At 54.7% G+C, this 69032-nt stretch overlaps 2 protein-coding genes across 2 annotated transcripts; both read left to right on the top strand.

Annotated features, from left to right (window-relative positions):
* The first annotated feature begins 9831 nt into the window (after window positions 1–9831).
* Window positions 9832–11266, top strand: LOC104340154 (lysozyme C). The gene is made up of 4 exons (XM_009952123.2): window positions 9832–9985; window positions 10331–10489; window positions 10728–10806; window positions 11206–11266. The coding sequence occupies exons 1-4, from the start codon at window positions 9832–9834 to the stop codon at window positions 11264–11266; spliced, it is 453 nt and encodes a 150-aa protein (XP_009950425.1).
* A 5385-nt stretch (window positions 11267–16651) lies between these two features.
* CACNA1S (calcium voltage-gated channel subunit alpha1 S) lies at window positions 16652–64194 on the top strand. The gene is made up of 44 exons (XM_086476653.1): window positions 16652–16812; window positions 21257–21362; window positions 29560–29699; window positions 30278–30411; window positions 30994–31146; window positions 31434–31639; window positions 32247–32350; window positions 34122–34270; window positions 35226–35307; window positions 35840–36000; window positions 36714–36939; window positions 37481–37688; window positions 38000–38120; window positions 39438–39552; window positions 39679–39772; window positions 40549–40618; window positions 40859–40991; window positions 41275–41404; window positions 42146–42205; window positions 42827–42933; window positions 43361–43448; window positions 43705–43812; window positions 44647–44699; window positions 44970–45116; window positions 45398–45599; window positions 47010–47168; window positions 47512–47622; window positions 48124–48207; window positions 51610–51666; window positions 53714–53842; window positions 54472–54537; window positions 55044–55135; window positions 55613–55772; window positions 56309–56436; window positions 56875–56971; window positions 58346–58448; window positions 58639–58740; window positions 58862–58986; window positions 59907–60035; window positions 61448–61647; window positions 62354–62418; window positions 62894–63003; window positions 63569–63685; window positions 63934–64194. The coding sequence occupies exons 1-44, from the start codon at window positions 16652–16654 to the stop codon at window positions 64192–64194; spliced, it is 5553 nt and encodes a 1850-aa protein (XP_086332779.1).
* The last annotated feature ends 4838 nt before the right edge of the window (window positions 64195–69032 follow it).

Below are 69032 nucleotides of genomic sequence, written 5' to 3'. Positions count from 1 at the left end.
TTCCTCCTCGGGGGGAGGGCTCCTCACACGCTTCCTCTGCTCCAATGTGGGATCCCTCTCAGGGCAGACAGTCCTCCATGACTTCTCCAGCATGAGTCCTTCCCAGGGGCTGCAGTTCTCCATGAACTGCTCCAGCGTGGGTCTCCTCCATGGGGTGCAGTCCTTCAGGAACCGACCGCTCCAGCGTGAGCCCCCTCACAGGGTCACTAGCAGCAAACCTGCTCCAGCGTGGGCTTCTCTCTCTTCATAGGTCCACAGGTCCTGCCAGGAGCCTGCTCTGGTGCAGGCTTCCCACGGGGTCACAGTCTCCTTCAGGCATCCACCTACTCCGACGTGGGGTCCTCCACGGGGTGTAGGCAGTCATCTGCTCCACTGCCCATGGGCTGCAAGGGGACAGCCTGCCTCACCATGGCCTTCACCACGGTCTTCACCACAGCTGCAGGGGAATCTCTGCTCTGGCACCTGGAGCATCTCCTCCCCCTGCTTCTTCCCTGACCTTGGTGTCTGCAGAATGTTTCACATATTCTCTCACTCACTGCAATTACTGCTGCACAACAACTTTTTTCCCTCTCTTAAATACCTTATCACAGAGGTGCTGCCACCAACACTGATGGGCTCGACCTTGGCCAGCAGTGGGTCTGTCTTAAAGCCGGCTGGCATTGGCTGTACCGGACACAGGGGAAGCTTCTAGCAGCTTCTCATAGAAGCTACCCTTGTAACCCCCCCACTACCAAAACCTTGCCATGCAAACCCATTACAATGCACTACGATGGTGTCTGTACCTGTTTTCTCTTTAATCCAAACGTATAAGCTCTCATTTGGCTTGTCACTCATTCCCCAGGAATGCTCCATGCACTCCAGCTGCTCCCTCACATCAAGGGCAATTCCCTCCCTTCTTCCCATCCTGCCCTTCCTAAAGAGCCCCTATCTCTCCTTCGCAACACTCCAATCATGTGAGCAATCCCACCATGCATCCATGATCCCAACAATATCATAACTGTGGAAATGCGCTCATATTTCTAATTAAGTTTACACACTGTGCTACTTGCATTCCTGTAGATAAATGCTCAAACCCATGATCTATTCGTCATAATGGACACTGGTTTGGACAATTTATCTGAAAGTTTCTTTACGGTGTTGAGCAAGAAGCACAGCAGAAGTGACGTCAGATACCCCATTGCTAAAGCCGGGTAAAGGGAAAGCAAAATATCTGGCCACCAGTTTTCAACTTTGAACTGTGATGATGACATCTGTATGGCAAACATGGTAGATTGGTGCAACTTTTTGTGGGAAGTAGAGCTCTGAGGAAGCTGAAACCTTGGTTTGGGAAAGCATTTGATGATTATTCTCCATGCAAGTCTGCATTTGTGCAGACCACTTTCCACTTGCTCTGTGGTGGGGGAAGAATATAGGTTTGCATGTGTGATTCCAAGAGACTCTCTTCCTGCATGAGAAACTGCCATGAAATGCAAAGGCACCCAGAACAGCTTGTAAAACTTCAGTGAGGACCTCCTGAGAGCATGAGTGGTACAGTCAGATATGTGGGAAGCTGCACAGGTGTGACAGGAAGCCTCTGTGGATGAACAGGAAAATCCTGAGAGAGTTCAAATGAACACACACAGAAAAAAAAAAAAAAAGAAAAAAAAAAAAAAGATGAACAAAAGATGCAGAGGGTGTAAGCAGGGATGAGCTACCGAGGAGGAATATAGAGACATTGCCCAAATTGAGCTTGCATCTGGAAAGACAAAGCTAAGTTGGAAGTGGAATTATTGAGGGATATGAAGGGCAACAAAAAGGGTTTCTAGAAGAATGTGGGCAGTAAAAGGAAGCCTAAGGGGCGTGTGGGCCCATTGCTGAATGAGTCAGGGGACCTAACTCAGTGATAAATGACTTGGAAAAGGCTGACTTCTACTCACTGACTTCTTGGCTTCAGGCTTTACTCATGTGAGATCCTTGTGCCTCATGACAGAGTCTGTAGAAGTGAAATATTTCCCACAGTAGGGAAGATATGGTTAGGGACTGTCCAAACCTCCACTTCTTTCTCTATCACACAACTCTGGCACAGGCTGGACCAGGTCCATAGTGGGAGAAAATGTGTGTGATAGCCCTGCAAAGGCCAGAGCTCCCATAGTATGTGGGCTATGCCACCCCTTGTTTATCACTGTGCCCAGCTTCACTGATGCAGTGCATCACTGGTGTGTGTCAGGACAGCCTCCATCAGCTCATATTGTGGAAAGTGTGTATGAAAGATGACCCATGAAAAAAGCTCACTTGTGAAGATCTTGAAGAGAAGCATTCACTGAGTTGCTAGAGTACAACTCACAGTTTTGGGGTGACATTTCTGTCTTTGTGTGACTCTGCTCTATTATTTCTCTAACTATGACTGTGACCTACCCACCCAAGCAATACTGCCTGAGCAAGCAGAGATAACCATCATTATTTCTTTGGTTTGCCTGATTCTACTTCTATCAATCACTAAAACTGAAAGGGGAGAACTCTTTGCAGGCAATGATATAGCTAGAATTTCCCTGAAGACATGAGAAGCCCACTGTGAGGTAGACATCTGAGCAATTTCTCCTGGAGACAACCTCCCATGGCACCAACAGTTCCTGTCTCCAGCATTTTTCATCTTCAGGGCTGGGATCTCCTTCCCATAGAGTTGCTCAGTGATCTGAAAACTCCAGACAAGTGCATGGAGGAAGAGTTTCCACTGCAGCTTCTGCCAGGTGCACCGAGACACTCCACCATGTGGCCATGCTGTCCCTGATGACTCAGAAAGAAACAGTGTGCTGGAAAGGGAGGGAAGTTCCCAGATTTGAGCAGGACTTGGTCCTGCCAGGCACAGGATGGACATGGGCAATAGTTGGGGAAGGCTTCAAGGAAGAAGTTACTCATTACAGGAAGGAGGTAAAGCCTTATGTCAATGCACAAGCCAGTTGTTAATGGAGTGGTTAATTAGATGGCTGACCAATTTCCAAAAGGAAATTGCATTACTGGAAAAGGGATTGCAATGAGATAATAGTGCAGTAGTGGAATTTGCATAATATACAATGACTCTTTTATTATTCTAATACAGAATAAGCACAATCATAGTAGAACTATTAGATATAATATATAGTTAGAACTGCAATATTTATTTTAGGACATGGGATGGGCTGAGGTAGTCCAGGCCACCTGTACCTTGGCCTTCAAGGTGCAGGAGCTGCCTGCAGGTCTCCACATGTGCCAGTGAGATTTGGAGAGCTACACACACTGTAGACTTGTCATCAGGAAGCATTTCTTTACTGAGAGGGTAGTCTAACACTGGAAGAGGCTTCCCTGAGAGGTCGTTGATGCCCCAACCTGTCAGTGTTTAAGAGGCATTTGGACAATGCTCGTAACAACATGCTTTCACTTTTGGTCAGCCCTGAAGTGGTCAGGCAGTTGGACTAGATGACCATTGTAGGTCCCTTCCAACTGCAATAGTCTAGTTTAGTCTAGCCTAGTCTATTCTGTTCTATTCTATTCACAGTAGCTGAAGCTCCATGTGGGAATGACTTAGAGATGCTGGACATGCAGCAATCCATGATACTCCGTGGGATGCCTCTGAAGGTGCTACAGGATACAGCTGATATCATTGTGGCTACGCTCTAACACGTCCAGAAAACGGTGGTACTTTGAGAGGTTCTTAGTGACTGGTAAAAAAAGTAAATGTGATACCCAGGCTTGAAAATCTCTGAGGATGGCGATTACACGTCCTTCCTGACCCCATTTCAAGGCTGCATCATTCTTGAAGAGAAGGATGTTTTCATTATGTTCTGTTGGTATTTCACCATTTGCAGCTTGTGCCAGTTCTCTCTTGGCCTTTCACTGTGCCCCTCTGAGAATAGCCTGGCTCCATCTTCTTTGCCACCACACTTCAGGATTTCAAAATCTGCTATTGGATCCTCTCTTCAGCGTCTCTTCTCTAGGATAAACAAGCCCAGTTACTGCAGCCTCTTCACAAATTTTTGGGCTCCATTTCTCTGACCATTGTGGGCACATGCTCTTGGTCTCTCTAAAGTTTGTTGGCATTTTGCTTTCCCTGGGCAGCTCAGTGTGGGTTATAGTATCCAGATGCAGCAATACAGGTGGCAGGTAGAGTGAACCATCACTTCCCTCAACCAGCTGGTTATCCTCTTACTGGTGAAGCCTGCACTGATGTTCATGACTACAACTGTACATGCTAATTCATGATCAACTTCTTGTTTGTCAGGATCCAGCTCCCTTTCTACAGAGCTGCTCCTCGGGCAGTCATCCTCAGCCTGCCTTGCTGCATGAGGCTATTCTGTAGCAGGAAAAGAGCAGGACTTTACATTTGCTTTTGCTGAATTTCATGAGGTTTCTGCCAGGTAACTGGCAGCTTGTAAGGGTCCCTCTAAATGGCCACCATGCCTCCAGTACTTTAACCATTCACCCCTCAATTTGTTTTTCTCTACAGACTAACTGAAGACACAGTTTGTCCAGTCTCCATTCTGTTTATGAACATGCAACCAGCGTTAGCTCCAGTATGAGTCGCTGAGGAAAATGATTCTCAAGTGACCACTACTAATACTTAGAATCATCAACCACTGCACTTGGAGGTTCATCTTTTTTTCACCCACCTTACAGTTCACCCATCCAGCCCTTATAACCTAAACCCATCTTCAAAAATGTGGAAGAAAAGAAGGATCCAGGGAACTACAAGGCAGTCAATCTCACCTCCGTCCATGGGTTCAGTCCTTGCGGAAGCCACTACCAGGTACATGAAGGACAAGAAGGGCACTGGAAACAGTCAGCATGGATTGATCAAGGGCAAATTGTGGCTGGGCAACCTGATTGTCCTCTAAGATGAAATGGCTAGTTCAGTGGCTGAAGGGAAAGCAGTGCTTATGTACCTTCACCCTTCATAAGGCTTCCAACACATCATCCTGTTCTGCCAACAATCATGATTGGTAAGTAGCCTCCCTTAACCCATGAGCTCAACCCACGAGCTTTCTTGTTTCAACACTTTGTATTGTCTCCCCTGTTCCTCTGAGAAGGTCAGTGAGTGAGCAGCTGGGTGAGAGTTTGGCCATTACCCAAGGCTTACCCACCACAAGCAGGGAGAGCTAAAGTGGATTTCCCAGGTCGGGAGCAGAAGTGGGATGTTAGAGATTAGACTGACAGGGCCTTGGAAGCAAGACATCTAGGGAAGGTTCACTGCCTACACATTGACATCTAGTGCCATTTGAGGCAGCTCAGGACATCTGAAACATCTGTGTGGACCTGTCAGACACTTATAGGAAACCTATGGATACCTGAATCAGTGACTGGAGGACACTTTCAGATACCTAGGACATATCAAGAGACACTTGACACGTGCATTTTGGTAACTGAATCCTACCCTGACTCTCTCTGTATCTCCAGCCCAATGGGAAGTTTGCTTTTCAATGCAAAAGGCACTGGGTCCCACAGAAGTGACTGCAATGGGATCTTTGGACTCCTGCCTTGGCAGTCAAAAGCTCAGGACGTGAAGACAGCTGGAACTGTACTTTCTCATTACCTTCTCACATGCAGAAATATACATAATTGTAACCTGCCAAACTCTCTAATGCATTATCCTTGCTTCTCAGCTTTTGCTGGGGACATAAACACGATCTTTTTGCACCTGCTCATATGAAGGAGATGTTCTGTTGCAATTGTCCTAATAATCATGTTAATCGTTGTACACTCATTCCCCGGAACAACTGAATTCCTAATACCTAAATAAATTCTTCTCTGACACTGTCTTGGCACCTCCCTGTCTGTAAGGGAGGTACTCTGGGATGCAGAGACTCATATTTTGGTAGTTTCCTCCTCTCTGCGCCATCTTTAGGTTCAGATGAGCCATGGCCCAGTAACAGTCAGGCACTGACCTGGAAGGCCATCCCCAGTGTCATGAATGAGTGCTTTAAATCACTTAAATCTCTTGTTGCGGAATCCTGATTTAGGATCCTGCCAACTACACCAATTTGTCAGGGAATGGGTGATTATGTATCCTACAGAACTTTGAGATAGCAGCAAGTTAAGATTTGTTAGCACTATTATGTTAAAACACAAGATTAGGTTATATGATTTTTTTGCAATATTTAATCATCAGCCAATTATTAGAGTGATTTAATAAAATTTGCTGTAGTTAATGTAGCAACTCAATTAAAGATTTGAGAATGGCAAGACTCGCATGAGATATAGAGTTTACTAAATTGAATTGTACACACAAATACACACACAGATAGATACAGAGGTTAAATCATACAGACAGACACACACACACACAGATATATAGAGGTGAGCCTATGGCCAAGACTTTTCTCCTTCTGCACTTGCAGTAAATTTTTACCAAGATATTCTCCTACCATGCTTGCAGTAATTTATAGGGAATTACTCACTTTTCTCTGGCACTTGCCAGTGGACAATCATCAGTACCTCTGGGAAGTCCACCCAGAGAGGTGTTCCGACTCCAGGGCAGATGCTGAGCCACAGCCTGCTGCAATCCCAGAGAGATCAAAGGGGGCTCACCCGGGCTGTCATATTTATGGGATGAAATGGTGGGCTTGTACGCAAATCACATGCAATGGAAGGGTAGGCATGAGGCTCCTTGTAGCCACAACTTCATTTGTTCCTTGATAAATGAGTTTGGAAAAGCTGCCTGTTATCGGTGTTCCAGACTCAGCTGTATTGACATTTACTGTGTCACTCTGCTCCTTGGTGGATGTTCAGAACAGATTGGAACTAGAGAAGCTCTTGGCCCAGAACGCGCATCAACCCACTGCCAGTCTGGTCAAGGGGGTGAGTGCACCCATTACACTTGGTTAGGATCATTCTTAGGATCCCTATTTATAGGATTGCAAGATGATTAACTCGGGTCATTGCTGTATTTGGCATAGTTTTGTTAGGTGACTCTGGTACCTCCCAGACTGGGCTGCAATCCAGGCAGCAGGAGTTTCAGGTGCAGTTAGGGTGTGCCTGATCCTCCCAACTCACTGTACCGTAACCAGGACAAGAAAACATGAAGTGTTCAAACTGACTGCATTTGTAGCCGGAACAAGAGCACAATGTTGGCTGATCCTGACATTGCAATGCGGCCCAGGCGGGCTGCACCACGACCCCCCATCAGCTAGATTTGTCCTCTGCCCATCCACGTTTGTCAGGAACATCTGTGGGACCAAGATTCTCTCCAAAAAGGAAGTAAATAGGCTATGCAATAATCCACAGGAGAAAGCTGCTTAATCACCATGAGAATGTGTCCTGCACCCCATGACAGCTGCTTTTGACAGAAGCATGTCTCTAGGTTAAGCTTGGCCAGAGGTATTGGTTACTTCATAAAGAAACTGAAAGGGAATTGGTTTTCAGACTGACACATTTATCCCTTTTTGGTAAGTTGTGCTGCGTAAAAAATTAGGAAAGAAGACATATCCAGAACGAGGCATCCACAGTCACTAGCCGCTTTGGAAAGCGTCTTAAGTATCATTTGGTAATAGACACCATTGGCACTATGAGATTTTAGTAAAAATTACAGTTTCTTTTGAGGCATCTGCAAATGTAGGTATTCTAGCACTTTGACATTTTGCTGTGTCGATGTGTCTGCCATTGGAGATGTGAATGGTGTGTGAACCAGAGTGCTTAAAAAGCTGTATATGACTAATTCAGTAAGTATTGGAAAGACAGAACCCCAGGCTGTAAACTGCTACATCCCACAGCTGGAACAAACTTGGGCCAGAACACCTCCCAGTCCTGCCTTCTAAACTACTAGCGTGCCCTTCCCTGAGCTCACTGTGCAAATATAAAGTCTTTTTCACCAGTCTCAATGCCACTGAGTATATCTTGAACCGTGGCCCTTGAGAAGCCTCCATCCTAGCTTAAGCTCTAGGACAACATTATTCCCAGCCTCCAGGTAACAGTAAGCCACTGTACAGGTTTTGGCTGGGATAGGGTTAATTTTCTTCATAGTAGGTTGTACGAGGCTGTGTTTTGGATTTATGCTGAAAACAGTGCTGATAATGCAGGGTTGTGTCAGCCATTGCTGAGCGGTGCTGGCCCAGCGTCAGGGCCTGTTCTGCTCCTCACACCGCCCTGCCAGCGGGTGGGCTGGGGGTGCACGAGGAGTTGGGAGGGGACACAGCTGGGACAGCTGATCCCACCTGACCAAAGGGGTGTTCCATACTGCGTGACATTGTGCTCAGCAATTAAAGCTGGGGAAAGAAGAAGGAAGGGGGCAATGTTTGCAGTGATGGCATTTGCCTTCTCCATAACCGTTAGGTGAGATGGAGCCCTGCTTTCCTGGCGGTCTGTTGTGGTTTAGGTCCAGCCAGCAACTAAGCACCAGGCAGCTGCTTGCTTACTCCTCCCTCCCACCCCGAGTGGGATGGGGAGGAGAATCAAAAATAAGTAGAACTTGTAGGTTGAGATAAGAACAGTTTAATAATTGGGAAAAAAAATAACAACAACAAGAACAATGATAATCGTAATCAAAAGGAAGATAACAAACAGCGAGTGAAATAAAGCCCTAGGACAAGTGATGCACAAGGCAATTGCTCACCACTCGCTGACCAATGCCCAAGCAGCGATCTGCCCACCCCCAGCCAACTCCCCCCAGTTCACGTACTGAGCATGATGTTCTGTGGTATAGAATATCCCTTTGGCTAGTTTGGGCCAGCTGGCCTGGCCATGCTCACTCCCAGTTTCCTGTGCACCTCCTTGCAGGCAGAGCATGGGAAACAGAAAAATCCTTGACTTAGGATAAGCGCTGCTTATCGACAATTAAAACATCCGTGTGTTATCAAACTGAAACAGGCAGTTTGATATCCAGTTGTTCTCATACTAAATCCAAAACACTCTCTATCAGCTACTATGAAGAAAATTAACTTGATCTCAGCTGAAACTAGGACAAGGTGGCTAAACATCTTCCTGCTCATGGGAAGTAGTGTATTAATTCTTTATTTTGCTTTGCTTGTGAGCGCAGCTTTTGCTTTACCTATTAAATTGTCTTTGTCTCAACCCACAAGTTTTCTCCCTTTTACCCTTCCAATTCTCTCCCTCATCCCACCGGGGAGGAGAGATCAAGAGACTTAGCAGCCTACTGAGGTTAAACCACAACACCCGCTCAAGGTACAGCCTTTGATCCAGGAAGTGTCCATAACCCCAGCCACCAAGTTGGTGATTGCCTCAAGATTTGGTAACTACAGTATCCTATAGTTCATGCATGTGTAGCCAAATCCTCATTTAGAGCAATCTGGGGTGACCTCAGTTCTTGCAATTATGATTCTATGATTGCCCAAAAATGGTCCCTATAGCAACCCTACCCTCAAATCATAGGACGGTTCTAAACTGCATCAATAGAATAAACCTAAAGCTGGTCCTGACACATAGGTAACTATAATTTAACTGTAAACTCAGTCTTTTACGTTACTGTAAAGGTGACTCTTGGGGTTTTCTCAGCCTTTACTCATAGCTAAATCCCAGCTCAAATCCTGTGACAACCATGACCACAATCTCAATGCTATCCCTAAATTTCTTTCCTGGAGCAACTCTGTCCCTGACTTCTGGCCTTTGGAATACTGAACTGGGGGTTGCTGGATTGTCTGTGGCATGCACAGGGCTGGTGAAATAGATACTGGCATCTTCCAGGAATTGCCTTTGGCTTTTGGCCCACTTTCTTATTGGCTTATTACTGTAAAGGCCTCCCACGCTTCCCAACATGTTTGGCTAGCCAGTTGGCCCTCCTCCTGGGAGCAGAAATAAAAGGCTGCCATTCAAGGCAGTCCTGACAGACAGCTCAAGTTGCTTTGGCACTTCCTTGCTGTGGACTGCATTATGAGAAAGTCAATGCTCATCTTCGGCTTTCTTCTTGTCTTCCTCGGCCTGGCTTTGCCAGGCACCCAGGGAAAAGTCATCCCCCGATGTGAGTTGGTGAACATCCTACGTCGGCATGGCTTTGAGGGCTTCGAGGGCAAAACTGTAGCTGACTGTGAGTATAATGAGCTCCCATTGCACCTCTCTGCCTATACCACCCTTGTCCCTCTTAGCTTCTTTGTAATCTTCCAGCAGTACTATTCTGTCCCTCTGTTCCTTTGACTTCAGCATCTCTCTTTCTCTTCTTCTTCTTTGCCCCCTTCTATTGCTTAGACAATAAATACCCATCCAGAGCTTTATCCTTCCAAGCACTTATCCATCCATTTCTCAGACTTACGATATCTCCAGTTTAATTCCTTCTTCAGCTCTTCATTCACCCTTGATCTCTTAATCTCTTTCCTTTCATTTACCCTGAGCACATCTTGATGTTCGTTCTCTGGGCTCTCTCTTCCTTCTGCAGGGGTGTGCCTGGTGCAGCACGAGAGCAGTTACAACACTAGAGCCTATCATGACAACGGTTCAAGCAGGGATTACGGAATCTTTCAGATCAACAGCCAGTACTGGTGTGACGATGGCAAGACCCGTGGATCCAAGAATGCCTGCCACATCAGTTGCTTAAGTAAGTGGTGGGATAGAACAAATAGCCTTTGTTTGTCCACTCTCTGAAAGCACTAATCTATCCATGACATCTGCCTAGCAGCTGCTCTGGGCATGTCTCTCCATGTGTCCTTTTATTCATCCATCTCCTCAGTAATTCACCTACTCTTCCTGATGAGCACTCTTCCCTCTGCCCATCTAGACCTGCTCTCCCTCTACCCCTCTTTCCTCCATACTGACCTCTTCTCCCTTCTCTACAGAATTGCAAGATGATGATATCCAGAACGATATTCAGTGTGCCAAAAAGATTGCTGAAGAGGCTCATGGCCTCAGTCCCTGGTAAGGATATTTGCAGTGGGCTCTGGGGAAGGGTGGGCAGAGGAGAAAGAAAATTATGCAATTGACTGGGCAGGGGCATGGGGTGGGCAACGGGTGCGAAGCTGTATTTGGTGAAGTTCAGCACAGATCTTCTCCTAGAGCTGCAAGGAGAACTGAGGAGTCCTGGCTCCCAGCATCTGCTCTACCTCCCTAAATCTCCCTCCCCTCCCAGAGCTCTCCCTTTTTTTCCTTCCCCTTCCCCCACCTCCCTAGGCTGAGCCTAGCAGAATTTTCATTGTTTCATATCTTTCACATCCAGCTTTCTCCACCCAAGACTCTCAAAGACTAAGCAAGTTCAGTTTTACAACCAATTCAATCATCATCTAATATCTCAAATTACATCATGTGTTTCTTTTCTAGGTATGGCTGGAGAGACCATTGCGAGGGCAAAAACCTGCATTCCTATGTCGAGGGTTGCTAAATCACTCCACAAGCAGTAACTCTTTACTCAGGATCACCAATGGTGAAGAGTGAGGGTGCATGGAGTGGAGGCTAGAGAAAATGAATGGGTGGGGGGAATTAAAAGCAGCATATTATTCAGGCAGAAAGGGTGCTGTTTACACTATGAGGGCTTTGGGCTGCTGCAATGTAAGCAGAGAACTTGAAGGCTGATGGCTTAATAGAAAGAAAGCTTAGCAGGAGCGCATTACAGGTGGAGTTTCAGCCATTTACTTGCATAATCCTCTCTGAAGATTTTGTTGGCTTTCTAGCAGGGCTTACCGACATTTAGGGTTTCTCTCTCTTTTTGTCTCTTTCTCCTCCTTCATTCCTCTCTTTCTCCCATCCTCCTTCCTTCCCTCCCTTACCTTCTTTCATTCTTTTGTTTTATTACCTGAGTGTAGAAAATACATAAATTAATGACTGCTATGTTAGTTTTAAGACCTGCATAATTGCAGTTGCCTTGTAACTAGGACACAGTCGCTGACCGAGGTGGGTAGTACAGTTGGCTGAGAGAGAGAGACAACTGCTGAAACATGACCTTGCTCCTTAAATTTATCTGAGCATCTGCTCCTTACTGGTGTGAGAGATAGGGCACTGAAATGTATGGACATCTGGCCTGGCTGAATATGGCTTTTCTGATCATCCTTTGAGGTATCATATCAAACATAGTCTAGGAAAGATACAGGCAGCATCTCTGTGAGGAAATAACGGGTTGGAAAGCCAGTTAGGGCAGGGAAACTTTTTGCCATTTAGGTCACAAGTCCTTTTTCCTAACAAAGGCTGAATCCAGAAACAGTGCATAAATGGAAGGTGACAATACTGAAACGATGTTTGCTTCTTCATGTGCTTTGTTCTGCTGCTTGGGGAGCAGGGACAGCTTTTATGTTTACGCAATAAAGTGACGCTTTCACTCTTGTCTTAAGTGAATGTATAAACCAACAACAAAAGGCACTGTTTAGATGGCTGAATCTAAACAAACAAACAAAAAATGCTCGAAGTAGCCTTGCCAGAAGACCCTCTTCCCAGCTGCAGGGCAGACGGTGGCTCTTTCCCCTCCCATGACCCAGGAGACTTCATTCTCTCATTAACTCGAGGCAGAACTATTTTACGTGCTGGCGTCCATGAGATTTTTGAGAAAACTCAAAAAAACTTGAGTCAAAGCCTTACCTTGTCATTGTGTTCAGTGCAGGTACTTTCCATCTGTCTGGGAATTTGGACAAACCTCTGGGGTTTTGGCTTGTGGGTTCAAACCCTCGTAAAGGGATGTTTTCTGTCTACCTAAAAATTAAGCCCATGCATCTTCAAGGGACATGCTCATCTCCCAGGGACATACTCAACCAGAAACAATCAGGGGTTGTGGAAGTAAACTCTCTGCAAATGAAAACAAGTCCCTGCTGGAGGCTGCTGAGTCCTGCGGCAGCTCCATAACCCCAGGTCCAACCAGGAGCGAGGCTGAACCGGGGTTCCCAGCGGGCCCACACGTGAACACACTCCCACACACGGAGGCACAAGCACGTCTATATACACACATATGTACATACACGTGTATGACTGGCCACACAGAGTGAGATGTAAATACTCATCACTCATAAAAACACAAACAGCACCAGTGGCCTCATCCTGTTCACAGAATCACAGAATGGTCAGGGTCGGAAGGGACCTCTGGAGATCACCTAGTCCACTCCCCTGCCAAAGCAGGTTTGCCCAGAGCAGGTCACACAGGACTGCATCCAGGTGGGTTTTGAGTATCTCCAGGGAAGGAGACCCCACAGCCTCTCTGGGCAGCCTGTTCCAGTGCTCTGCCACACTCCAAGTACAGAAATTTTTCCTCATGTTTAAGTGGAACTTCCTGTGCTCCAGTTTGTGCCCGTTGCCCCTTGTCCTGTCGCTGTGCACCACTGAGAAGAGCCTGGCCCCATCCTCCTGACACCCACCCTTTAGGTATTTATAAGCGTCGATAAGGTCCCCTCTCAGTCTTCTCTTCTGCAGGCTAAAGAGCCCCAGGTCTCTCAGCCTTTCCTCGTAGAAGAGATGCTCCAGTCCCCTCCTCAACTTCGTAGCCCTCCGCTGGACTCTCTCCAGTAGTTCCCTGTCCCTCTTGAACTGGGGGGCCCAGAACCAGACACAGCACTCTAGATGTGGCCTCACCAGGGCAGGGTTCACCTCTCTGGCTGATCAGAATGAAGGTCCCTTAGTCCTTGAGTGGGAAGAATACACCCCCGCCCCCCCCCCCCCCCCACCCCCCCCCCCCCACGGTCGTGCAACGCAGCTCCTTCCAGTAGCTGGGTCAGACCCTCTTGTCCGCTCGGCAGCCACCCCTGGCTCCCACCCAGTCTCCCCAGTTGCTGGCACCTGGCCACACCAGCCCCGAGGCCACAGCCCACCCCGCTGGCAGAGGCCCCCGCTCACACGCTCACACGCTCACACACACACGCGTGTGTCCGCGCGGGTCCCGGCTGCCCCCGCGCCCCCTCCAGCAGCCACCTGCGCCCGTGGCGGGGGGGCCGCTGACCTCCCACCCCGAGGCGGTCCGGAGCGCGGCTCCCGCTCCCGGGGCGGGCCGGCGGCTCTCCAGGGGAGTGTCCGCCCGGCGCCGCAGCAGCACCCGGTGCGGCTGTGACACCGGGAGCGGGGCGGCCGAGGGGCGGGAACGGGGCGAGGAGCGGGGCGGGAACGAGGGCGGCCGAGGGGCGGGCGCAGCAGCGGGTCCGAGTTCGGAAGGGCCGCCCCTTCCTCCTGCCGCCCGGCTGCGTTCGGTTCGATTCGGCTGGGATGGGCTCGGCAGCGCTCGGCGGGACCGCTGAGCGGAGAGCCCAGGCCAGGCGGTCCCGGGCCGCCTCGCCCTGCCGTGGGCACCGGCCGCTCGGGAGGAGCCGCTGCCGGGACTCCAGCTACGGCTGAAGGTTCCCGTGGGCCAGTCGCGGCCTTTCGCTGGTGCGTGCGGGAGGGAGAACCGGCGGTGGGCCCGGAGGGGGACAGGCTGGCTGCTGCCGTCTGTCTGTCCGGCTCAGGCCGCCCCCAGGGACAGGCAGGGCAAGGCCCCGCGGGAGCCGGGCTGCGAAGCAGGGAGGTGCCTGGGCTGGGGCAGGGGGAAGCTTTCGGAGGGTGCAGGAACGCGCGGCTGTGCATGCCAAGGGGTTTGAGGGTTCCTTGGCGTGGTCACTGCTGCAGAACGGGCAGCGGGGCCGTCCCCGCTCTTCACAGCAGCGGGAGAAACTCCCCTGGTGCGGGAGCCCTCCGCCATGGGCTCCCTGCGTTTGGGGCCCCTCCTACGGCCGTGCCTGTATGCAGCGGAGGAGCAGGAGATGAATACGAAGGCCCACGAGGTGTGCAAGGAAGACAAGGATGGACGTGAAGAGGTTTCATGGGGAGGGAGCTTCTCGCTGCCAGGCAGGTAGGAACACCTCTGTCGAGCAGAGCACTGCAGCGCGTTCGGTTAAAGCCACGTCAGGTTGGTGGCTGCCAGGACAGCCCTGTGCAAAATCCAGCGCCCAGCAAGGGGCCACCCAATGCCGGCAGCTGCTTGCAGGGCGTGTGGGCGAAGGGGTTAGAGGCGGTCAGAGGGGCCCCGAGTGTCTTCCCCACGGGCCCCTGCCCGCACCAGCCTGCGCAGCCCGGGCTCCCTCACCCTGCCCGCCTCTTCCGAGGCTTTTCCCGGGCAAGGCGAAGGGCAGACGTTTCTCCCCGGGCTCGCCGCTAGATGGGCCTCACGTCTTTGCTGTCCCTGCGGTGGGTCCTCCTGCGGCACGGGCAGCGGCAGGAACACGGCTCCTGCTTTTGCTGGGGTTTAGGGGGAAGAACGAGGACAGTGAGAAACGGGAACATGCGTGGACCTCCCTCACGTGGAGTCAGGGTTGGACCCCTCAGCAGGAATGATTTGGCTCTGATTCACACAAAATGCAGCAGAGTGGTGTAGGAGGGGGCAGGTCACTGGTTTAACCCCTTTACAATCGAGGGCCCCCTCCTCCAGAGCCTGTAAAAACTCGCTGGAGCAGCTGCAGGAGTTGCTCTCCTCTGCTGTCTCCCTGCCGTGGGCAGGCAGTGATCGATTCCCTCAGCACCATGGCCCTCCTGGCCCTTGACACTGCTTGCCGCAAAGCTGCAAAGTCATTTACCGCCACACTGGAGTGACCCTGCAAAGCAAAGGAGAGGAAGCTTTGAGCAAGGCAGTGTGGTGCAGCGGGTAGAGTGGATCCCTGGGATGCCTGGGGTTGGCTGGGGCACAGCTGGTCAGTCACTTTAGGCTGTAACATCCCTGTAGGACAGGAATACTGTTTGCTGTGGGACATACCTGTAAGTAGTAAGGTCGCTGCAATTATTTTGCTGACTCTGTCCATGAGACCCCAGGAAAACCCCTTCCTGGTGCCTCAGTTTCCCCTGCTGTGAAGAGGTGCTCGTAACATGCCTCTACCCCTGCCTGTCTTCCAGCTCAGGAGTTACCATAACTGGTCATACCATTCATCCCATTGGGCTTTCCCAAGCCCAGCTGGACTTGCCAGGACTCAATCCAGTCTAAGTTTGTGGGGTTCCTGCATCCCCAGGCACACTCAATACCCTGCAAGAATGACTGGGGAGGTGAGGCTGAGCAAGGGGCTGTTTGAGGCACTGCTGCCAGCCGAGGGTTTCCTCTGCCGCTCCAGAAAAGCAAGCCAGAGCACTTTTTTGACTCACCGTGATTCTCTGGAGCTCTGAGGTTGGGATCAAAGTCACTGTCAGTGAGATGGACCGAGCCCCAGCAGCCCTACAGCCCCAGGATGACATGGTCCAGGGCTCAGTTTGAGCAGTTTGCAGCAAATGAAGATGAAATCATGCAGAGAGGGGACTGATCAGTTTGTGGGATAACCTTTTCGGGACCTGGCCAAAGTTGGGTTCTCCATCTCACCCTGAATAATGTGATTCAGCAAATGGGGCTGCAGGCAGCCCAGCTTCCCGCTTTGGGCAAAGGAGTCTGGGGGAGCCGGGGCAAGAGCTGACTGGGACAAAGGCAGTTTTCTTTCAGAGACAGTGTGCCCATCGCTGAGCAGCCTGTTCCCACCCCCAACCCGGGTCAGTGGCATGCGAAGCACTTGCCCGCCTCCCAGCGCCCCGGGTAAAGCAGCAACAGCTGCAGGGGCCCTTTCGCTGCCTCAGGAGCTGTAACAGCACCCGGGAGCCAGGCCGGGATCTAAATTTAAACTCATGCTTTGTGTGTTTGTACATGCAAGTGCAGGCTCCAGCCCCCACTCCCCCACCACCTCACCCGGTGCGCGGAGGAGTCAGACGCCGCAAGAAGGGAGACCCAGAGAAGCTCCAGCTGGCTGGGACCTGGGGAAGGGGGGCTCAGCTGTGGGGCAGGAGAGGCAGAAACAGCTAGGGGAGAAACACCATGGAGCCTGCTTCTCCCCAGGATGACGTGAAGAAGAGGCAACAGAAGGAGAAGTCCAAGAAGCCGGTGCCACCAGCAGCCCCCCGGCCAGCCAGGGCTCTGTTCTGCTTAACCCTGCAAAACCCGCTGCGGAAGGCATGCATCAGCATCGTGGAGTGGAAGTATCCTTCTAGCTGTGTGGGCTTGGGAGCACCTGTGTGTGTGGCTGTGAGCAGGGGTGCTGGGGAGCAGGACCCCGTGGGCTGCAGGCAGGGGAGCCGTTAGCTTACTTCAAGCCTGTGCTGGGTCTGTAAAAGGCAGCGAGGCACTTGGGGAGCCCTGGTAGGACGCGTTGGCAAAGGCATTGGCTGTGCAAACTGGGGGCATGAACAGGTTTGTGGGGGAAGCTGAGGGTGAGAAGCGGGTCAGGGCATGGGGACCTTTGGTAGGGTGGTGTTGGGACAGGCAGGGGCAGCTTGGGTGCCAAGGGACTTGTGGGAGTGAACAGGTTTTGTGCAGGGGAGAAATGGGACAGCCCACTGGGAAGGGAGAGGGTTTGGTGTGTGGTGAGGGGGCACAGTGCCCATCCCGGGTTGGGAATGGAGCCAGGCAGAGGAGGAAGGCCAGGCTGGGTGAGTGGGAGCTGAGGATGGAGCAGGGGACAACAGACTGCCTCAGGAGAGAGGTTTGGGGGTGGGTAGCAAGACCATGGTGAGCTGCTTGGGATGGCTCTTTGTGTGTGTCACTGCTTGCCTCATCCCACAGCTGCTCCCTTCCTGGGGAGGGGGCCCGCTGGCCAGCATCCCCCAAATCCTTCCTGACACGGTTATCCTCTCAGCCTCCCTTTCACATCCCTCCCTGGCACTTCTGTCACAGGTGAAGACTTTTGTGAGTAATACTGTTCAGAGGGACAGTATCTCTCTGTGCCTCTGGCTTAATTTAGAGATGGGTTTTGGGTGGTTGCTCTTTGATTGGCCATCTTTTCACTGGGGCATTATAGCTTGGAAATACCAAAATGTTATGTTTCTGCTACCCACCCAGGAACTGCCATTAGATACCGCTTTGTTCACCTGCACTGTATGTAAGGGAAGAGGATGGGAGATGAAACATTTCACTTTGGCTTCAGCAAAACATTTCAGCTCAAGCAAAACCCATGGAATTGGGGGTTGTTTCCAGCAAATCCAGTTCTTCCATCCCAGCTTCTCTCATTTCAGTTGCTGAACCTATCTACATGTTCCTGGCCTTGGCAGGATCATTCCAGCCCTGGCCAGGCTTTGCTCCCCTTGGAGGTGGCTGTGTTGCTGTACAGGTAGTGCCGTGGGGACACCAATACCATGCCCCCGCGCTGCCAGAGGTGCCGTCTTGTTTAAAGCCCAGGGTGCCCGTTTGCAGGCACTCAGGGCATGCTTGCACCTCTGGTGGTGCTGTGCTGGCCATGGATTTTGAGCCCTTGTTTCTTCATGGCAAAGGGGCTGTCTGTCCTTTGAGGAGAAGGGAGCAGAGCTAAAATTGGGAATTCTCTGTTTCTGCTTCTCTGGCCTGAGGACTGGGTTGTTCAACAAGCACATGGAAGGGAACTGTGTCTGTGTCTTAAATAGGCATTGAGAATGGAAGAAACTTGTGCACACACCCTAGTGGCAGGAGAAGAGCTGGAAATAGGACTTAAATCTTCCAGCGTGCTCAAAGACATTCCTCCTCCTGGGCCAATGCATGCCAGAGAGAGTGCGTAGCACAGTGGGGGTCTTTCCCACATTGGTGCCCTGGAAGAGAAGTCTGGAGGGGAGAGGTGGGTGTCCCACCAGGAAGGTTGCAGGTGTGGGTGGTTCTGACTTGTGCAGGACAAATGATCCAGGGCATTGGGTTTCTCCAGCACCACTCTTGCGCCTGGCTGTATTTATACCCATGGGCACCTGGCTGCCCTCGTTCAGGGATCAGGGTTTGCAAGGCCTGACAGGGTCATTCCAGTTCCTGCAGGTTGTTGTGGTCTTCAGGGCCAGGCAAGCTGCCAAGGGGAGATTAGCTGTGATCATTTTCTGTGAGGATACCTGGCATCTGGTTCAGTATGGCAGTACACGTTCCTGTTCCTTGGGCCCATCTCTGCTGGGTAGCTGCTTCTGTCAGAGCACCGAGCAGAGCCACGGAGTGGGACAGGGTCTTTTCCAGGCTGTTGGAGAATGGGGAGTATCACTGCACTCAGCCTAGGGTGGGTGAAAGTCAGGCTGACTTGAGGCAGAGAAGTTTTTGTGCTGAAATATGCTCGCATCTCAAAACTCGCGTTTGTTAGCACAAGGAAATCTGGGTACTCTGCAGATTGCTGCTTTTTGTGTGCTTGACAGCTGGCCCAGCAAGTTAATAGTTGTTGGGACATGTGTAGCTTTGTGGTGTCATCCTGGTATTCCAGGTTGTTTTGCAACCAGGAGGACTTCGAGGTAGATGGGTGAAGAGTCTGGGGACCCTGGAGGACCCCAGAGCTGCAAGGCACCAATGGCCTAATTCCTGCTGCAAGGTAGATGTTGGGATCCTTGGATGCTGTGTGGGCAGGAGGCTGCAGAAGTGAGATTGCAGGACAAGATGATGAGGAAGATGTTGAGGCTCTGGCTCAGTGGCAAGAGGCAGAGACAGCATGCCCAGTGACACTACATGCCTTTTTTTTTTTTTTTTGGTTCAATTTGTCCCCCTGCATTTCTACCTAATAACAGTGCCATACTCACAGACTCGCAAGCAGCAAGCTGATTCCAGCTTCAGTTACAAGACAGGTCACCCTCCAAGGAGGGCTGCTCATCTCACAGTGAAGCCTCTAACCCCTGGGCTCTTCCCCATTGCCTGGAACACAGAGGGGAACAGCTTTTCCAAATGGCTTTTAGTTTTTAAAGTGGCATCCAGTTGATGGATAGAAGGCTCCAGAAAAGGTAAAATAACCTGTGATGAGCATAGGACACAACTGACAGCACTCAGCAGGCCAATATGGAGAGAATGCTCCCTAGGTGCCCCTTGCCCTGTGATTCTGTATTGGACAGTGGTATGCCGCTGCAGCCCAAGGCAGGCCTCAGCAAAACTATCTGGAAGGCTGAGCTAGTTAGTTGGTTACCCATGGTGTAGGGAAGCATCAGTATGGCTGCAGGGCCTCTCTGCTGGGATACTGAGTTTGGAGGGCTGTGATGGGCTCTGTAGTGGGATCGTTCTGCATGGCTGAGCTGTAGGTGTTCCCACTGAGCATGTTCCTGGGAGCTGTTCTCCTCTGGAAGGCCTACCCAAAGTGAGATGGGGATGCTGAGAGATCCTGTCTTGTCCTGGAACCTCTACCCGCTGGATGAGATTTACCGGTTTGCCTGTCATGGCGAGTGGGTAGTTACAGGTGGGGATGGGGATGAGAGATCTCAAAACAGTTTATGTAGGTAGATGCTGGCTGTGGCCCAAAGTGGATGTTGGCTGGTAGGACAATGGAGAGAAGGGGCTGGAGGGGACTGTGCTGATTTATGTCACTATTTGTTGATTTACACTAGGTGGGTCTGGCCCAGTGGGCAGCTGGACCAGTATTTCCGTTTCCTCCATCTGCTTTTAGTCTCAGTGGCTTCCAGGGGTACAGGCAAGACAAGTGAATAAGGGGCAACTGAGATGTACTTGTCAAGAAACATTAGCCAGGAAACTTTGAGGTTAACATTATGACCACAAATATTTCTTGGAGGTTTTTGCATCATGCTGTACCCAGCTGTCTTCTAGCAGCATGGGTCCACTAGATGAGTGGAAAAGACCTCTTTGTTTTTAGATATGTGCATAGCTGCATGGCGTGGTGGCTGGGCACGAGCTCTTCAGAGCTGCAGCAGGGTCTGGATGTGAGCAGCATAAGGGCAACAAAAGATGATGGCTGTTTTCTGACCAGATGTCCACTGCACTCCTAGGGTACCACAGGGTGGCAGGTTTGGATCATGCTGGGAGGAACAGGGTGAAGTCCCTGGGGTGAGAGCCTGGCCATGAATGAGGTCCTGGAGCCAGAGTTTGAGCTGTTTGGGGGCTTCAGGAACATGATGGCTGAAGCTGGGGATGTTAGCAGCTGGATGTTCTGCTAGAGGACACTCTGGCTGAGCTGACTTGCCCCTAGATACCTTCTAGTCAGGGAGATTTGAGACCTGCTGCCTAACAACATCTCCCTCATTGATGCTGAGTACATAGGGAGCCAGGGCCAGCACACTCTGAAGGGTGATGCGTTGGTTAAGTGCTTATGTTATGCAAGAGGGTCCTGACCCATTGGGATGATTCACTGAAGGATGAGGAGGGGGAAACTACCAGCTTTCCTATCCCCTTGTAACAAGCACTCCACTGCAACCTTTTCATTTGTGCCCCTTTCCCACATGTCCTGTGCCAACACTGCCCCTCTCCAGCAGCCACGTGTGAGTGTCTGGGCCCTGCATCTCATCCTGGCCCATTCCCTCCCGCCCTTGGGACCCAAGGAACGGCAAAAGCTGAGGATGTGCAGAGGGTGAAGTCTGACTGCTCTTTGGTACTCTGCCCCAGTGGGAGGTTGTTTCCCACAGCCAGTGGGGTTTCCCCACACGTACCCAGACAGGACAGGGCAGGCCTGTCCCTGCTTTTTCATTTTGGTCTCTGCTCCTTAACACTTCCTCTCAGACCCTTCGAGATCATCATCCTCCTCACCATCTTTGCCAACTGCGTTGCACTGGCCATCTACCTGCCGATGCCCGAGGATGACACCAACGTTGCCAACTCCAGCCTGGTAAGGCACAGCCCTTCCCGCTGTCCTGGCCAGCCCGGCGCTCGTGTCCAAGGGCTCAGCAGAGCTTGTGGCAGCGATAGCTGGGGTATCTGCTGCTGCCCTGCGGGGTTCAGTCAGGCGGCGTCGAGCCAGCGGGAGGTGCTGCAGAGTCAGAGGGAGGCAGAGTGGTGGAGAAGCGGCTGCAAAATGGGTTTTCAAAGGGGCTGAAACCACCCCTAGGTTGAGATCAAAGGCAGCAAATTGGTGCATGAAGTACACAGGAAGGAAGAACTGATGCCAAAAAAGGAACAAATCCTCTCAATTTTTTGTCATGACGCTTCCAAAAGGAAACATGCTGTTCCAGAAAGGCTCCAGTGTTTTGTTTCAGCATTTTTGGAATAAAGTTTTCTGACCTTTAATTTCAGAACTGTATTTTAATTTTGGTACTTTTTATTGAAGAAGGGGAGGAAAAAACCCATCTTGGTTAAGCAGAAGTTGTTCCTTTCCAATCAGTTATTCCTTTTTTTTTCCTAGTCACTTCATTTTGCCTGGAATAAGATGTTTTGATATGATCCAAATCAATAGTTTGCACTATTTTTAGCTTGCCACCCCTTTCCCCTCTTCAGATCCCCATTGTGGTTCAGTCCATATTGATTTCCATTGAGAGTCTGCATTTAGTGACTGAAGCAAAGCATCTAAATATGCCCTTTTTAATGAAAAGTTCTCTTCTGCTAATTTCAGGACTCCTCAGTGTTGGGATGAGGTGTGTTGTGTGCAGGTATTGCTGGCAACTTGTGACTTTAAAAAAATCACCTCTGTGGTTTTTGCCTGTTGCTTAGAGACACTGCAGGGAAAAATATTAAAGCAGTCAAAGAATCTGAAATAGAAAATACAAAGTAAGGTTTTACATGTGCAGTTTTTAGTTCCTTGAACTGATTTTGTCTCTTTCCCTCTCAACAGGCCTTTATTGGCAGCAAAGATAGTGTTTTAGTTCTCATTTTCTTGGAAAAAGAAGAAAGGAGGTCACTATTGGCAAAGTGGTCTTATGTCTTTTAAAAATAAAACCAAGATAGGTCCACAGAGGAGGGGCATTAAAAATACCCATGGAGAATTAATTCCTGGGGCATTCATTTGGCCTCCCAGTGTGCTGTCTGGCCAGCTTCTCTAACACCTTTGAGCTTGAGACAGAGTTAAGCTCAAGATGCTGGTTTTGGTTTCTTCCCTGGCCGAGGGGGTGTAACAGGATTTGAAAGGTGCCGTTATCTCAGCTGAGAGGTTAAAGAGGGAAAGCGGCCCTGGGGCAGGTTGAGCATGGGAGGCAGGAGGTGGGGACAGCAGGGATGGGGGCTTCCCCCTGGGAGGGGGTTTGGGGTTTGGCTGAGACAGGGACATCTGCGAGGGCAGAGCTGGAGAAAGCCGAGCAGCATGTGGCAGTGTGGCGTGACGGGGGGACAGCCTGACAGCAACCCACCTCGTGGGGCTCCTGGGCAGGGGCTGGTGCTGCCCAGGAAGGACCAACGGCCTGTCCCATTAATGGGAGGCAGGCAGGAGTGTACCGAGTGATGTCATGTATAAACAAAATTTCATCTGTTTATTGTATATTAGATTACTTTTGCTAGATCCTATTGGGGGATTTTTCAGCCTGTTGCCATGCCAACAGCCTTCTGTATCAGGAGCTTGGCAACCCCAGGCTTCTGTTCTTTCATCCCTGCTCTGCGTGTCCCTTTGTCATCATGTGCTGGTGGCTTTGTAGGAGCAATCCCAGCTAAGAGCTGAGCTAGACCCCCATCACCTCAGGTATCAGGCTGTGCTCTGCACGGGGCCTGCAGGCAGTTCAAGGAAGGCTTGTTGGAGGCATTTCTTCCTGCAGCAGAGAGATGCCGCAATACATTTAATCTCTCCCTGACACTTTTTTTTAATTGCCTCTCTTCATTGCCCAGTCCTCTCTAGAGAGGATTGAGTTTAGATAAAGACCTTGAAATTGTTGAGGAGGCAAAATATGTGAGAGGAAACTGAGTCAGAGAAGTGAGGACATCACCCCATGTTAATTGTGGAGGCAGGATCGAGGCTAACTTTCATCAGGGCTCGCTGCTAGTGACTGTGCAGGAGCTTGTCCAGCCCAAGCTTCCTTCAGAGAAGCCTCCTGCATCCCAGGCGCTTAATGCAGGGAAAGCCACTTTGCTCTAAAGCTGAGGGTCTCCAGCAAGGAGGGTCTCGGGAAGGGAGGGTCTCCTGGGAGACCTCTGCTGCCACTTTCTTCCTGCAAGGTTGGAAAACCTGGAGAGCAGCCACGCTTGTGACTCTTGTCTTGCCAGACCACCCGAGGGAGATTTGCACACGGAGTTTACATTAAATTTAGAATTAGTCTCATGAAAGCTTTGTTAACCAGAACTCACTTTGGGGGGTGAAAAAAGTGTTTTTAATAACCCATAAATCTTCTATGAATCTGTTTTGCTTTATTCTGGAAGAAATACATTTGTTTAATTTCAACGTATTTCATTATTATTCTTTTTCAATTAGATTTTTTCTGATCCAGAAGACTTATTTTTAATGCGCTTTTTTGTCTAATTTTGTCTAATTCTAGTGAAGTCAAAGATTTTCTCCCACCCTGATGAAATGATTTTGACTTTTCAAATTGATCAAGAATTCACAGCGTTTATTTTCACTTTGACTTGAGTTGCCAAAATTGTCAGTGAGCTCCAAATCACACTGTCTTGCACTAGAAGCCTTGCTCCAGGAGCAAACAAGTTCAAAAATGTGTTTAGCAAGGCGGGTTATTCAAGGGGATTCACCCAAGCAAATACAGATGTCTGCATGTGACCTGACTGCCTGGACTCCATTTATGGTCGATGGAGAAGTAAAGGCAAATTTAGAGTTGGGTTTGTCTCCTAGGGCAGTTGGTCTCCTCCTGCAGTTCTGGTGGGTGGTGGTTGACGTGCAGCACACACTAAAGTACCTGATTTTCCCCACTAATGGGACCCAAGGGTGACTGCTCAGAGGGAGGCCACTGTTTCAGAGCATCCAAAAGCAGCTGGAAGTGCTTTGTAAGTGTATCAGGTAGAGCACAGGGCCTGGTGAGTGGGGGACAGAACTGGAACTCAAGCTGTACAGAAGACACCCTTAACACTGGTAATGGCCTGTGTGTAGGCACTCCATTAGAATCACAGATGACGGCTTTGTGTTTACTTAGGACAGAAGTTTAATATAAAGGAGTAAGCTTCCAAAACTCCTGCCAGTTTGGGTTGCATCTCAGCCAAAGGGGTCAGGGGACCCCTGTGTTTTAAAGCCTGAACACAGCCCCAGGCACAATTCAGTTAAGGGAATATGGGCGCCTGATGCTGTTGCGGGTGTCCCAGGCCTCCATCTGCTGCTCTGGAGGGCTGTGACTTGCTTGTGGGCCTTGTGTAACATCTGCCAGCCCAGGACTGTCTCATATAGCCCAGGGCATCTCCAATAGCGCTGAAAGCAGCTGCTTTTGGGCAGCTGACTGGTGTTTAGCAGTCCTGGAACAGAGATTGCTGGTCCAGTGCTGGTTTTGAAGAGCAAGTACCTGCTGTCGGGTGTCTGTCCCTTGAGGCTGGTGTGGGTCACTCACTGCAGGAAAGTCCTGATTACATGTGGCTTTCCTAGAGCCTGGGGTCGCCCTTGATCTCCTGGAGTCCTCCAATAGCTGTGAGAATACCACCATATGCCTGCACAGTCTCAGTGCATGGGACTTCATAACCTCCTGTTGCTCTTTTACCCAACATGTTGAGGGATACACAGCCCTGCTGTCACAAGGTTGCCTTCTTTCAAGCTTCTTCCCCCATGGACAGAGCTGGCGAGAGGATTTCGCCTCCCCTTTGCACAGATCCCATTTGTAACTTTTGCTGCCCATTGCTGGTGCAGAGCTCTCGCCCTCCAGTTTGGCCAGCGGAGCTGACCACTTGTCCTGAATGCCAGTAAAAATACAGCATCTTCCAAAGCCTGCTGCATCAAGCAGGATGCCCCATGGTCCCCAGTGCCATGGTAAGGCTTCCTCTCAAGGGACCTTGCTGACCTTCTCCTCCCAGCCCTGGAGAAGGGTGGATTAGCTGCAGCTCCTCTGGATTTCTCTTCCTCTAGTTGGGCTCTTCGCACCCTGGGTCTGACAGGCATCAGCTGAGCTCTTGTTCATGCTGTGTCAAGATCATTCTGTCCATGGTTTTGCTGGCTGAGGTGGTAGTACCCAGCAAAGCCTTTTCAAACCAAGCAGACCTAGGGCATCTAGTCCAGGGACAACCCTCAGGAATGCCACCAAGGTGTCCCACAGACACCTGACCAGATGTGGACAGCTGGTGCGACAGGGAAGGAACATGGAGCAATGAGGAGCTGTGGACAGCAATTGAGGGAGGTGCAATGGGGAACAACTCATTGTAGGGCCTGGCCCCTCCATGCTTGTATAGCTGCTGGAGAGGTTTATTGCTTTTTTGGTTCCTGCCTCTGCAGCCCTGGGATTTGTCAAGCCCAGGTCTGTCACTTGTTTATGGGAAAGGAGGAGCTGTGGCTGGGGGATATGGCAGGAAAATCACAGCATCACAGGGCAGCTGAAGGTGGAGGGACCTCTGGAGATCATCTGGTCCAACCACCTGCTCTAAGAACCTTGTGCAATTGATTCAAAAACTCGCCCAAATTCTTCCCTGCATGTCTCCCTGTCCCAAGCGCTCCCTGTGCAATGACAGAGGCCGCTGTGAGAAGCAGAAATGTTTCTCTCAATGTCTCTTCCCAGACATGGTTTGCAGCAGCCCCAAGGGGCCAGCCTGCCTTCCACTGTGTCTTTCCCGGGCCGAGTACCAGGGTTTCCCACCACATACTCAAAGGAGCCTTCCCCTGCTCCAGCCCTCGTGTTTATCTTGATTTCCAAGGGAAGGGGAGCCTATGAGATTGCTGTTAACTGTGTTCGCATGTGTTCATTAGCTGTCTTGTCACCTTCTGCCTCTCACATCTGCAGGGCTTCTCCCGTCTATGTTCAGGGGAAGAGCAGAAAGACACAGAGCTACTCTGTTTTGCGAAGCACGGTTGCTGCAAGCCTCTGGAGAACACCCTTATGGGTGTTTTATGTTTAAAAATCCGTTATGAAAGACTTCAGCAACACAACTACCTGCCTTGCATGTCCTGGTGCAGGCGGTCCACACATGCATCCTGGTCAACCCGTTGGTGCACATACAAAAACCATTTTTATTGGGGAGGGTGGTCAAACACCAGCACAGGTTGCCCAGGTGGGTTGTGGAGTCTTTCAAAACCTACGTGGACAAATTTCTGAGCAACCCGTTAAAAGCTGGCCCTGCTTTGAGCAGCGAAGGCTTGGACTAGGCGACCTCTAGAGATCCCTGCCAGCCTCAAACCTCCTGTGACAACTGCCTCAGCCATGGCAAGGGCCACCCCTCAGGCTAGCAGCAAAGGGCAGTGTGAGACAGCGGAGGTGATGGGGGCTGGAGCTGCAGTGGGAAAGGGGAGCAGGGCCTGGCTGGGAGTGAGAGGCTATAGGGAGGTGCAGGGACTGATGGTGCAGGAGCAAGAATGGAGGGCATGGAGGAGGGCAGGAGGCTGGGGGTGGTTTGGAGGGGTGTGAGTGCTGAGTCCTACTGCACACAGATGTCTTCTGCTGCGAAGCAGGGGTAGCTATCTGGCTGTGTTACAGTCACAGTCTCCCTTCACCATCTGTCCCCCGTTTTGGCCAGTTGGGAGGCTTTATCCAAGCCCTACTCGCCCTGTTCCCTGGGAGAAGAGACCAGGGACATGGAGCTGAGGCTCGTTCTTGAGAGCCCTGCGTGGCCATAGGGGCTGGGAGCTGTCATGGCTGAGCAGGCTGGAGCTGTGTCATGTTGCATTGCATCGGCATGGTGTATGCTGTTATTCCTGCGACTCATCCAGCACCCACAGGTCAGGTTACTCTGTGACCCCTAACATGGTTGAAGCATGCGTACGTGTAACAGCCTGGAGTCTTACCAAGACCTGCGTCTTTTTAGAGTGGCTTTTTGAAGGCTGGGCCACTGGGAGAGTCCAGAAACCTGCCCCACTGGAAGGCTTCATCACCTCAGCCCACTAACAAAGATGCTTGTGAGATGTCTTCATAGTCAGGGGCCTGGCTCCTCTTGCTCTGCTAACATCAGCACTTGCCCACAGCACAGCCAGATAAGCCGGGGGAACTGGAGCCGCAGCGGTAGGACAGGTGCTGGGGGATCCCTGCAGCCGGCACTGATGGGTCACTGCGTAGAACCTTCATACTGGCCATGCCAATGCTTTTCCTTGTGCTGGAGGGAGGAACAGGACAGATGAGGGTGATGCAGCTTCATGGATGTGGCTGGGTCTGCAAAGCACAACGGTGAGCTGGTGCTGTAAGGGAATTTGCAATTACTGCCTCTCCCAGGAGGGAGGGAATGTAGCCGTGTTGCAGGGCGCTGCCTGCTGGTTTTCGAGTGGCCCAGGTTTGAACCTTGCTGCTCACTGGCTGCACATGGGGGGCAAATACCGTGGGAGCTGGCCAAAGCGCTGTTCATCTGGTTCGGGCTTCTCAAAGGGACTCCAAGGAATAGCAAGTCATCTTTTGATTCTGGGCAAGGGGTTTTTAGTGGGAGATCCCCGTTTGTCAGAGACCCTGGGGCCTGATTCTGTCCTGCTGGATGAAGCAGGGCAGGGAATTAGCGTTTGCAATGCTGGGGCTCCAGGTTGGATCCTGACACTCACCAGCCTGGGCCTTGGCAGCTGCAGGTCTGCTATAGCTTGCAGTGGGCTGCCCCATTTCTCCTCCATTTGCAGCAGGGCTATCTCTCCCACACACCACTGACTGCTGAAATGATCCTCTCAATAGTTGTATTTTCATGTCTGGGATTGCAGGGACAGGCTTTTGGGGACAGACTAGGGGGGATCTAGCACTGATAAGGGGGGGGGGAGGTGAGTGGCATTGAGTTGCCTTAGCTAAAACCTCAAAGAGAGAGCCCTGATAGCACCAATAATCGCAATGCTTATGTCTCTGCTCTTACCATTGCTGCCCTCAGGTCCAACAAGGAACTTGCACTTGTATGGGTGACAATCATACAGGGGCACTCGGCATGGCCACTGCTTTTGGATATGGTAATTGAGCAGGCAATGCTGCTGTCTGAGGCCTGGCCCTGGTTTCTTAAATGGACAGTGTTTTCCGTTTGGCAAGCCAGAGGCACCCTGGGAGGAAGGTGTGCTCGCAGCACTGCAGCCTTCCTCAGTGGAGACTCGCTCCCAGTTTGATCTCAGAGAGACTTTTCTGCCTTTCCGGGTGTAATTCCATGCAGAGCTCAAGCAGGGATGCTCCTTGCCCTTCACGGGGTGCAGATGGAGGAGAAGGGCCATGGAAAACCTGAAATATAAATAGCCCTGTCCATCTGTCTGCTTCGGAGGGATTTTAATCCCAGTCTGGAAAGGGCCATCAGCAGCAAGGGCAGTGGTCACAGTGACAGGCAGAACCAGGTGGGCACAGGCAGCTCTTGGCCATGCTCTGGGGAAAGATGAGCTATTCTGGGCCCTGAGGCTGCAGGGCTGTGCTGAGCCCCCTGCGGTGGGTGCCCGGTCCTGCCTGGGAGTAGGTACAATGCCTCTGCTCAGCAGAGCTCCCAGGCCAGTTTCTAGCAGCTCACTCTGCCAGGCAGATGTCTGGCATTAGGCTGGAGGTCTTGAGCCCAAGGCCTCACTTCCCTGGATGCTCAGGGCACAAGGGAAGGCACAAAGCAGCTGGTGACTGTGTGGTGTCTCCTGGACAGACCCAGCAAGCCCTCAGCTGGAGAGGATGAGAAGGCATCGGTGCTGACTGTGGGAGGAAGGCAGTAGGAGAAGGGAGGGTGAGGCAGCAGGGAGAAGAACCGGAGATGTGCAGTGCCCTGGGCCAGGCACCTTTGGGCACTAGGTTGGGAAGTGGTGGTTTTGCTGGCATAGTTTGTAAGAACAGGCACCCATAGCCCAGGGACATGATCCTGGCAGTGTGCCATTGAAGGGATGCAGGGGACCATGTGGCAGGCCAGAGAGTGGCATGTGGTGGCTCAGCACGCCACCCCTTCCTGCCCAGGGCAGCCACAGCGATGCCTGCTATGTGGGGGGGATCACAGATGGGTTGTCAGCAGGGGCCGATCCAGAGACACGCGGGGGGCAGCCGTGCACGGTGGTGATACCAAGGGAAGTGACAGTCTGCTTTAACAGAGCATCCTCTCCTGCTTGCCTTTCCAATCCCCAGGAGAAGATCGAATATGCCTTCCTGATCTTCTTTGCCATTGAGGCGATGCTCAAGATAATTGCCTACGGGTTTCTTTTCCATACGGATGCCTATCTCCGAAACGGCTGGAACGTGCTCGACTTTTCCATCGTGTCTCTGGGGTAATGCAAAGAGGGGAAGCTGCTGGTGCTCAGCTTGTGCCAGGCCTGCTCTACAGCCCGTCAGCTACCTCAGTTTTTCTAGTGACTGCAGTGGGTTTGGAGGCAACTTGTAGACTCAGTTCATGGCATTCTCCCGTAGGCCCCCTTTTTCATGCCCTGACATCACCTGGGATCCTCTCTAACTCCTGTTTCTTATTGTCTGGCTCCTTAATGCCTCTTAGGTCTTCTTGCCTTGGAGAAGGGGAGTGACATGGGGTCCCCTGGGGTTTGGCACACAGGAAGAGGGTCCACTGGGCATCAGGGCATGGGAGGGCCCCCAGCTGCTCAGCAGTGAAGGTGGCACCCAGCAGAGGTGTGCCCAGCCACGAGTGTGTCCAGGAGCTGGACTTAGCCAAGACCCGTTCCCTGGGTCAGGCTCACCACGGCTGGCAGAGTCCTGTCCCTCACTTTCCTGCCTGCAGAACTTTGAATCCTTAGCTCAGGTTTCTTGGTTTCCATCCTCATGCCCTTCTCTTTCTGCCTGTCCTTCCTTCTGCTTCTCCCCCTTCCTTCCCTGCTCTGTGCCCCGGCTCTTTCAGGCTTATCACCATGACCCTGGAGCAGGTCAATGCGAAGCAGGGAGGGACTTCAGGGGGAAAAGGAGGCTTTGACGTGAAGGCCCTGCGAGCGTTTCGTGTGCTGAGACCCCTGCGCCTGGTGTCCGGAGTGCCGAGTGGGTGATGGGTGCCACAGGAAGGGCTGGCGGGTGGATTGAACGCCTGTGCCTGGCCAGGGTGGGGGTCCATGGGGCAGGTTTCTTATTGCTGCTGGGTGAAGCCCAGCCACAAGGTGGGTGTGGAGGAGCCACAGGGTCTCGCTCATCCTTACAGCTTGCAGCTGTCAGCACTGGGGATCTGCAGGTTGGCACTCATATAGCTCCCTCCATGTCTGTGTCAGCACCTTTGGGTGGCCAGTGTGAAAGGAGCCAGGACCTCACTCTAGGTTCTCAGGGCAGGGATCTCACCCTCCCATAACTCATGTGAATACAGCCAGGGTGAGAGCAACAGAACAAATGGAGAGGCATGAAGCAGCCTCCAACACTGCCTCGTGCCTGGCACTGTTGGGGTCTTGTGCATGTTTGCGGGGAGAGTAGAGAAAGGATTTCTTGCTTCAGAGATTTCAGTCCCAGCTCACTGGGACTCTTCACTTGGCATAGGTCGTTTCAGAGGCTTGTCAGAGGGGCTGGCAGGAATGCAAGGTGCACCCAAAGCTGTTTAGGAAGTGGTTGACCTCCTCTCCCTTCTCCTTGGTGCAGGCCTTCAGGTCGTCCTGAACTCCATCATCAAGGCCATGGTGCCCCTGCTCCATATCGCCCTGTTGGTCCTCTTCATGATCATCATCTATGCCATTGTGGGGCAGGAGCTCTTCAAGGGCAAGATGCACAAGACCTGCTACTACTTCGGGACAGGTGGGGCTGTGACAGGGGGGGTGATATGGCAGAGATACCTCTGTGTGGCTGCTGTGCAGACCACAGAGGTTCTGTGGGTAGCAGAAAGTCTGGTCTTGCCAGCGTCAGGCCTGGGAATATGGCAGCACCGGAGGATGTTTGGTGCAGCACACAGCTCGGTGATGGTACGTGGTGTGAGGAGGTGGTGAAAGGGACCTGCTTGCAACGGTTCTGCAGGAGGCTGGGAGGTGCTGGGACCTGCTCTACTTGGCCTGACCTGCTGCTCACACCATGGCTTTCCTCCTCAGATGTGATTGCTACAGTGGCATCAGAGAAGCCAGCCCCATGCACCAGCTCTGGCCACGGGCGACACTGCACCATCAATGGCACTGAGTGCCGAAGCGGCTGGCCAGGGCCCAACAATGGCATCACTCACTTCGATAACTTCGGCTTTGCCATGCTGACTGTCTATCAGTGCATCACCATGGAGGGCTGGACCGAAGTCCTCTACTGGGTAGGCTCCAGCAGCTTGGGCTTGGTGCCCCGCTCAGCAGAGGTGACTGCTGGTCCTGCCTCAGAGCAGGGAATTCCCTCCAGGACCCCAGAGGGGTCCCACAGGGCCCCATAGCAGGGCTAGCTCTCTCCACCAGTGAAACATTCTGCCCCCACCAAGCTTCATACCGTAATGCACATTCCGTAGTGCACCAGGCATGGCTTCTGCATTTCTGCAGGCACTGCCCAAGCTGTCCTTGCTCTCCAGATAGACAGGAGAGTGCTCTGGCTCCCACCTTTGTGTACAGTCCAGGCACAGCAGTGGCTCGCTGGTGGATGCTTCTCCAGCAAAAAACCATGCTTTGCAGTCCTTGGGAGACTGTCTTGGTGAGTCTTAGGCATGGGGCTGATGTTTAAATCTGCCTCCAAAATGCTTGAGTCTGGCTTTGCCTCCACTAAAACCAGATGCAGAGTCGTAGGGAGCCAGGGCTGAGTCAGGTTTATCTGCTGCCATCCCAAGCACTCACTTTAGAGGGGGCGAAGCTGCCGGAGGCTGGTGAGGGGGGCCCCAAGGGGAGACAGGCAGCAGACAGTGTGTTCAGAATGCTTCATCTGCTTCTCCTTGCCAGGTAAATGATGCCATTGGGAATGAATGGCCATGGATCTACTTTGTCAGCCTTATCTTGCTGGGCTCCTTCTTTGTTCTCAACCTGGTGCTGGGGGTGCTCAGTGGGTAAGTGCCACCCTGCCCTTTCTCTTTGCCAGCAGATCAGTGAGCATGATCAGAGTGTGGACATTGGCTGGTTTTAACTATACAAGAAGAAAGCCTAGGAAAGTTTCTGTTCCTTTTCCTCCTCCATTCCTCTCCCTTTTTTTTTTTTGCATGCTTAGAAACCCTGAGCCTTGAGTTACTTTTTGTGTTAGTGTCTGTGACTGTCTGTGGTTTTAGCTCAAAACTTAACACAGAAATCTCCCTGTAGCACAAGCAGCTGTCAGCAAATGCAGCCATGGAGCACATTATTGGGTGTTGATAGTGTGGCCTGCCAGCACTTGCAGCAAAAGCAGCTGAGCGGGGGAGCTCAAAGCAGCAGTCCTTACCCCACAGCCTTGAGGTCAAGACACTCATTTTCACTGGTACACACGGCGCTGCTCTCCTGTTGTGAGCACACACTATTTCCTTATGGCCAACCTAGAGAAAACACCTTTGATATGAATGCAAGGGATGCAAGAGAATTATTGTTAGTCTAACTAATGCTTCAACAGTCTCATCCAAGTACAACAACGAGCTGTCATCAGTCTGGTTACAATGATCATAACACTTCTATGCCAAATGACTCAATCAGTGCTAATTCCCATAGTAGTACTGTTAAAGCTGCTGTGCACAAAATATCTCTGGTACAATGCTCAACCTACTATGTGTTGCTGTGGTGAGGTACCAGCACCCCAATTTTGTGGCTGGGAAGTGTGTGTTGTCCTGGGGACTGAGGAGAGCTTTCCTCCTCAGTTTTGTGTAGGCTCTGGGTCTTTTTTAATATGTTTCAATCCTTGTGTGCTAGTGGATCACACTCATCGTCTATTAGCTCACAGGGTTAGTTATGCCCTAATTACTTGAATTTGTTAGTCCTCTTCTATGGCAAGAACCATACAATAGCACAAGGTTAAAACAAATTGGATATTAATAAAACAAGCCCAAAACCAGACCACAGGCACCTAACCCTTACATGACGTTGGCTGTAGCAGCAGGACAAGCTGGACAGTAGTCATCTGATCCTAGAGTAAGTTGCAGGCACAGCAGATGTTTCTGGAATATTTTTGCAAATATAGCTAAAATATGCTTGAGATCAGGAAAATCCAGACAAGGCCTGACAAGTTCTGAGGCTTAGTGTGTCTAATTATTGTTGTAGTGTCTGAGACCTGTTACTAACACCTGGCAGCATGATATTGGCTGGGCAGCAGATCTACAGTCCTGCCAGATGCCAGGACAGAAAAGAAATTAGAAAAGCATGAGAAGAGTGGGAACCCCTGCATTGGCAGGCCTCTCCTTTCCATGTTACCATGAAAAGCATCTCCTCTTTACTTGCTATGTGATTTGCTTACCTTCCCCACATGGAGAGCTTGGGGCAGCTTTCTGCCCCCCAGGTGGATGAGACCTCGCTTGCTCTAGTCCTTAGCAGGGCTGGAGAACTCCCTCAGCCTCCAATGCCCTGCGTTAGTTGGCCTGTCCGGCCGCAGCATCCTGCAGCAAGGAGCTGACAAAGAGTAGCCAGTGGTGGGGAAGAAACCCTGCCTGTCATCAGGCATCAGGTGGTGATCCCCCATGGTCTTGCACCATGGAACAGGGACAAGAAAGAGGACAGTCATTACAGCCATCTAGTGGTAGCCCTAGATAGTTGGGTATTTCGGCTTTTCTCTTTCTACAAGGACTGGCCTGGCACAGGGCTGTGGTACCTGACCTCCACGCCATCCCCCTCCTGAGTCTCACTCTGCTGCTTGCCTTGTCCCAGCGAGTTCACCAAAGAGCGCGAGAAGGCCAAGTCGAGGGGCACGTTTCAGAAGCTGCGGGAGAAGCAGCAGCTGGAGGAGGATCTGAAGGGCTACATGGACTGGATCACCCATGCGGAGGTCATGGACAGTGACCGGGCCAGGGGAGAAGGTACCAGCTCTGCTTGGTCAAAGACCCTTAGCATGAGGGTTGGGTTTCTAACACCGACCATCCTAGAGAGGCAGAGTAGAGACCTTCAGAGAAGTCACAAAGACTTGTTTTGCATGAAAACAAAATGCTTTGAATTCTGCAGACCAGTTTCTTTCCTCTTTTTTTTTTTTCTTTCCTGAGTCATTTTATTGAATCTGACCCAAACTAGCAGTATCTTGGCCCTGATGCTAAATCTTTACCTCAACCCCTGTGTTTAATATTTGCAGACTAGTAGCAAGGTGTAGGTCTCCTTTGGCAAAGTGCACTTGAAATGGCCATCAGAGGCCATGAGGAGCATGTGCACTTCTGTGTGCAGGGGCAGAGTGCAGGGTTAGTTGCTCGTACACTAACAGGTGCATGAATTTCTTGTCATTGCTTGACAATTTTGGGGGATTAAAAGTGTCTCAGGGAAGGAGGTGATATCCAGGCATCTAGCCAAAGGCTCAGCAAGGCCTAGGAAGCTCTGCCACTGAGCCACTGTATCTGCTATGCCACCCTGCCAGCTGAAATAACATCTGGTGCTGCAAGATGAGTGGTCCATGTGCGCAAAGATCCTGGGGAAACAGTGGGAAAGACAAAATACCTCTTCCACACCTATGGCCAGTGCTTTTACAAACCTGTTGTTCGGCATTTGCTCGGATCACAATTGACCCCAGTTTTCTCTGTGCTGGGAGTGCCTCACGCGGAGGGAGCCTGCGTACACACTGCTGCCTCTTCAGGTGCCTCTCTGGGTTGCTGCTGCTCCTGCTGCTGGGCAGCTGTTCTGATGCCTCCTACTTGCTCAAAACCTTCTGCCCAAACTCTTGCTGCTGCCTCCCTGGGATGGCTCTTCCTGATGTGCTCATGGGAGAGGTTCCCTCGCACATATTCTTCCCAAGGGCTCCAAGGAAAGCCTGGGGTGTCATTCCCTCCTTAGGTATGATGCCATCGGATGAAGGGGGGTCAGAGACGGAGAGCTTGTATGAAATTGAGGGCATGAACAAGTGGATTCTCTACTTGTAAGTATGCACTGGTTGAACTATCTGCTTCTCTGCATGTGGGCTTGCACAGTCTCTCGCTTGCTGTCCCAGTTAGACCAGGCTTTCTTTTCAGCCACTGGTTTCTGGGGCAGAGCCAGGGGCCCTGTGCTCAGGAGGAGATGCAGTCATTGCAGACAGCAGATAGGGAATTTTGCTCTGTTGCTGGCGAAAAGCCACTTCAAGGTGAACAACTTCCTCACTTTGGGACTGGGCTCCAAGCATCCTCTCATGGCCCATGCAGCATGTCTTATGATCTAGGAGATGGGCCTGTAGCAGCCAACCAGAGGTGACTGTAGGCTGAAAGGAAGCCAGGAGGTGTTTGTGAGAATGAGCTGCAGGGCCTGAGTGAATGCATCAAGTGCCAGGGACAGGGTTATGTTCCTCATCCCTTTTCAGGGAAGGCTGCCGGAGAAGGGAGAAGGAGTGGCTTTGCTCTGCAGTCTGCAGGCACAGCCCTGGGCTGGGCAGGACCCGCTGGCTGGCCCTGCTGACGCTTTGGCTATCTCTCCAGCCGTCAGTGGAGGCGTTGGAACCGAATGTTTCGTAGGAAGTGCAGGGATGTGGTGAAGTCAAAGTTCTTCTACTGGCTTGTCATCCTGCTGGTGGCACTGAACACCCTCTCCATCGCCTCCGAGCACCACTTCCAGCCAGAATGGCTGACACAGGTGCAAGGTGAGCAAAGAGCCTGAGGGAGGGGGAAGGCCTGGGACACCCTGCTGCCCTGGGGACGTGTGTGAACCCTTGCTCTGCATGCACAGGCACGCTGGGTGTCACAGGGGCTGTTAGGCACACGCAGACTTGCTCATGCACACGTACACAACCTGCACACAAGTCTGTGTGCACTGTCCCCACTGCACTGTCACACAACGGCACATTGAACATGTACGGTGTGTACGGTTATACATGCACAGCGTAATTATTCTGGGGGATGTGGGTTTGCCTGGTGAACACACGTAGAGTGTGTACATTTACACCTGCACATGCACAAACACGCATGCACTCAGGCATTACAGCCACACACATGCATACAGTCACGCTACCTGCACCCCCACACGCACACACAGACCCATGGAGTACAGCTGTGCGCACACGTACACAGCTCAGCCACACGTGTGCACACACATGCACAGCCCAGTACACGTGCCCACACTGCACGGACTCACATGCACAGTACAGCCGCACTCTCACATGTGCAAGCACACAGTTGCACATCACCCTTCTCATCTTCCTCTCCTGTGTAGCTGAAAAACAGCATTTGCTGCAGCTGCAGCTCAGGGCTCAGTGGGCAAAGGGAGTTGGGCAGCACTGCCCTCCTTCCCTTCCTGCTGCACCATGCTGAGTTTAAGAAGAGGTCCATGCTCTGATGGCTGGATCTCACGTCCCAGACAATGCCAACCGAGTGCTGCTGGCCCTCTTTGTGGCTGAGATGCTGCTGAAGATGTACGCGCTGGGCCTGCGCCAGTACTTCATGTCACTCTTCAACCGCTTCGACTGCTTCGTGGTGTGTGCGGGGATCTTGGAGACCATCCTGGTGGAGCTCGGCACCTTGTCACCCCTGGGCATCTCTGTGCTGCGTTGCATCCGGCTCCTCCGCATCTTCAAGATCACCAGGTTGGGGAGGGAGCTCTGTGGGTGCTGGCAGCTCACGGTCCTCAGGCATCACTGGCCTTGTCCCTGGGGAGAGCTGCAGCATGAGCAGAGCTCCTGGATGGAGGGACAAGGCGAAGCTGGGGATTTCTGTCTCCAGGACATGGTCTGGGAGTGGTGAAGAGGACAGAGCAGGGCTTGCTGGAAGTCTCCTGGGGTCCCTCTCTTGCTCTGGGTTCTGGGGTGTTGTAAATGGGTGTGACGGGACTCCTGGCTTCCCTTTCTGCCACCAACCTGCTGTGTCCCCCTTCCCCATCCTGCCTGCTGGTGCCCAGTGCAGGCAGCAGGTGTCACACCACAACTGGAGCTTCATTTCCACCTCCTGGCGCGTGGCTGGAGCAGACTCAGTGCCCAGCCTGTGAGTGGTGCTGGTTCAGAGCCCCTCATGGTGCGCTGCTGGCGCATCCCCCTGGGCCAGGCAGTCTGTTCCCTGTGTCTTACCTGGTCCTGCCCACAGCCTCCCCCACTCCTTCAGCTCCTGCATGCTGCTGTCTCCTCTCCCCAGGTACTGGACATCCCTGAGCAATCTGGTGGCCTCCCTGCTCAACTCTGTCCGCTCCATTGCCTCTCTGCTCCTCCTCCTTTTCCTCTTCATCATCGTCTTTGCACTGCTGGGCATGCAGCTCTTTGGAGGCAAGTTTGACTTTGAGGACATGGAAGTGCGGCGCAGCACATTCGACAACTTCCCTCAGGCCCTCATCAGTGTCTTCCAGGTATGGGGCTGTGGGAGGTGCAGCAGGGGACTGGAGGACAGGGTGCTGGGAGTCTCGCCTGGGCTGCGGGTCTCCTGGCGAGAGCTGGGGCTCGGAGAGATGTGGGTACGTGGGAGGTGATATGGCTTTGAGGCAGGAGCAGAGAAATGCAATTGGGGGTCACGAGCAGTAGTGCAGGGAGGTGGGTTTGGCAATGGGGCTGTTGGGGCTGTGAGGGCTTGGGGCTGGAGCCAGGAGGGCAGGATCGAGCTATGAGTTCTGCCATACTCTGCTGTGGGGGCTCTTGAGTGTTTCTTTCTGCTCTCTCCCAGATCCTGACCGGAGAGGACTGGAATTCAATCATGTATGATGGGATCATGGCCTACGGGGGCCCATCCTTTCCTGGCATGCTGGTCTGCATCTACTTCATCATCCTCTTTGTTTGTGGGAACTGTATCCTCTGCCTGTGAAGCCAGGCCCAGCCTCCCTGTACCCAGCCCTATACCATCAGCTACACAGGACTCTGGGAAGGGGGGGGGGGAAGGGGGGGCTTCCTTAAGCTCTTTGGTGCTTGCCTTAAGCTTTTCAGTTCAGAACAGCAGGAGACAAAACACAGGCTTCAGGGCTTGCATTGGTGGTGGCTGGGGTCTGGGATCTGGAGTCCAGAGGAAAGCACACCACAGGACAGGTTTGGATGACTGGCTGGCATGGATTCAGCCATCAGTCAGTGCGGTAACCGGACTGAGCTAAGGCAGAGAGAGGGCAGTCCGCCTAGAGCTCAGTACTCCCAAGGACAGCTGCAGGGTTAGGGATCACAGGGTTACCTCAAGGAGTTGACTCCAGGAGGGTTTCTCAGGGCACCCTGGAGACTGTGGACAGCTCTGACCACATCCTCCAAAGGGGAACCAACCAGCTTTGCTGATGATACGACACCAGAAGGCTGTGCTGCCCTTCAGTGAGACCTGGACAGGCTGGAGAGCTGGGTGGGGAGGAACCTAGTGAAGTTCAACAAGGGCAAGTGTAGGGTCCTGCACTTGGGGAAGAATAACCCCACGCACCAGTACAGGCTGGGGGTCGACCTGCTGGAGAGCAGCTCTGCAGAGAAGGACCTGGGAGTTGTGGTGGACAGAAAGTTAACCATGAGCCAGCCATGTGCCCCTGCGGCCAATGGTCTCCTGGGGTGCATGGAGAAGAGTGTGGCCAGCAGGTCGAGGGAGGTCATCCTCCCCCTCTACTCTGCCCTGGTGAGGCCACGTCTGGAGTGCTGTGTCTGGTTCTGGGCCCCCAGGTTCAAGAGGGACAGGGAACTACTGGAGAGAGTCCAGCGGAGGGCTACGAAGATGATGAGGGGGCTGGAGCATCTCTCCTACAAGGAAAGGCTGAGAGACCTGGATCTGTTTTGCCTAGAGAAGACTGAGAGGGGATCTTATCAACACTTGTAAATATTTAAAGGGTGGGTGTCGAAAAGATGGAGTGAGACTCATTTCAGTGATTCCCAGTGACAGGACAAGGGGCAACAGGCACAAACTGGAGCGCAGGAAGTTTCACCTCAACGTGAGGAAAAAATACAATACTTTGAGGGTGACAGAGCACTGGAACAGAGAGGCTGTGGAGTCTCTTTCCCTGCAGATAGTCAAGACCTGCCTGGATGCAGTCCTGTGTAACCTCCAGGCGAACCTGCTTTGGCAGGGGGTTGGACTAGATGATTTCCAGAGGTCCCTTCCAACCCCGACCGTTCTGTGATTCATGTCCTTAGCACTGTCTCTGCAGACATCCTTCTCAATGTCTTCCTTGCCATCGCAGTTGATAACCTGGCTGAGGCTGAGAGCCTGACCTTAGCTCAGAAGGCCAAGGCAGAGGAGCGCAAGCGACGGAAGATGTCCAGGTAAGTGCTGCAGTCCCTGGTGGTGGGAGCTCCCAAACCAGTCGCTTTGGTAGGAGGAGGCAGAATGGCATCACCCATGCCCCTGCTCAGAGTTCAGTTTCCTGCTCTCCCATCCTCTCCACTCAGAGCTTACCCAGAGAAGTCTGAAGATGAGAAGCAGATGCTGGCAAAGAAGCTTGAGCAGAAAGCAAAGGGAGAAGGGATTCCTACAACAGCCAAGGTCAGTGCTGGTGGGGCTGGGTCTTGGGGAGCTCCTGGTGAGGGACCAGGCTCCTCCTCCCACTAGCCAGGACTGACAAAGGCTTGGAGCCACCCTGGGTCTCGACTCTTCTGAGCCAGAATTGCTCCTCGCATTAACATCCTCTGGTGATGGGGGCTCTCCGGGCCCAGGCAGACATGTTGCCTGGTGAAACAGGTCCATTGCTGGGGATCCTTTTCCTCTGATTCATGTCCTTGGCTACAGCCAGCTGTCAGTGGTTGAGATGGGCTCCTGTGTAGTGGTGTGGAGTGGAGCAGAGCAGAGCAGCAGCATCCCAGACCTCCTTTATGTCCATACCAGCACCCCCTGTATATGAAACCGTCTGTCCAGCTGTGCTGACTGTGCTGAGCTGCCTCTTATAAGCATCTGGCCAGCTGCTACTTCCCAATCCACTTTCCAGAGATGCCCTATGGGAATTCACCCAGGAGTCACCCCATGTCTTATTCCACCCATGGTAGAGGTGCATGGCCTCAGGCCCTTGGCCAAGCACACATTCCCCTGTCCCATCCTCTTGGTGTTTGCTCTTTGCTCAGATTGCCACATTCCTGAGGTGTTGCCCCTCACCCTGCTCCATCCTGGCCAGGACTCCATGTGCTTGGTGCTGTACAGGCCAAATTCAGAGACACTGTGTGCCCCACATGGCTTCTGAGATGATAGGGTCTGGTCAACGTGCAACATTTGGCAGCAATACTGGCACACAGCTGCATGTCCTCCTCTCTATCTCTCCTTTATTTCAGTTGAAAGTGGATGAATTTGAATCCAATGTCAATGAGATCAAAGACCCCTACCCTTCTGCAGACTTCCCAGGTAAGACTTGTCCCTGGTAGGGCAGCAGCAATGGGGAGGCACTGCAGAGGGATGGTGTCAGAACCCTGGCTGTGTGAGGACCAAACGATGTGGTGACCCTCTACCAGCTTCGGGGTACTGAGGTCCTTCTGGCACAGATGCTGAATCAGGATCACAGGTTCTATTATTGTCTACAAGGTCACATTCCCTCTCCCTCTCAGGGTGATTCTTTCCTTTTACCCCCTCTTGGTCACTGTGCAGGTGATGATGAGGAAGATGAGCCTGAAATCCCCCTGAGTCCTCGGCCACGTCCACTTGCAGAGCTACAGCTGAAAGAGAAGGCTGTGCCCATGCCTGAAGCCAGCTCCTTCTTCATCTTCAGCCCAACCAACAAGTAGGCACTGACCCTTCTCCCTGCCTTGTGGAGCCAGAGCTGGCCCAGGTACCCCTGTCACTGACCCTTCTCAATGGGATCCTACCTGTGCATGATAGACAGCTCTGAAGGGAGACAGCTCACTGGGAAAAGTCTCTGTGGAAGGGCTGGCACAGACATCCCTTCATGCCTAGGGCCTTCCTGCCCTCCAGGTTTAGCCATAACCCTCTTCCTGGCTACCATGGCTCTATCTGACGTCCCTCTGGCCCCTCACAGCATCTCCTGCCATTTCTGTCCCTGGCAGGTTTCGTATGCTGTGCCACAGAATTGTCAATGCCACCTGGTTCACCAACTTCATCCTGCTCTTCATTCTGCTCAGTAGCATCTCGCTGGCAGCTGAGGATCCCATCCGGGCCGAGTCCTTCCGCAACCAGGTGCCCATGTAACTGTGGAGGGTTGGGATGGGTGGGGGAGACCTCATGGAGACCTCCAGCTCCTCATTAAGTAGAGACCTGCTTGCCAGATGTCATGCCTAGGCAGGTAGCTGTGATTTCATCCCTGCCTCTGGGGAGGCGATACACTCGGAGAGGCTGGTTGTGTTTCCCATCGAGGGAACAGCTGGTGCAAGTTTTTACTGCTCCATGTCTCAGTTTACATCTGGGTGAAGAGATCCACCTGACAGGGTGTGTGAGATTACCCTGGTTCAAGGCTGTGGTGGCTTGTTGGGGATAGGGACATGCTGTGAGGTGGCAAACTGGACCACTGGTGTGTGCAGCACCCTGAAATGCTGCTAGCATGGAGCAGTGGTAGCCACAGGTTCAGCCACACGAGGCACAAATGGCTCTGCACACATGCAGAGTCTGGCAGGGACTGAGGGGTCTCACACGAGACAGCTTCCCAGGACACTCAGTGCTTTTGGGGATCAGATGCTTTCAGGAGAATCAGGTCAAGCCTCACTCACTTGGAAACTAAAAGCTTGGCCCCAGGCTGCAGGTTGGATCGTGCACTGGGGAAATTCAGGAGCCTTGGCACTGGGTTTGCAGTCTCTGTTGAGCTAGATGAGGTCCCCAGTCAACAGAGTGGAAGGCGAAACCGCAATGCAATGATGGTTGAACACACCAGAGCGTTTTCTATGTCACCTAAATCTCATCCAGTTCTGGTACTTCTGTCCCCAGATTCTCAAATACTTTGACATTGGTTTCACCTCTGTCTTCACAGTCGAAATCGTCTTGAAGGTGAGTCCCTCTGCCCCATGGTCCTCGCTATGCACATGACCCAGCACATGGGTCTAGATTGTTCTGGCCATAGGCCCTTAGGCTTTTTGGGCACAAGCTTCAGGTCCCAGCGAGGAGAAGCTGCTGGCTGATCCTCACATCCCCAGAGTTCATGCAGTCTTGGTGGTACGTGACTTGCCACAGAGGCCGTGTGTCCCCTCCAGTGAGGTCAGGCAGCCAAGTCAGCTGTGACACAGGGATAGCTGGGCCATGGCACCAGCATTTTTGTTCTGACATGTCGTTAAGAAAAACTTTGAGAAGGAGAAAGCAGTGGAAATCTGTGTGGAAAAACCCAGCAATTCAAGCAGCTGCTGCATGTTGCTCCCACTCCAAGTCTCTTTACTCTTCTCCTTAATTTGTGGAATGACTGGGAAGTGTTTTGTCTCCAGCCAATGCAGTACAGAGGATTTCCAGCTGAAGTCATCTCTCTGCCTGGCTGCAGAGGTGGAGGTCTGAGCAGGATGGGGTCCGCAGGCCATGGAGCTGTGAGAAGCCTCTCATGCCTTGTCTGCCCCAGGGCTGTGGAGGGACCATGCCCCCAAGCCCTGCCTGGCTTCTTTCCTAACTCCTTCTGCTCCCCAGATGACAGCCTATGGTGCTTTCCTGCACAAAGGCTCCTTCTGCAGGAACTCTTTCAATATCCTCGACTTGCTGGTGGTTGCTGTCTCACTCACCTCCATGGGAATCGAGTAAGCACCTCCACGCTTTGCGGGGTGGGCACTGGTCTGTGAGGCCTGATAGGGCAGTTGGGGTGCTGCTGCTCTCTGTGCTGGATGGAGAAGGAGCAGCCAGCCCAAGGGCTGGGCCTTAGCCCATGTCAGTGTCCGTAAAGTCATGCTTAGGGGGACAGGGCATGGGCAACTGGGAGGTAGGCAAGCAAGCTCCTTGAGTGTCAAAGGTGAAGATCTGGGTGGAAATTCAGTTTGGAGCTGCTTTCTCCAGCTACCAGTGTCCCTTGGCCTTATGTGGGGTGACAGCTTAGTGGTATCTGCATGTCTGCCATCCCTTGCCCCTCACCCCCGGTCTCAGCCTGGCCTCCATGGCTTCTTGGTGGGGCTGTGCCAGGCTGGCCTGGGCAGGGGAATCGCCCCATCTCAGCTGTGCCTTCCTCCTCAGGTCCAGTACCATCTCAGTGGTGAAGATTCTGAGGGTGCTGAGGGTGCTGAGGCCTCTGCGAGCCATTAACAGGGCAAAGGGGCTGAAGGTAAGAGGGAGGCTGGGGCCGGGGCCCGTGGGAGTCCTCATGGAAGGTTATGTGGCAGGCATCATGCCCTGTGGGGTTTGTGGGGCCAGGAACCCAATTCCCACTCCCTGTCTGTGGAAGGTGTCTGCCCCATCCCACTGCTCTCAGCAGGCTCCTGCTCTTCCTGGGGCCCATCCCTGCAGTGAGAGGGTGTGGGAGATGCAGCAGGGGCTTGCCCCAGGCGTGCTCACGTGTGCACTGTCCTCCACCTCTGCAGCACGTGGTCCAGTGCGTGTTCGTGGCCATAAAGACTATCGGTAATATTGTGGTCGTCACAACGTTGCTGCAGTTCATGTTTGCCTGCATCGGGGTCCAGCTCTTCAAGGTGAGAGGTGTCTCAGATGGGCCGGAGAGACGTTCTGCTCGGGCACATCCTGCACAGGCTCTTCCAGTCATAGCCCTTGGGGACGGTGACTCCCAGGACTGGGGTCAGCACAGGCCGTACTCTCTGTGCTCTGCAAGAAGACCTGCCTGCACCAGACCTCCTGGCAGAAGAGCCTGCAGTGGGAGGGCGGCAGGAAACACCCAGGATACTGTCAGGTCCAGACAGCAGATGTAAAGGGACCGGCTGCCTTGCCCTGCTTGATGCCTCAGTTTCCCCTTTCTAAGGCAGCTAGTGCTTCTGACTTCCTCTGTGCTTTGGATGCAAAGTGTTTGCTTTTTCACAGCACCACTCTTGCTCTCTAGGCCTTGGCTGAGCTGAGCTTTGTTCTAATAATTGAGCTTAAATTCGCAGCTGACATGGGGAGAACTTTCAGCACACCCTGCAGACTGAGCAGACCTGTCGACATACCTTAAATTTTAGTTATTTCTATGGTTACTACTTTCTTCCCTATTTTTCCAAATAGTTGTCTCCCAGATAGGATGAGCGAGTTAGGTCTCAGCTCAGAGCCCTGGAAGATTTGTTCCCATCACTAGGCAACGTTTACTTAATCTCAGCCTGGGACTGACCCCAGGGTCTGCCTTGGCTTCTGAAACACCCTGTGAACTGGTTGCATTGGCATGCAGAGTGGGGAAGCCAGTGGTGGTGTGAGGCAGGGGCCAGAGTCAGCATGGAGGCATGGTGGGGACTGACTGTAGGTGGTGGAAAACTCAAACTCCCCAGGGCTTCTGAAGTCACGGCAAAATCACAGCCTCTCCTGATCTCTGTTAAATGCAGGGCAAGTTCTACAGATGCACAGATCCATCCAAGATGACGGAGAAGGAGTGCAGGTAAGAGCTCTCTGCAGCTCAGCCCCAGCAGGATGGTGGCCAGGGGATGGGAGGGGGGGTGTGGCGGGGTCCACTTGGCTTCCTGCATGAGGATGTTGCATCCACAAAGTGGAGCTGAGGTCTCGTGCTGTTCTCCCTCAGATTGGGTATATCACAAAGAAGAACGGGGCTTTCCTCCCTTCCCAGGGACCAAAGAGCCCGGGGCCAGCGCCGCAGTGGGTGGGCTGAAGGCGGCCCTGCCCGGTGAGCTCTCTGTCCCTTCTGCCGCAGGGGTTATTTCATCAACTACGTGGATGGGGACCCAACACAGATTGAGCTACAGGAGCGTGTCTGGTTGCACAGCAACTTCCACTTCAACAACGTCTTCTCAGCCATGATGTCACTTTTCACTGTCTCCACCTTCGAGGGCTGGCCAGAGTGAGTGTGGCTGTGTGCGGGGCCTGCCAAGGGACGGGTCTGCGCTGGGAGCAGGTCTCTGCCTCAGGCCTTTACGGTGGCACAGAAATAAGAGCTTCCCAGGCTGAGGAGCAGGGCTAGCCATTCTGACAGTGGCTGTGGGGCTGACAAGGTCATCCCAGCAGCACTGTCCCACCGTTGGCAGATTTGGGATGTCCCCAGAGCTCTCCATAACCTTCAAGAGGAGAGACGGTCTTTCCCGCCTAATTAGGATCTCTGTTGCCTCGCTTTCCCTCCTGTAGGCTGCTATACATGGCCATTGACACTAATGCTGAGGATAGAGGCCCTATCTACAATTACCGGGTGGAGATTGCAATGTTCTTCATCATCTACATCATCCTCATTGCCTTCTTCATGATGAATATCTTTGTGGGCTTTGTCATTGTCACCTTCCAGGAGCAGGGGGAGAGCGAGTACAAGAACTGTGAGCTGGACAAGAACCAGGTAATGCGACTGCTAGGACAGGGCAAGGTGGACCAGGCCTGGGCCTGGCACTGCTGGGGCTGGCTGATTTGGATCAGCCCTTAGAGGTGGCACCGCTGGCATGGATGAGTTGAACCTGCCCCAGGGCTGTTCACTGCTGGGGCAGGGTCAGCTGGACCCATGTCTGGCACAACATAAGCCTTTCAAGGGAAGGGCAGAGTGGACCAGAACCAGGGAGTGGGCCTTCTGGTGCTGGTAGGATACGCAGACTGAGCTGGAGCAGAGGGTTGTGCCCAGTTCTAGGTTTCCCAGGACAAAAGCAACATGGACATACTGGAGTGAGTCCAGCAAAGGGCCACTGAGATGATTGAGGGTCTGGAGCATCATCTGAGCTGAGTCTGGTGTTGAGAAAAGAAGGCTTATACCTATGTGTATATATACCTGATGGGAGGGCGTGATGGAGCCAGGCTCTTTTCAGGTGTGCCCAGTGACAGGACAAACGGCAATGGGCACAAACTGGTGAAAACAAGAAATTCCATTTAAACATTAAAAAAAAACCCTTTTTTGTGGTGTGGGTCATCAGGCACTGGAACAGGTTGCCCAGAGAGGTTGCGAAGTCTCCATCTTCGGAGGTATTCAAACCCCAGCTGGACACAGTCCTGGGCCACATGCTGTAGTTGGCGCTGCTTTGAGCAGGGAACTTTTGACTAGACCATCTGCAGAGGCTCCTTCTACTGACAGCCCTTCTGTGATGCTGTCATGCTGTGATTCTGGCTGGGGACATTAAGGTTGAAAGCAGCAGAAGCGAGATCGGCATCGGCAGAGGATGCGGCACATGTTGGCGAGGACAGGTAGACAGGGATGCCTGTTGGCCCAGAGGAGGTGCTGGCGTGCTCCATGTGCTGAGCAAGCCTGCAGAGGCAGCTCGGGCACCTTGAGTGAGGGTGCTGGGGGCAATGTGGGCTGCACATGAACCCAGCAGAGATGGCCCTGGCCTGCTGGAGAGGGAAGGGCCTGCTTAGCACCTCTCAGATGCAGAGAGAAAACTCAGTGCCCCCCTTCACCCCTGGTTTGTGTGATGTCTTCAGGCTGCTCTTGGCCAGTCCTGAGAAACCCTGGGAAAGGGCTGTGATAACCAAGCAGGGTCAGGACTGGAGGGGTTGGTACAAGAGCAGCATGGCAATATTTGGAGGCAAGCGGTGGCTTCGGAAGCCTGGTCCCATGTGGGTGCTCTGGGGGTGTATTTGCAGAAAGCACAGCAGGTGCTTGAACCATCGCTGTCCCTGGCCTGTGTCACTGGGCCGAAAGAGAAGGGGGGATCCACCTTGTGTCTGTGGGGACGTGCAGTGCTGCCAGTGGTGCTGACTCTGCCGGTGCTCCTGGCACTGTCCTGTGCCCCGCTGTGGGATCACACCTGCCCTCCCTCCCCAGCGCCAGTGTGTGCAGTATGCACTGAAGGCTCGCCCTCTGCGGCGCTACATCCCCAAGAACCCCTACCAGTACCAGATCTGGTATGTGGTCACCTCCTCCTACTTCGAGTACCTCATGTTCTTCCTGATCCTGCTGAACACCATCTGCCTGGGCATGCAGGTAAGGGGCGCGGTGCCCACCATGGGTGGTGGAGAGATGGCCACGGCAGCAGATGAGTTAGCTCAGCCCTGCCACCTCCACGAGAGCTTTTGGGGAGGAGGACTGTCCTACACAGCAAAGCGCGTGGTGTGTGCACAGTACCTCTGGGGATGGGGCCAAAGTGGGACTGATTGGGTGCGGGGAGCCCAGAGAAGGGGCTGCAGGGGGGAAATTTCCTTTTTGCTGACCACTGCTGAGCCATCGGTCTGTGGGAGGGGGGTCTGCATCCAGCACACAGCTCTGAGCTCACAGCAGAGGCTGGACCTGCCGTAGACTAAAGTGGCTCCTCCTGCCTTCTCCTCAGCATTACAACCAGTCTGCAGAAATGAACTACGTCTCAGACATCCTCAACGTGGCTTTCACTATCCTCTTCACACTGGAGATGATCCTCAAGCTCATGGCCTTTAAAGCCAAGGTGAGAGGAGGGCACGGTCTGGAGAGCAGGAAGGGGCCCCAGGCCAGGCCAGGGGGCCATTTACTCTATATTTGGCATCTCTCAAGTACAAGCACCCCCAGGCCTGCAACTCCAGAGAACTTCTTGTGAGACCCTTGGGGACCCGCATGTGTGGGACCTGTGAGTTTCTGGAAGGACTGCTGTTTGTCAGGGCTACCCTTGCCAGCCAAATCCAACTGAACACAGCTGGCTGCTGTTCCCATCTTCAGGGTTATCTGTCACTGGTGGGGTCATCGCTCTAGCCACCTCAATCCACCCTCCTCATTTCGCACCATTGTAAGACAGGACCAAACAACTGACCAGAGGGTACAAGGTCTGACCACCATCCCTTCTTCTGGCTCTCCCTGAGGTGCCAGAGGTCACTGGTGATCCTTCTGGCATTCCTTCCTGTGGGCTCCAGCATATGTCTTCTTGACTTAACCCTTGTATGTTCACTCCTCTTCTTTGGCTCTTCCCTGGCAGGGCTACTTTGGGGATCCCTGGAATGTCTTCGACTTCCTCATAGTGATTGGCAGCATCATTGACGTCATCCTCAGTGAGATTGATGTAAGTGTCAGGCTTCTTGGGCATGAGGGTGTCCCCATAGGGCACCACTGCCAGCACCCACCTGAGGCTGTGCCACAGCACCTGCCCTGGGGCGAGACAAGGATGCTGGTGTGGTGTCCAGCTCTGCAGAGCGTTGCTGTCCTCTTGCTGGTTCTGAGGAGGGACAAGCCAGGAGGAGCCTGTGGCATGAGTGTATGGAGATCACAGCCATGGCCCTGTGCACCTGGAAGCACAGTTTAAACATAGGGGACCATCCCCCACCAGCCAGCATGTCGCACTGCCCCCTCCCCTCCAATCCCCTGAGTCTGTAGGCACGGAGATCCTATGGAAAACAGTCTGCTCCCTCAGGCTGGGCCATGAGCAGCAGGATGCGTGCTAGCCCCTGCCCCACTCACCCTGCCTGTCTTCCTCGCGCGTGCACCTGGCAGGCAGTCACCCACGTGCCTGGCATCAGATCAGTGCTGGTGGGAAGAAAAAGGGTTCCCATACCTCCCTGTACCCACAGGGCACTGCTGCCCCCTGCCAGGAGAGGATCAGCCACATCAAATTTCAAGGAATTTGCTTTGTGTGTGTCCGTTTATGCAGCAATCCATGCATATATACACATACTGACCGTATATGTGTGCATGTGTATACGCTATTTCAGAACTCTACACCATATAAACTGCGTGGCTGGTGGCTGCAGGCAGTGGCTATATGGTAAGTGCTCTACTGGGAGCATTTTCAGAGCAGTGCTAGGAAGCCAGCGTGCCACTGCCTTTCATAGCACTGGGACGTCGACAGCCCATGTCTAGCGCTGAAAATGCCCCTCTGCACCAGGAGGTTGTGCGCTGCATCTAGCGGATCTGACTGTAACTCTAGAAGCAGCTGTAGGATCAGGTAGATCATAGATTAACTCTCTGTAGTGACTTTGCATGCCAGGAGCAGAGCTTGCCAGCCCTGGTGCACCGCAGGGCTGTGTGGCAGAGCTGCTGCCGCCACCACCCCTGCGCAGGGTGACCTTCAGCCAGGGAGGAGAGGGAGTTAAGGGGCCCTTGGTGGCAGTCACCTTCTTCTCTTGGAGGGTGGTCCAGGCCTCACAGATCTGGGATGAGCAAAACCATCCAGCTTCCTCTCCTGTGACAACAACAGGCTCCTCCCTGCACTTCAATGCTGCTGTCCATCTGGCTTCTCAGCCTTGATGAGCTCCCAGATTTCATGCCGGTGCCAGCAGCTTTCAGCTGACACCAGGTCCCCCAGGACTCCATCCATGACCCCCAAGCTCTCTTGCACCTATGCCTGGTTTCCCATTGGCTGTAGGGTATTGTTTCCTAGTGTGTGACCTCCTTCCCCATCCTGTTGTCGCTCAGAAATGGAGTTCGAAGCGAGCTCGAGGCCTTACACTGGGCAGAGACTGGGTCGGTGGGCACAGGTGCCAAAGCACTGCTGTGGTTGGCCATGGGTCTGTGGGGATGCCCGGACACAGCTCACAGGCACCCGGAGGAGCCTGGTGCCCTGGTTGAGCTGGCAGGGACTGACCCAAGTGTTCTGCCCAGTGTGCCACACCACCACTGGCAGTGGCAGGGCTGTGCAGGCCTGGCAGGATTTCAAGAACGGTCCTTGTATGGCCTGAGCTTCCCTGGTCCTCTCCCCTGGGCTATGTGCTAGGTCACGAAGAGTGCTGGTCTCCAGGCCCAGTGCCCCAAGGTCTTCAGGGGCCTCCATCACAGACAGTCCTGCTCTGGCAGGTCTCATGCCCTGGTGACCATCTATGTCCCCTCCTGAGAGCAGAGCCCCTCCCAGCTGCCCCGGCCTTTCTGCATGTGCTTTCTTCTCCGTCCAGCCCACATCAATCCTGGCATCGTCAAGCTCTTCCCAGCCATCTGGTGATGTGCAAGGGGATTAGGCTTAGGAGGCAGGGGGACACCTCACTTCCCCTTCTGCTAAGTCTCCTCCCTGCTGAGAGATCAGTGCAAGGTGGGTCTGTTACCTTGGTCCCCAGGAGCTGTTGGCAGCCACTGCTCCTGTCACAGATCACCTTGCCAGTGCAGGCAGACCTTGGGGCATAGTGTTTTCAAGAGGGTGGCCTTCACAAAACAAGCCTGCACCACAGTGCAGGGGTGGTCGGTGACACCTCACAGCAGCTGAGCCATTCCTGGTGGCACCCAGGCACGCGACTCTGGTTTGCAAAGTCTGTCCTCTCCTCCTGTCTCTTTCTGTTCTGCCTCTTTTCTCCTCCCTCATGTCTCTGCGTGGCTGCCAGGGTGAGGCGGTGGGGAGAGTGGTGCTGTCAGGAGCCCTCTGCTAGCCACCACAGCCAGATCCTCACAGCTGTTCAAATCTGGGAGCTCCCCCAGATCCCAGGGGGTGCTGAGGGGTCTGGGGCAAGAGGGAAGTAGGGATGGGCTCCCCTCTGGCAGTGCTACCCCAAGCTCTGAAGTGTAGGGAGCTGGCAGTGTCCATGCTGCTGTGTTACTCCTGCCCTGGAAGCCCAGCCCCATGGCAAGGGCCAGCCCTCTCAGCCTCCCAGAGCCTCCTGCCATTGCTGGCTGGGCCCCCAGGAGCGAGTCTGGTCTGTGCAAGGGGAGCAGGGGCTGGCCCACCCCACCAAGGGTCAGGTATAGGCGTCTGTGCCGGGAAGGACCCCCCTGCCCCAGAGCACCGTGTGCTGTCTGCAGGGCAGAGCGTGTCTCCAGCTGGCTTTGGGGAGCCTCGAGGGTTTGTGTGCACGTGTGAGTGTGTGGGTGAGCGAGCGCTTCTCTGCCTGTGAGTGCGTGTGCCCTGCGTGTGTCGATGCGCGTGCAGACCAGCAGATCCTGCCTCTCGGTTAGTGGGTGAACGGTGCCAGGCAGTGGTTTGCCAAATACTGACGTGTGGGACTACCAGTCTCGGTGCTTGCTCCCAGCAAACCGGCACCAGTTTCATCTTGGTGTCCAAGCAGCCGTGCTGAGAGCAGCCCAGCTTGCTGCAGAGGGGCCATGGGTTGTCTTGAGCTGGTCAGCTTGCCCCCAGATCCCACCTGCCACAGCCCTGGGCCTGGCCTGGGGGTGCCCATGGGAGGCAGCAAAATTACACAGTCCTGAGGTTTGGCCCAGATTTCCTGGCCCATACACCCCTGCCCCAGATATGTATGACACAGCAGGTGAGATGCAGTGGGGCACAGAAGCGGGTACGTCCCTCATCACCAGTGTGTTTCCCTGGCCATCCATCTGCTGCCTCTGCCCCTCAAAAGCCATGTTGCCTTGTCCGTGACCCCAAGTGACAGTGGGTCTCTGCCTGTCCTTCCCCCATGCTCCTCCTCTTGTCCCAAATGTCCATCTTACTCTTTCTTCTGTGTCTGTGTCTTCTTCTTCTGCAACCACTCATCCCTCCATCCCTTTCATTCCCGCCTCACTTCTGCTGACTCTGTTGTTCTCTTGACAGACTGTTCTTGCATCCAGTGGCGGATTGTACTGCCTCGGCGGAGGCTGTGATAGCGTTGTAAATATCAGCCGCATGTGCTTGCAGTGTGCCTCTCCGCTGCCCCCGCGTGTGCCAATGTGCCTGTGGCTGGTTTTTGCATGTGTCCTGCATGTCATTAAGACACACCAGACCCCACTGCTGGCTCTGGGGTGTCCCTCTCCCCTTGCTGAGAGGGACTTGGGGTGAGACACCCCATCGCCCAGTCATCCCTTCCTATCCGGAGATGTGCTGGGTTGTCCCCAGCCCTCCTGGGTCTATCTGCTGGCCCAGCCCTGCCCTCCACCATCCCACCCCCCAGCACTGCGATATCTGGCCTGAACGGAGCATCTAACAAAGGGGTCCCTGGCTGTTGAGGGCAGAACAGTTTGCCTTGGTCCCTCTGACCATCACCGTGTCTGTGTAAGGCCTGAAGGGATTTGCCAGCTCGAATGCAGCCCCTGACACTGTTAGCTGGAGAAATGGTTAGAGGAGCAACTCTTGCACCGTGCCTTCCTCCAAGGAGCTGGCTGTGTCCTGTGGCTGCTGGCCTGATGTGCTGGGGGGCTGAGTGGGCCAAGCCCTGCGCTGTGGCTGAGACCACCATGGGGGTGCAGTGTGGTGGGGGTACCCTGGGTTGGCCCATAGGAGCTCCCATAGGAGCTCTAAAAACGGGGAGGGGCTGGCTGCAGGGTCCCATGCACTGGAGCCTCTTCCCAGGGGTCCCAAGGCCCTGGTGCTGGGAACTGCCGAGGGCAAGCTGGCCTTCACTGGGCACTGCCCAGGTCCCAGTGGTGGAGATGTGGTGCACTGGAACTGATGAGATGTTCCTGGCCACCGTGCTCACTGGGTGAGTGCTGGGTACTAGGAGAGCGAAAGGCAAAAGAAAGGGATGAGGAGAGGAGATGGTGTTTTCCAGTGCAGCACTGGGAAGTCAGAAATGCCAGACTGGGAAGATGAAGCTGCTGGGAGGGGTGTTCACACCTGGGTTTTGTTGCCCTGAAATAGCTGGGAGCGGGCGGGCTGGATGATGGGAGTGAGAGGGATACAGTAAAGCTCTGGGAGGCCGAGGGGGCAGTGGGAAAGGCATCCCAAGCAGTGATGGAGTCAGGATGGACAGTGCCTAGTGGAGGCCAGGAGGGTCTGCTTGTGGTGCCTGGTGGCAGAGGCTGGGCCTGAGCAACATCCTGGAGCAACCAAGGGAGCGGGTGACCAAGCCCCCAGCATCTCCAACTCCCAGTCTCAGGTGCTCCCAAACAAAACCTAGCCCTTTGAGCCCAAGAGCTGTGCCTGCTGGCTCCACTCCTGCCTGCCCATTCTGCCCTGAACCCAGGAGTACCCAGCCTTGGGACATGGCAGTTCGCCCCTCCAAGGAGGGACCTGCAGCCACCCCAAGAGAGCAGGCATCACTGCAGGTAGGGGTGACCCTGGGCAGCACCACCCCAGAGCCACCCTGCCTTCAGTCTCTCCTTTGGCCCATGGAAGCCCTGCTGGGACATTCTGAAACAAACCTTTCTGTGCTGAAACAGCCGTCATTAACCCTTCATGTGCCTGGTGCCTGGCCCACAGCTCACCTTACAAATAGGCCCTTGAGGTGGAAGGGTCCCATATGGTACCTGCTGGGCAAGAGCCTGGAGGGGCCTGAGCCTATCCCTGAGTGTCCCTGTGTGGCCTGCGGTGAACAGCAGAGCTCTCCCAGCCTGCGTTACAGCATGCCTTTCTCCCTGCGGTGTCCCGTCCCCCTGGCTAACCTAACCAGGATTGCTCTTATACCTATCAGCAGGCATCCCGAGCATCCTGGGGGGCAGAGATGTGACAATGGGGCTGGGGAGATGGGAACTCATTGGGAAGGCCGGGGAGGGGGAAAGTGCCAGCGCATCCTCTCTGCAGCCTGGTCCTCCGTGCAGGCAAGGGCTGTGGGGACCACAGCTGGTGCGTGGCGGGAGGGGGGGTGGGGCAGGGTCGGCAATCTCGCAATCTCGTTGCCCTTCCCCCCACCCCCCACCCCCCCCCCCGGACCTGGACCCCTCCTTGTCTGCCTGGAGGCATCAGCACCCGCTGCCCTCCAAGTGTTGTGCTCTGCCTGCAGGACTCTGATGACAACTCCCGTGTCTCCATCACTTTCTTCCGACTGTTCCGGGTGATGCGGCTGGTGAAGCTGCTGAGCCGGGGGGAAGGTGTCAGGACCCTCCTGTGGACCTTTATCAAGTCCTTCCAGGTATGTGAGGAGCAGTGCTCCCCTCCCAGAGAAGGACAGGCCCCGGGCTGGCAGCAGGCTCTGATCCTCAGGCTAGCTGGGCAAGCAGTCTGTCCTCATGAGGCAGAGGAGGAAAGCTCCAGTGCTGGCCTCACACTGGACCAGGGGCTTGAGCTGTGTTGGAGAACATTGCCTGTGTGGGTGAGAAGATGTGGGGGCTCTCCCTGCCTGACACCGTGACATGTCAGAGCTGGGCTGAGCAAGCAGGCAGGGGCTATCTGGGCCCATCGGCCCCGGTCCCAGCAGGGCTGGGCTCTGCACCAAGTGGGTGGCTCAAGGGCATCCTGCAGCATCCCAGCACACAGCCCCTGAGCCTGAGCAGCGCCCTCAGCCCGGGGCATCCCTGGGTTATGCTCAGCTGCAGAGACCCGTCTCTCCCTTGGGTGTTGGCATAAGCCTCCCATCCATGAGAGCTGCAGGGTGGGGCTAGTGGGAGCGAGGTTACAGGAACTGGCCGAAAGTGAGCTGTCCCCTCCCCACATGGAGGCCTGGATGCTGGCCTCACAGTAGCTCCAGACACAACCTCCTGACCCTGGGTTGCCTTAATGCTGGGCTGGTGTCTCCCATGAGCTGTGGTCCTTTTGTTACAGGCTCTGCCCTATGTAGCCCTGCTGATTGTGATGCTTTTTTTCATCTACGCTGTGATCGGGATGCAGGTGAGAGGCACAGGGGTGGGCTTTGGTCTTGAACAGGTGCCCTGAGCCTGGTAGCATCTGGGGAGATGGGACGGAGAGGGACTGCGTCCTCTGCCGGGCACTCTCTGGGACTCTGCACAAGATGGGACTATTTTACTTAGGATGCTTACAGGCCCAGCAGCCTCCTCCCATCTCCAGGCTGCCGCTAGGGCAACTGAGGCGTGCAGCAAATTGCGCTTTCAGAGTCAACAGCACAACCTAGACACACGGTCACCAGTGCTTGTGCCAGGTTCATAAGACCTTGTCTCCTTGGCCCAGATGAAGTGCAGCATAGACAGGGGCATTTTCAGCATAGGCAGGAATGTGCAAGGAGCTCATGAACCCCAGAGCAGCCACACACCGGTCTCAGTCTCTTTTGGGGACACCCAAAGCCAAGTAAAGGATGAGGAAGCTAAGGGATAGGGATGCTCTGGAATGTGGTAGGAGCCTAAGAAAGGATGCTGGGGATCTGACAATGTGATTTACAGATGTTTGGGAAGATCGCCATGGTGGATGGGACCCAGATCAACCGAAACAACAACTTCCAAACCTTTCCACAAGCTGTGCTGCTGCTTTTCAGGTGAGTCTTGTCTTGGCGAGCAAGCAGCTGCAGAAGGGAGCTGGACTCAGAGTTGACATGGGAGCCCGCCAGCTTGAGTGAGGGAGACCAGCATTTCGGTAGTTGATTTCTCTTTTTTGCCCTACAGAAAAATCTCTTGCAGCAATAAAAGCATTTCAGGAGTGCTTGTCATTTTGCCTGGTGTGGCTGAACTGCAGGAGAGAGGGGCACTTTGAGGTTTCTATTCTGAACATTTCCTTCCCAGACTGGATTTTAATTTGTGAGTTGTGAGGAAACTCAAGGGGAAGTAAGAGCTCAACCCAAGGCTTCCCTTGGCTCCAAACACTTCACTCTGGAGCTTTCAATAGCAGACTCAGTAGCAGCACAGCAAGCCCAGGATCCTGACTGCTCCTTTCCCAGTGGCTCCCCGTTTGCGCTGGGCTGGTGACAGCTCATGCCCAGGACAGGCAGAGACCAGCAGGCGTCTCCTCTCCCCAGGTGTGCAACCGGCGAGGCCTGGCAGGAGATCCTGCTAGGCTGCAGCTACGGCAAGCTCTGCGACCCTGAGTCAGACTATGCCGAGGGCGAGGAGTACACCTGCGGCACGGGCTTTGCCTACTTCTATTTCATCAGCTTCTACATGCTCTGCGCCTTTCTGGTATGCTGGCCACCACAGGGCTCCCTGTGGCATCCCTGTCCTGGCCTTGGGCAGCCCCTGCTGTCATGTTAGCCTCGGATCTCATGGGGCTGAGCCCACAGCACCCTGTTCATAGGGGCAGCATCCCCCAGCCCACCTGCCCAGCCGTGCTGTAAACCTGGCATCACACTCCTGTGGGGCCCAGAATCCCCTGTTAGTTCCTTCCCACAGCCTCCCTGTGCTGCCATCCAGATGTCCCTTGTGTTGGCTCTTGCAAGGGTGGAGAAGGAAGAGGTGCCCTGTGCCTGCTGCAGCCTTTTGCAGTATCTCCTTGGATGGGTGGCCCATCCCTGCATGGGGTGACCCACAGCATCCCCCGGCTTCAAGGGAGCCCAATGCCCCTTCTCCTCCTGAGCACGCTCTGCCTGCCTTTTCCCATGGCCCTGGCCAGGGCCCAGGGGCGACATTGCCCTGCCAGGTGCTGTCTGACACTGTCCCTCTGCTCCGGGACCTGCTTCGTGCTTGGCCCTGCCCAAACTTGCATCCTCTGCTCTCAGATCATTAACCTCTTTGTGGCCGTCATCATGGACAACTTTGACTACCTCACACGCGACTGGTCCATCCTTGGGCCCCATCACCTGGATGAGTTCAAACGGATCTGGGCTGAGTATGACCCCGAGGCCAAGTGAGTAACAGGGCATGAGTGGCATGGAGGGGATGGTCCATGGGGAGCCTGGGGTGGGCTGCCCTGAGACACGTGGCAGCGTGAGCAGTGGCAGTGTCTTAAGAGTTATATCCCAGCATCTCAGAGGTGGGTGTGGACTTGCCACCGTATTGCAGGGCTGATACAAGCCATCAGGATGTTTGGGGACATGAGACTTCCAGTTGCCTCTTCATCCAGCCCTGGTGCTGCCAACTCTTCCCATGCCACTGCGCACCTTGGTCTGCTGCGTGGTGCCACAGGGAACAGCTTCTTTCCCCAAGAGGAGCATAGGGAAGTGTAGGGATCTGCCCACGGCAGGAGCATGGGGCAGGCCACGAGGATGAACCCACCCAGCCCCTGCCTAAACCACTGTCCTTCGTATCTGCCACCCACTGCTGATGCAGTTTGTTGCCTCCGCAGGGGCAGAATCAAACACTTGGATGTAGTGACTCTGCTGAGACGTATCCAGCCTCCCCTGGGCTTTGGGAAGTTCTGCCCACACCGTGTAGCTTGTAAGGTAAGAGCCAAGGGGGTGGCGGGGTGTGTGGGCACAGGGACACCTTCCCCGAGCCGTCTCTGCATCCTCCCCAGGGAGGCTGAGGGTGACAGTCCAGCTTCCTGGTGTCGTGCTTTATACGCATGCTCTGATCTCTCCTGCTTAATGGAGGGGAGTATTCTGGGGGTCAGGAGAGATGCTGTTAACCTGCGTGGTGCTGATGCCTTTTAGGCTCCTGAAGATAAGGACTTATCTGTGCTCACACCCACACCGGGGGGAGGGGGACGGTGCCGGTGCCGGTGGGCTGATTTCTGCCTGACCTGGAGCCCTCAGTTCAGAGGGACTCCCAAGCCACACTGGGGTGCCCCACATCTGCATCTGCTGCAGGAGGGCAGTGCTGGGCCTGACTACCTGGCCACATCAACTGGGCTGTAGAAGTTTGTTTCCAAGGGCTGATGGCACTGAGGGAGCTGGAAACACCGGCCCTGTAGGCAAGAGCACACTTTTCCTGGCTTAGCTCATTCTGCATGAATCCAGGGCCTGTGTAAACCATGTGGGCAGGGACTCAGGCACTGGTGTAAACCCTCGTGGGTCTTGGGAAAACTTATTAGGAGGTTTGATCCCCAGATCCCTCAGGCATCCCGGACCACTTTTTGGAGGGTGGAATGCAATGCAGAATGATACCCATCTCACTGAGAGCAATGCTTTGTCTCTTGCTGGTTGTTTAGTCCGGAGGAGAGGAGGCTGAGGGGAGACCTTACTGCTCTCTACAACTACCTGAGAGGAGGTTGTAGTGGGGAGGGGGTCAGTCTTTTTTCCCAAGTAGCAGGTGATAGGATGAGAGGAAATGGCCTCAAGTTGCTCCAGGGGAGGTTTAGATCGGAGATTAGGAAATATTCCTTCACAGAAAGGGTTGTCAAGCACTGGAACAGGCCACCCAGGGAAGCGGTGGAGTCCCCATCCCTGGAGGTATTTAAAAGACATGTAGATGTGGCACATGGAGACATAGTTTAGTGGTGGACTTGGCAGTGTTAGGTTTACGGTTGGACTTTAGGACTTTTCCAACCTAAATGGTTCTGTGATTTTCTCCCATGGCACTGGTGCCCCACGGGATGGGTTGTTTCTGCAGATCGGACCTTGCTTTCCCCACAGCTTGGTCTGATGAGTGATGACCCTGCCCCTGGCCCACGTGCTGCCAAGTGGTGGTGCAGAGCCCCGTGGGGCTGGGCAGCGCAGGCAGAGCTGGGAGGGCTCCTTGGCTGGCAGCTCAGTGCTCCAAGCAGAGCCTCCCCCCGGCCAGCGCGGTGCCCTCCAGCCAGGACAGGCTGTGTGTTTGCGGGGGCTCTGCCAGCCTGCTCTGCCGCCTGGGGTCACAGCTGTTTGTTTGCTGGGCAGCGTCTAGTGTGCATGAACATGCCCCTGAACAGCGATGGCACCGTCACCTTCAATGCGACCCTCTTTGCGCTGGTGAGGACAGCCCTCAAGATCAAAACAGAAGGTAAGCAATGCTCCTATCTGCCTCTATGGCCTGATGGGGGCACCCTGTCCTGCTGCAGGGTGCTGGTTACACCCCCAACTCTGTCTGAGGACCTCAGGGCCCTTGCCTATGGGGCTAGAGCCTCTGGTACAACCCTTGGCTTCACGTTCCCCTGGGAATGAACGTTCTGTCACACTCGCTTTTCTTGCAGGTAACTTTGAGCAGGCCAACGAGGAGCTCAGAGCCATTATCAAAAAAATCTGGAAGCGAACGAGTATGAAGCTTTTGGACCAGGTCATCCCACCTATTGGAGGTATGTCACCGGGTGTTACTTCCCAGAGGGGCAGAGTGACACCTGATTGGGGTCTCATCTGCTCCAACAACTCGGAGCTTTGTGATAGATGGTATCGTCATGTTATTTTGCTCTCCTCCAGATGATGAGGTGACAGTGGGCAAATTCTATGCTACTTTCCTCATCCAAGAGCATTTCAGGAAGTTCATGAAGCGCCAGGAGGAGTATTATGGGTACCGACCCAAGAAGAACCCTGTGGAAATCCAGGTTGGTAGCATGTGGGTGGTGTTGGAGGGGTGACCCTTCCTGGGGGCAGGCAAGGTGTGGTGGGGAGCTCTGCAGATCAGGGAAGAGGCTTCCCCCAGGTCAGGAAAGTCCGGAGTGACTTAGAGATACAAAGCTGCAATGACACATAGGGACCTCTCTGCCTCAGGCTCTGTAAATGAGGTGGCCCCAAGTGAACCAGCACTGAACCGGCCATGAGCACTCCACTGCTGAGAGTGACTTTAGTCTCCAGGGTGCAGATGACTCTGGAAGCAAAGGAGATTTTGACTCTGCCCTGCTGACTTTGGCCACAGAGAGGGCTCAGCCAGACCTGATGCCTCAACAAGTAGTTTTGAGACCTGGAAACCCGCACCACAGACCAATGCACCTACTCTTCTCTCTTTGCAGGGCCCTCTCCCTTTCCTCATCTTAGCAGGGTTGCGGGTAGTTCTGTGTGCCAGGTGAGATGGAGGTAGAGTGGATGCTGTCAGGGTGGGATGGGAGAGGATTTATGTGCCTGGCCAGCTGGGATATCCCCAGCCTCTCCTGGCCTTATAGGGGGGAAATCACTTGTAGAGATAAAAGACCAGGCACCAAAAGTGCAAGGCAAGGAAAAGAGCCAGGCCCCAGGTCAGATATTTACAGATCAGGGACAAAGGCACAGCTACCCCTTGGGCATCACCAGCCCAACCCTTTGTCAGGCTGCCCTTAGCATGCCCCTTTGTGGGGCAGCATTAGCCTAGAAGCTGTTCCACCAAGCACAGAGCCATCCAGTTGCAGGACAACCCATGGCCTGTTGCTGGTAGGAGACTGGCAGGGCAGCATGGCTTACCAGGTGAGCGTGCTTCAGCATGTTGCCCTCTCCAAAGTGAGAGGGGTGGTGGGCCAGGCAACATCCAGCCATGCCTTCTTGTCCCCACCAGGCTGGGCTGAGGAGCATTGAAGAAGAAGCTGCTCCTGAAATCCATCGGGCCATTTCTGGGGACCTGACTGCTGAGGAGGAGCTGGAAAGAGCAATGGTGGAGGCTGCCATGGAGGAAGGGATATACAGGGTGAGTGCAGCCCTCAGGGCACCCCGCGTGGTAGTAGTCCCACCCAGACCCCGTTTCAGTGTGTTGATGGTGGGTCAGCACGACTACCAGCAGCTGGAGGAGAGTCCATAGAGATAAACCTGACCATGAAGGATGGATCAGCACTTCTTTCCTCTCCCTGAGCATCAGGACATCCTGGTTGAGTCATCCTGGGCAGCCTGCTTCAGTTTCCCCTCCGTAAAAGGACCCTGCTCATAGGCCTGGCAGGGATGTGCTGAATGTTTGCACATAGGTTTGGGGGGCCCCGTTCACACTTCTGCAAGGCTAAGGCAGGACAGCTCAGGTGTGATCACCAGCAGAGCAGGAACAGATTATCACTGCCCACTCCCTGGGAGTCTTTGAGACAGCCTGGGCAGCTGTGGTGGTGTGGGATTGCACCTTCTGCTGTGTCCAGAGATGCCACCAGCTCAGGCTGTCCCACAGAGGTGTCAGGATTTGTCATGCACAGGGCTGGCTCTCATCCCAGTGCTGCTGTGTGACCATCAGCCCTCAGTGCCTCAGTTTCCCCACCTGGGCAGTTAGGCTTTTGAAACCATGAAGTCTGGGAGGCCCAAGCAGAGAGACAAGCAGAGAGAAAGGTGCTCCAGTGGGCACCCCCACATGTGCCCTGTAGCTCTGCAGAGAGGTACCTGGGAGTTTTGGTGGATAACAGGATGTCATGAGCCAGCAATGTGCCCTGGTGGCCAAGAAGGCCGAGGGCATCCAGGGGTGCGTTAAGAGTGTGGCCAGCAGGTCAAGGGAGGTCATCCACCCCCTCTACCCTGCCCTGGTGAGGCCACATCTGGAGTGCTGTGTCTGGTTCTGGGCCCCCCAGTTCAAGAGGGACAGGGAACTACTGGAGAGAGTCCAGCGGAGGGCTACGAAGATGATGAGGGGACTGGAGCATCTCTCCTACAAGGAAAGGCTGAGAGACCTGGGGCTGTTTAGCTTGGAGAAGAGAAGACTGAGAGGGGACCTTATCAACGCTTATAATACATAAAGGGCAGGTGTCAAGAGGATGGGGCCAGGCTCTCCTCAGTGGTGCCCAGCGACAGGACAAGGGGCAACGGGCACAAACTGGAGCACAGGAAGTTCCACTTAAACATGAGGAGGAACTTGATGACAGAGCACTGGATCAGGCTGCCCAGAGAGGCTGTGGGGTCTCCTTCCCTGGAGATACTCAAAACCTGCCTGGATGCAGTCCTGTGTGACCTGCTCTAGGTGAACCTGCTTTGGCAGGGGGGTTGGACTAGGTGATCTCCAGAGGTCCCTTCCAACTCCTGCCATTCTGTGATTCTGTGATGCTGTGATTCTATGTCTCCCCTCCCATGGGAATGTCCCCAGAGTAGCCCAGAACTCCAGGCCTCCCCTGATGCCCTCCCTGTTGGTTGCAGAGAACGGGTGGCTTGTTTGGCCAGGTCGACAGCTTCCTGGAGCCTAGCAGCCCCCTGCAGCCCCACGTGGCCAGCCAGAGGCCCCTGCAGTTCACGGAGGTGGGCAGCGAGGACCTTGATTCCCCCGTCTTCCTCGATGACTTCCCCCAGGAAGGCAACACCAATGTCAACAACGCCAACAGCAACGACTGGCTGGAGGGGTAAGGGCTAGTAAGCCTCGCGTGGGCAGGCGAGGAGATGCAGAGCTGGGCCGTACCTGGCGGCTGGCTGCATGTCAGTCTTGCCATGGGGCCCTTCATGGAAGGGTAAGGTCTGGAGAAGTGGCTGAGTTGCAGCAGCAAGGTCCCTGCAAGCAGAGGGAGGAATCAAGCGCTGTCCATGGAAGCAGCTCCATGGACACAGGAGCTTTGTGCAGAAATTCACCCCTTGGGGTATGAGCTAGGGCCCAGGCAAGGGGACACAGAGGGCAGACACCCCTCACTGGTCCCCAGACCCCAACCTGGCACTCCCAGAGATGTCCCCAGAACATCCAGGGTAGCGCCAGGGCTGCTGTATGGCTCCGCACATCAGCATGTGTAACTCCCTACGTGCCCTTCTTGTCCGTCCCATCACTCCTTCATGTCAGTGCTGTGAAGATCAAGGTGGACAGCAGGGCTCCAGGGATTGCAGGAGCAACCCTTCCCCACCAGTCTCTGAGTGCCGAGGCCCAGGTAGGGGCCACGAGCACCTGCCTGGCCACAGGTACAAGGGACAAGGGTTACCAGTGTAAGAGGATGGACTTAATCCTACTTCTTGGGGTCTCCACCCTGTTCATCCATCCCAGGAGAAGGTGGGGAGGGCTGCATCCATGGGTGGAGCTGGTGCGTGGTCCCTGCTCAGGCTGACCCACCTGCCTGCCCTTGCCAGGATGGAGTACGAGGACGAGGTGATGAGGAAGACGGTGCCAGCAGCACCCAGGCGTCCAGCACGCAGTGAGTCTCAGCATCGTTGCTCTTCTGGGGGATCCGGACCAGCCCAAGGGCCAGGGGTGGGGGCGGGGGCTGATGTTGGCAGGCAGGAGGAGGAGACACAGACCCCAGCAACCTGAAGGTTACCTGAGAGCCCTGAGCACAGCAGGACCTGTCTGGAGAGCTCTAGGAAACCCTCCTCCCACCTTCCCACCCTCTGGGGTGATGGAGCATGGAGCCAGTGCCTCAAGCTGGGGGAGGACTGGCCACCCCTAGGCAGCAGGGCCACAAGACCGTGCTCATTTCCACGAACAGCGACTTCTCACGGCTGAGAAGGAGAAGCCAGCATGGGGCAGTGGGCAGGTGCTGGGACTTCGGTTGGTCCTGAACTCCTAAACCCTTTGGTTCCCCCAGTCTAGTTCCCCCATTCCCAGCTCTGGGTGGCAGTGGTGTCCTTGCTGTTGTGCCCATCTGATGTCCCCACCTTTCCCTCTTCCAGAGCGCGACCATGGCTTACCCATGGAGAGGCTGCAAAGGAGGCTGAGCAGGAAGCCAGGGGCCGCCTCTGGGGGTCCCCCATCACCAGGGCTGCATCTTCTCCCCCAAGAGGTAAAGGGGACAATGTATGTCCTGAGGCAGCAATGCAGGGGACATGGGTGAACCTCCCTCCCCTCCTGGGAAAGGCTGTCACAGCCATGCTGGGGAGGAGCCTGGCTCTAGGGCTCCCCACCATGAAGCCAGCTTGGCTGGAGCTTTCTTTGCTGATCAGCTCAGGGAAGGAGCTGGGCCCCCACCCTGCTGTCGCAGCGGGCACAGGATGCTCATCCAAGCTGGGACAGCTCAAAGCAGCACCTCTCTGGTTCCCCGGCTGCCTCCAGAGTCAGGGCAGAAAAAAGGGGTGTGCCAGGTTTGCTCCCACACTCCCCTGGCTGCTCTCGGCTGGCCACAGCGCCTCATTGCCTGGCAAGTGCCAGGGCAGGAGGTAAAAGGGGGTTCCCAGCTCTCTCTGCCCATGGTCCCATTGCAGGTGGTCCCCTGGACCCAGGAGCTCCAGCAGGATGGGAGTGTGCGTCCAGGCTAGGGCCAGTAGCTGCAGCCCCCACATTAGCATGGGAGAGATCTTCCATGGGCATAGCCCAAGTGCAGGCTGCAGCTCTTTGCTCCTCTCCTCCAGCTGCCCAGAGAGGATGGCACTGTGACAGGAGCGGCGTCCAGCTCAGGGTACCAGCAGGGTGAAAGCAGTGACCCAAGCACGTCCTCCACCCCGGCCATCACCTTCCTCATTCAGGAGGTAAGGCAGGGGCACAGCCTGGCAGAGGGAAGGGCAGGGCTGCCAGGGAGGGAAAGGAGCTGGCAGGGGTGCCGTGCTCATGCCAGGTTGGGAGGCTGGAGGGCAAAGCTTAGCTGGCAGGGTAAGCACCAGGTATGTGCCAGCGTGGAGGTCAGCAGGGAAAAGGAGGCAAGGGTGGGCTGCCTGCAGCCAGGGACACTTGTACAGACTGAGCACACGCTGGGCTGTGACCCCGTCCTCTGCTGCAGGCTCTGATCTCCGGCGGCCTCGCGGCTCTGGCCCACGACCCGTCCTTCGTAACAGTGACCAGGAACGAGATGGCTGCCAGCAGCCAGCTGGAGGTGGATGAAGTGGAGAAAGCAGCCGTGGAGCTGCTAAAGGGAAGAGAAACGCTGCAGGGTACAAAAACTAGCTCTGCCCCTGAAGACGCCTCGGCTGCATCACCAGCCGGCTCTTCAGAGCTCAGCGCAGTCCCCTCTGAAAAGACCATCGCTGCCAGTCGCCTGTGAGCTGTCTGCCGGTGCAGCCCCATGGGCACGGCCTCTTCAGGAGCTTGCAGGGTGTTACTGGAGCAATGCCATACTGCTCCCCCTCTCTGCCTGGGCTCCTGGTGGGCTCTGTCCAGCTGCAGGAGGATTTTTTGGGCCAGGTCTCCAGGATGCTGGTGCAGAAGAGGACAACACTGTGCCAACAGGGTCTTGCAAGAGCTGGACAGGTCATTAAAGTGTTCCTGCCATGTGACTGCATGGATCCCCCTGTCCCCTCCTTCCTCTGCCACCCTGCCTGTGCAGCCTGTGCCCGTGGCTGTGGCTGCCTAGCCCAGCCTGGGGAGGGGGCTGCAAATGCCAGACCACATTTCACCAGACCTGGCAGTGATTCATGTGGCAGCCTCCAGTCCCTGTGCTGAGAGACGTCTGTCCCTGCTCCCAAGTGCTCGTGCCTCAACCAGGCATTTTGAAGGTGCCAAGCTCTGGGGGTCTGCTGATATCCCAGTGGCTGGACCCAGTGTCCTTAGGGCTCTGCTGGAGCCTGTTCCTCTTGCTTGCAGCCAAGTTTGTCCTGTGGGGAGGAGGACAAGTGGCTTGGGCAGATCTACCTTGGGGTGAGGCAGCAGGCAGGAGCAGGCTTTGCTCCAGAGCGAGGCCTGGGGGCTTCTTGGCTCACTCTTCTTCACTCTGGGTAAGAAACAGGGGATGGGACAGGCATGAGAGCATGTCCAGGTCAGTGCAGCAGCCCTGGGTCTAACCAAGAGGAGAGTTGGCCACTGTGGTGCCATTTCTGTCACTCTGAGTATCTCCAAACACCGCTCAGGAGCACCCACCGCTCAGCTCGGCCCACAGGAGGGTCTCATCCAGCCCACAGACATCCTCACTGCTCTGCAAGGGACAGGCCAGAGAAGGCACAGCCAGGAGAGCGCAAGGAGCACAGCGCTTGCTGCATGCCCCTGCCAGCGCTGCCTGCACGCTGCTCGCTGCCACCAGCTGAGCTTATTCCTCTCTGGGAATAGGTCCAGGGGGGTTGCTTTTACAGACCGCAGTGCCCCAGGTGGGGTCTGGGTGCTGAGCACTGGCACAGCCCTGTGTCCTCAGACCATCTCTTTGCTGGGATCTTGCTCCAGGGGGCCCCCAGCCCAGCCGAACTGGGCAACTCAGGTCTTAATATATATTAAAATGCAGCAAACTGATGGGTCCCGGGGGAGATGCTGAATCAATCAAGCCTGCCTGCACTCCAGCAGGGCATTTATTTGTTAACTTAATAAAGGCAATGGCTGTTGCTGCTCTCCAGCTGCAGCCTGAGCGCTGGAGAGCCCATCTTGCATCTTGTGCAGGGGATGTGTCAGCGCAGATGGCTTCCCCCCGGGGGGGATGCAGGCGATGGGCAGGGATGGCGCAGGGGCCGCCGCTGCTCTTGCTTTGCTGCCCTGGGGCAGGACGCACAGCCTCATACACACAGGCACACACTCACGAACACCCCCACCCGCTGCTGAGGAAGGGGAACAGGGTGGGTGCCCACCAGGCTCTGGCATCTGCTCTGCCAGGGGGAATGTCAAGGACATACCTCGTTAGAGGCAAGGTGAATGGTGATGGTTTCATGGTCCCTTCAGTGAGGTGCAGGACTACGTGGGCCGCTTTCCAAGGCAGGTGACTGCTCACCAGGGACTCCAAACATGAAGGGTGACACTATGGTGGGGACATACTGCGGTGATGGGGCAGTGCCTCTGCACCCTCTCCTGGGGTCTGGGGCTGCCCAGGGGCTAATTTGCCCCACGCTAGCATCTGGGGGATCTTTCTGGAGTTGATTTCTAGCTGAATTTGGGGACAGATCTGGCTCGTGGCATGGCTGGCACAAGGCTGAGAGGAGGAAGATAGGGTCAGCAACACCACAGCACAATTACTGCCCCTCTCGGCCTGGAGCTTTGCTGAGGAAGGGTCCAGCCTCAGAAAAAAATGGCAGCTCAGGGTGGGAAGTCCCCTCCTGACCCAGGTGTCCTTGCAAACATGGCCCCCAGGGACAAAGGAAGAGAAATGCCAGCTCCCCACATCCTTGCAGGACAACAGACAGGCCATATCCTGCTCATCCACATGATGCTGTACCAGCGTGAGGTGTCCTGGAACTTGCCCATCCCAGCAGATGCCAAGCCAGCTCGCCCAGGGTGCAGAGCCCTGTGTGTGCATGTGGCGTGTGGCCCTGGTACCTTGGGAGCTTCAGGAGGAGCACAAGCAGATGGGGTGAAGGAATGGTGCTGCTGAGGTGAGGGCAGGTGCTGGGCTCCGCGCTGGGCACAGCTCTGCCTTCATTAGCTGTCGGCCACCAGTGCTGGCCTGTCTTGGCTGTCCCAGAGCAGATGGGCAACCTCTCCCAGGACACAGCCTGGGCTCCTCAAAGTAAACCACAGCATGCCTCAGTTCCCCTCAAGCTCCATTGCTGTTCACCCCGACACCAACACCGACCTGCAGAGCTGGGGTTCCCCTGTAGGTCCCACACCTTCTTCAAGCTGGGAGATGCTTTTTCCTGCCCAGCCGGAGGCTGCCTGCGTCCCTGGGCAGCCCAAGCTCTGCCCGTGCTGCCAGCGCAGGGCAGCTCTTCCATCTGCCATCAGCCCCAGCAGTGGGAAGGCAGCTGACAGGGAAGCCAGGACAGGACTTCTTCAGCTCCTCGACGTCTCCCTGTCGCCAGTCCTGCTCCCCAATGGGCCCTGGACGTGTCCCCCTCGCCAGCCTTCTGAGAGCAGCTGGTCAGATGGAGGCAATCACCCTGCGGGCACCGTCCTCAGCTGCATGGGTGCCCAGCTTGCTGCTTGGCCACCACAGCCACACGGTAGAGACTGGGCATGCTGGAGAGCCATGTCAGCGCCTGGGCACTGTCCTGTCATGCCCTTACCCCCTGTCCTCTTGGGCAACCCACGGGGTCACTAACCCCCCCAGTCCCAGTGGCTCTGGCAGGAGGACCCAGCTCACCACTGCCCTGCACTGAGTCCTGCTGATCAGTGGTGTCATCCCACCACACCACAGGGCTCCAGGATGGGACCAGGTGAAGCCATGGAGGTGTTCGAGTGATGCCAACCCTGTGGGAAGAAAAGCACTGTGGGTGGTCATTCACCTCTGTCCTCAACTACTGTCGCACACAGTACCTGCAGTGTCCCAGTCTCTGTCCCCTGTCCCAAACCAAGTCACTGCACCCCAGAGCAGGCTGGAAGCATCTTTTATCGGCACCATGGGGCTGGGCGGTTTGGTCTGGGGACCACAGGGGACTGTCATGAATGCCTTTGCTGGGAAGTGCTTCAAGTGGAACGTGGCCTGGTCAGTGGTGGGTGGCTGGGGACAGCATGTGGGGTGACAGCTGTGGTCAGCACCCCTGCCTCCGCCTGCATGCACACCCAGCAGGACCTGCACCCTCAGCTGCACGCAGTGGCCTCTTGCAAGCTGCCCAGCTCCTGCCACCCTTGCCAGCCCCTCACAGCGATACTCCTGTGTCTGGCTGCTAGCAGGGAGCTGGGGGCCACTCAGGTGGGCTATGGCAGGGACATGGTGCCCCCTCCTTGTGTCCCACACGTGGGCGGGAATGGGGAGAGCTCCATTGTCCCCCCAGAGCAGCACCCGAGCCACCGGGGCTGGCTGCGAGCCTCTGCCCTCCGCACCTGGGGACAGGGTAGCTGGGGGACAGGGAGAGGCTCAGGGACAGGATGGGGCAGGCAGGAGGCCAGGGGGGGAAATGGGGTCCTGGGTGGGACCCGGGTGCCCCAGGGCTGGTGAGGCCGTCGGGTCTGGACCTGAGCTACACCGGGCTGCTCTGGGCAGCAGCAGACTGCACTGGGATGCACTAGGCTGCAGCGGAATGCACTGGGCTGCACCAGGCTGAGCCAGGCTGCCCTGGACTGGCACCGGGCTGCGCTGGGCTGGCAAGCGGCTGACGACCTCCCCGGGCTCCCGCAGCCCCCGGGAGTCCTTCCACACCGGGATCTGCCGGTGCCCCGCTCCTTCCCGGGAACGGGTAGCACCCGCCCCGCAGGACCCCGGGCTGCTCTCCCCCATCCCCGGGGGGGCGACGCCCTGCACAGCCCGGTACAGCCCCGGTACAGCCCGATACGTTCCTGCACAGCCCGGTACAGCCCTGGTACAGCCCCGCTACAACCGTGCGCAGGCGGGAGCGGGGCCGCTGGCCCGGCAGGGGGCAGCAGGGACCGACGGGTGAGTGTGAGTGTGTGTGTGCGCGCGTGTGTGAGTGGGCGAGAGGGAGTGTGCGAGTGCGTGTGAGTGTGTGAGAGTGCGTGTGTGTGAAAGTGCGTGTGTGCGCGTGTGAATGTGTGTGTGAGTGTGTGTCACTGTGTGTGTGTGCGTGTGCACGTGTGTGAGCACGTGTGCCCGAGGTGGGGGCGCCTTTGTGCGCGGCGCGTGAGGGTGACTCGGGGGCTGCGGCCGGGGGCGGGGCTGCGCGGGGCCCCGTGCACTTGACGGCCGTGCGCGTCCCCGTGCGCGTCCCCGTGCGCGTCTCTCCGCGCCCGCGCCCCTTCCCCCGCGTGCCGGCGGAGCGGCCTTGGGGGCGTGTCCCTGCCGCGTTGCCCCGCCCGGTACCTGCGGCCGCCCCCCGCCCCGCCTCGCCCCGCCCTCCCCCTCCCCCCGCCGCCCGCGGATGCTCTCGGGCAGCGGCGGCCGCGGTGCCCGGGCGGCGGGGGATGGCGGCCCAGGATAGCTGCGTCAAGGTGGCCGTGAGGTGAGCACCGGGGCGGGCCGGGGGCTCGGTGCTTGCGGCGGGGGGACCGTGCGTCCCCGGGGGGCGCAGGGAGCGCGGTGCGCCCGGGGGCCCGGCTCCCGCCGGCGGGTTGGGCGCTGCAGGCGCGCGGCGGGGG

Source organism: Leptosomus discolor, chromosome 21, assembly GCF_034619465.1.
Source record: "Leptosomus discolor isolate bLepDis1 chromosome 21, bLepDis1.hap2, whole genome shotgun sequence".
Classification (NCBI taxonomy): Eukaryota; Metazoa; Chordata; class Aves; order Leptosomiformes; family Leptosomidae; genus Leptosomus; species Leptosomus discolor.
The sequence above is the reverse complement of the archived record's forward strand: the minus strand, read 5'-3'. Positions and strand labels throughout refer to the sequence as shown.

Bases quoted from the DNA above. Each gene is read 5' to 3' on its own strand.
- LOC104340154 (XM_009952123.2), top strand. From the start codon at position 9,832: ATGAGAAAGTCAATGCTCATCTTCGGCTTTCTTCTTGTCTTCCTCGGC. The intron at 9,986-10,330 runs GTGAGTATAATG...TTCCTTCTGCAG, and splicing joins GGGCAAAACTGTAGCTGACT to GGGTGTGCCTGGTGCAGCAC. The intron at 10,490-10,727 runs GTAAGTGGTGGG...CCTTCTCTACAG, and splicing joins CTGCCACATCAGTTGCTTAA to AATTGCAAGATGATGATATC.
- CACNA1S (XM_086476653.1), top strand. From the start codon at position 16,652: ATGGAGCCTGCTTCTCCCCAGGATGACGTGAAGAAGAGGCAACAGAAG. The intron at 36,001-36,713 runs GTGAGCAAAGAG...CTCACGTCCCAG, and splicing joins ATGGCTGACACAGGTGCAAG to ACAATGCCAACCGAGTGCTG. The intron at 48,208-51,609 runs GTAAGTGTCAGG...TTCTCTTGACAG, and splicing joins TCATCCTCAGTGAGATTGAT to ACTGTTCTTGCATCCAGTGG.